At 38.1% G+C, this 72,089-nt stretch overlaps 2 protein-coding genes across 3 annotated transcripts; one reads left to right on the top strand and one right to left on the bottom strand.

Moving 5' to 3' along the window:
* Positions 1 to 21,164: 21,164 nt before the first annotated feature.
* LOC110624433 (pleiotropic drug resistance protein 2) lies at positions 21,165 to 39,169 on the top strand. The gene is made up of 24 exons (XM_021769562.2): positions 21,165 to 22,659; positions 22,937 to 24,247; positions 25,049 to 25,163; positions 25,261 to 25,445; positions 31,573 to 31,847; positions 31,934 to 32,054; positions 32,147 to 32,235; positions 32,351 to 32,435; positions 32,891 to 33,181; positions 33,259 to 33,349; positions 33,631 to 34,531; positions 34,666 to 34,826; positions 34,993 to 35,096; positions 35,196 to 35,361; positions 35,452 to 35,571; positions 35,672 to 35,817; positions 36,020 to 36,352; positions 36,478 to 36,768; positions 36,851 to 36,934; positions 37,112 to 37,245; positions 37,378 to 37,605; positions 38,046 to 38,217; positions 38,322 to 38,576; positions 38,838 to 39,169. Exons 1-24 carry the CDS (start codon positions 22,015 to 22,017, stop codon positions 39,105 to 39,107), a joined length of 6,573 nt encoding a protein of 2,190 aa, XP_021625254.2. The 5' UTR covers positions 21,165 to 22,014; the 3' UTR covers positions 39,108 to 39,169.
* Positions 39,170 to 64,234: 25,065 nt separating this feature from the next.
* Positions 64,235 to 69,462, bottom strand: LOC110624031. 2 transcript variants are annotated; one of them, XM_021769083.2, is made up of 3 exons: positions 66,671 to 69,461; positions 65,241 to 65,551; positions 64,235 to 64,907 (listed from the first exon to the last, which is right to left on the bottom strand). In XM_021769083.2, the coding sequence occupies exons 1-3, from the start codon at positions 68,920 to 68,922 to the stop codon at positions 64,537 to 64,539; spliced, it is 2,934 nt and encodes a 977-aa protein (XP_021624775.1). In that variant the 5' UTR covers positions 68,923 to 69,461; the 3' UTR covers positions 64,235 to 64,536. The 2 variants fall into 2 exon arrangements, with proteins under 2 accessions (XP_021624775.1, XP_043816857.1); XM_043960922.1 differs by having other exon boundaries at positions 64,747 to 64,907; positions 65,201 to 65,551; positions 66,671 to 69,462.
* Positions 69,463 to 72,089: the final 2,627 nt, after the last annotated feature.

Below are 72,089 nucleotides of genomic sequence, written 5' to 3'. Positions count from 1 at the left end.
CACATCTGCACCATGTAATAATTCATAGAATTTTGAAACTTCTAAGTTCGGCTCCATGGTTTGATTGCCCATTTCAGAACTACCAACTCCAGCTGTATGTAATACCCGGCTAGACTCCGGTATCGGAATTCCTACCGTCCGGTGGAATCTCGGATGTCAGAAACCTCTAGAAGGGTAAAACCATGTTTTATGAAATGTTTTTAATGTATTTTATGTTTTTAAGCAAAAAGGAAATTGAGTTTTGAATGAAATAGACCAAAGGAGGCTTTGCCAGGTTCGGCCGCCGAAAGTTAGGTTCGGCCGCCGAACATGGTGGGGTTTTGGGAGCGCTTTAGGCCCCCGAAAGCCTTGCTTGAAAGACTCAAGGTTCGGCCGCCGAACCTCATGTTCGGCCGCCGAACATGCATGAGATGTGGGGGCACGTTAGGCCGCCGAAAGGTGGCAGAACCAGCCCTATAAGAGACCCCGTGACCGAAACAGGCGAGGTTTTCTCTCCCATTTCGGCCGACGGTAAGCTTTAGCCCTCCTATGGTCATTTTAAGTGTTTTCCCTCAAATCCTTTAGATCTTAACAAGTTACATCTTGTTTTTGAAGAGTTTTAAAGTTTAAGCAAGTTTTGGAGCTTTGAGGTTCAAGAACTCGAATCTCCCCACCTTCGAGCTAGGATCGTTTCTCTCTCGATCTTCAAGAGGTAAGTGCCGATCTCTAGTTCTATATGTGTTTTAAGTAAGTTTTATGCAAGGTTTTGGGGTAGAAATGCATGAGTAGGCTTGGTGGGTTTTTATGAAAAATCCATGGTTTTAATGTGTGTTTATGTGCAATGTGGCTTGCTTGTGTGTTGTAGTTGGGGTTTAAACTTGTTGGAGACCCCTAGGAGCTTGTATGCTTGAGTATGCTTGTTGTAGAATAGGTTTATGCATGATTGGTTGTGTAGGGGGTTGTTTTGGGCATGCTGAACCAAGTTTCTGCCCTTTGGCAGAAACCAGGTTCGGCAGCCGAAGGTACTTTCGGCCGCCGAACCAGCTTGGGAGGCAGCTTTAGGCTGCCGAAGCCTGCCCCCGAAAGTTGGAGTTTCGGCTCTGTTCGAGACTTTCGGCCGCCGAAGGTGCCGCCGAACATGCATGAGTTTCGTCTCTGTCTGGGAGTTTCGGCCGCCGAAGGTGCCGCCGAAACTGCCTGACTTTCGGCTCTGGAGGGACTTTCGGCCGCCGAAGGTGCCGCCGAAAGTGCCCTTCCCAGCCTTTTCTTGCATGTTTTCTAGGGATGTTTTGAGGTGTTTTGAGGAGGTTTTTGGGGGTATGTTTAGAGTTATGTTCTTGTTGTTTGGTGCCTCATTTGAGTCCACCTGTGTAGGTTCGGACCCGAGGACCCGAGACCCCCGGTTGTGAGATAGTCTTTCAGAGTCCGTCGTTAAAGCTTCGGTCGTCAGGTGAGTGGGATCATTCCCTAAGTCTTTAAGTAATGAATAAATGAACAAATGAATGAATCTGATAGCATACACATGCATCATTAATGCCATGCGATGTTTTAGGATGTTTGCATTAGAAATTCACGAATATGTTGCATTGCATAATTTGATGTTGATGTGGATGGTTGTTGGATGATCCATAGTCCTCTGATGTTATGTTATGATGATATGTTATGGACGACCAGCGAGGCCCATTCTACGCCCCTGGTACTATGTAAGAGAAAGTCCAGTGAGGCCCATTCTACGCCCCTGGCACTTTGGAATGTTATGTTATGTTATGTAAGAGAAAGTCCAGTGAGGCCCATTCTACGCCCCTGGAATTTGGAGATGTTGAGGACTAATGGTGACAATACCATCCTTTATGTGATTAAATGTGATGTGTTGCATTTCATGAAAGCATGTAAAGTAAAAGTTATGTTATTTAATGTTAATAATAAAATGAATAATAATATACCTAAAAAGTGTGGAATTAAAGCAAATGTAAATAATAAAATGAAGAATAAAATACCTAAAAATGGAGGAATTAATATTATGTTTTTTTTTACTTTTTGCTCACTGGGCTTTTTAGCTCACCCCTCTCCCCTAACCCCAGTCTTGCAGGTACCGTGTAGATAGAGAAGTCAGAAGAGTAAGAGGAGGTTATGTAATAGCATAGCTGTGGACATGGTTTATTCTTAATGTAAAAGTATGTTATGTAATGTAATGTAAGTTTTATAGTGTGCTTGACTAGAGTCTGTTGTAATCCCTTAAATACATGAAGTAAATGTTTTATGATGTTTATGTAACCCAAGCCTGATATATGTTATGTACCCCATTGGAGTATTTGTTGAGAACTCCAATGAGGGGTTTATGTTATGGTTATGCATGCACAGGCTAGGCTGGGTAAAGAAATGTTTGAATGAAAGAAAAGTTTTAATTTTTATGTATGTTTTGGTTCATGTATGGGATTAAACAGGTTCACAGGATGTATGTTTGGCTTGCTACGGGTTCCGGCGGCCTTAAGCCGACCTGAATCCTAGCGCCGGTAGCGGTCCGGTTTCCGGGTCGTTACAACTACCAACTCCAGCTGTACCATAATTTATATCCATTGCTTCTATGACCATACTTCTATAATCATTGACATTGTTGGTTGTAGCAAGATAATCAGTAGACTGTTCCTCAAGTTGTTCAGAATTTATTTCATGAGTGATAGATTCACCATGCGCAATCCACTTAGTATATCCTCCAACAAATCCACTTTTGCAAAGGTGATAAGTAACATCTTGCCTACTCTGAAATTTTCTATTCTGACACTTAGAACATGGACAACGAATTTTATCTTGGCATATAAATTGTACTTGTGCATAGGCAAAGTTTAGAAATGTCTCCACTCCAATCTCAAATTCAGAATTAAGAAAGCCATTTTGATCTAGTCGCTCATACATCCATCTACGATCTACCGACATGATAAATATATTCTGAAATATAAACAAATTCAACTCTAATTATATACTAATTTAACAAATCAAACACACTAATCAATTTAACAATACATATCAAAAAAAAGTTGAATGAAGGCACATAAAGTAAACTGACCAAGCCGAACTATACATATCAAGGAGTAATATATATTAATAAAATTATATATTATTATTATTATTATTTTGAAATTTATAAAATGACTTATTCTCTTAATCAATTTTTTTAATCAATTTTAAAAGTTAAAAATATTTCGTTGTTTATCCAATTTTTAAATTATTTGTTATCACTACTTTTGATTACCTCTATAAGCAATTCATCTAATTTGTTAGAAAAAAAAATAATAATTAAAATATAAATATTGGAGGCCAATTTACAAAATAATGACAAAACAAAAATTTAATACAGCAGGGCAGCAGCTGTTGCAGCAAGGCAGCAGCATGCTTGCTGCTGCAGCAACAAGCTGCTGTGCAGCAACATGCAGCAGTAGCAAGCTGCACAGCAGCTTGCTGCTGCTGCAGCAACAAGCTGCTGTGCAGCAACATGCAGCAGTAGCAAGCTGCCAGCATGCTTGCTGCTGCAGCAGCAAGCTGCTGTGCAGCAGCAGCAGCTTGCTGCAAGCATGCTTACAGCACAGCACAAGCAAGGCAGCAGCAAGCTTGCTACTGTGCTGCTGCATGGTATATAAAAAGTGCTGCAGCACTTATTCTTTTTATAACTAATAAATGTAACTCCACATTATTTTTAACATAAATTTACAATCATTCACACTAAAATTTACTCCATAATAATCATGTCCTCAATAATTGATGTCAACTCAAAACCCCAAATAAATAAATAAAAAACATAAAAACAAACAATTAAGCAATAAACCCATCAAACTCAATAGCTAAGTAATCACCTAATCTTTTTCAAAATTATTAATCTAATAATTAATACAAAATTAAAAATTAGTAAAACAAGCATACATTAGGATCAACCAATCATTCCATCACTAACTTACATGGAGTGGTGACGATCGGCAGCTGTAGCGGCGGTGAGTGGCAACGGTGGCAGCTCCAGCAATGGCGACACAGCCGCGGCAGCAGGAAAAGCAGCAAGCTAGCGGATTGGCGACAACAACGCGTGACAGCCCACAAACGACAGCGGCGGCGGTGGCAGCGGCGACAGTGGCAAGAAGAAGGATGGAGCAATAAGGAGAAGAGAGGAGAGGAAAATAGTGGCTGAAATCAAAAGAGAGTCCCGAAAGAGATGGATTAGGTTTTTAAATATACTTTTTGCATTTTGTGACGGATTAGCGACGGAATAAATTCCGTCGCTAATATTTTAAAAATCCGTCGCTAATATTTTAAAAATCCGTCGCTAATCCGTCGCAAATCCATCAGAAATATAAACATTTAAAATTCGTCGCTGATCTGTAGCTAATTCTGTCGCTAAATTTTTTTTTCCCGACGGAAGTAATTTCCGTCGCTAAATTCGTCACTGATAGTCTGTTTTTTTATGGTGACTGTTGGTTGTGCCAATGTGTCCCATTGTGGTTGTTGCTTTTGCTTAGGCTTCGGGGATGAGTCTGGTGCTGCTACTTTGTTAACACATGTGATTGCTTAGGTGAATGCATGGCATTTCATACATGATCACTATCTCTTGAGATCACTACATGGGTCATTGTCATAAGTGAATCTCAAAGTAGTTATGTCTTAATCCTTTGACTTGAGATTGTCATAGTTTCCAACATAAGGACTGTTATGTTTTGACATAACCAAACGTTGTCTTTAATCGGACAATCATAAAGGTTATGATTGAGCATAATAGAAATTATATAGAGGATAATGAACAATCAAGATAGGATTTGTCCCTCTCTATGAGAGAGATATCTTCTGGGCCCCTCGATAAGTGAGACTGAGAAATGCATGGCCGTGCTCAAATGAATTGATAGTGTGATCAATATTATTTGAATTTATCAGTCTACTTAGAGATCGAGAAATCATAAGTTTGAATATTATAAGTTTGACATTGACCATGACTTATGTTCAAACTAGATATCGTGTGACAAAGGGATTAATTCATGGTCTATTTATTAGGCTTTATTGGACTATTGATCCTCATATTAGTTGGGTAGTTATAATGTCTTGCTAGAGACCACTTATGACTTATGGGTCTTGTGGGACTGGGCCTATTGCCAATTAATGTGAGCCTATTGGGTCACACACAAAAAAACGTTGTTGATGTGCTATGTCATATTAATGGGCTAAAAGCTCAAAGCCCATTAATATAATTAATAATAATAAAGTGTTATTATTATTAATTATTATAATTATTAATAATAATAAAGTGTTATTATTATTATTGATATTAATTATTAATATAGTTAATAATAATAATAAAGTGTTATTATTATTATTGTTAACCATCAGTCCGTCATTGTTTTTTCTTGACGAGATTAACAGGTTAGTCTCATATCCAACTTTTGAATTAAACGAAGCACTCGAATTCTGGAAAAAGAAATCAACAGAGATTTTTATTTTTCCGCTGCGCAACTGGGTTGCAATAATCTCAGGATTTCCTAACATGTTTCTGATTTTTCTATTAAAAAAGAAGCTTGAAGAATGCATTTTAGTTTTATAACATCACAAACATTTTCTAAGGATAAAATAAAAGACTTGGTCCTCTGACTTGACTAATTTCAAAACTCAGAGTTTGACCTAAGAGCTGAAAATCTGTGACATTCTCCTTATTATCACCCTTAGTAACATCTCGGTCCTCTTGCAATCACATGAGTAACCCTCACAGGTTCACTGTCAGGAGTGGTTTCGGGAATTGTTAGCTCGGGCTCTAGCCTCTTATCTTTTCTACTCTTTCTGATGAACTTCCGAGTGTGCCATTCTCTATGAACCTCTTGATCTCGTCTTTCAATTGTAGACACTCCTCCATTACATATCCGTGGTCTTCATGAAAATGCTAGTATCTGGTCCTATCTTGCTTCACCGGCTTTCTTAGGATTGAGTTTGAGAGGCCACCTAATGTTCTTATCATTTTTCCTAATCCACATTAAAATATGTGTTCATGAGTCATTCAATGGGGTCTATTTCTTATACTTACCTCGACCATTCCTTTCTCGGGAGACTAGGTAACTTTTGTGGTCTCTTTCATAGCTTTGCTTCTTCGGCTTTTGACTTTGTTTTTTGCCTGTCCTTTTGTCCTCTTCCCATCCTTCCTGGCACCTTTAAGCAGCCGGTACCAACTTCCTTTCTCTTACATAGTGCCAGGGGCGTAGTGCAGGCATGCCTGGACTTCCATATCATATCATCGTTATATCGTGTCATAACATATGAGGGCTAATGGATCATTCAACATTCATCCACATCAACAACATAATATGCAATGCAACATATTCGTGAATTCTAATGCAAGCACCCTAATATATCTCAGGGCATTCATGATGCGTGAATCATGCTAAAACTTTCATTATTTACTTTGAAACATAAAGAGTCATTCTACTCACCTTAGGCTAGCTCTGACAAGACTCTGAAGCAGCTGACTCACTGCTGGGGTCTTCGGTTCCTCGGGTCCGAACCTACACAGGTGGACTCAAATGAGGGACTAAACATACATGAACATGACTCTAAAATACTCTCCAAAAACCCCCTAAAACACCTTAAAACAATCATAGAAAACATGCAAAGGAAGGCTGAACAGGGCACTTTCGGCGGCAGGTTCGGCGGCCGAAAGTCCCTCTAGAGCCGAAAGTCATGCACCTTCGGCGGTACTTTCGGCTGCCGAAGGTTCCTTCCAGAGACGAAACTCATGCATATTCGGGGGCACCTTCGGCTGCCGAAACTCCCTTCCAGAGCCGAAAGTCCACTTTCGGGGGTAGGGTTCGGCAGCCAGAGGCTTGCCTCCACAGGCAGGTTCGGTGGCTGAAAGTCCCTTCGGCTGCTGAACCTGAGTTCTTCCAAAGGGCAGAACTCAGCCTCCACAATGCACATTTGCCTCCCAAACCATTCAACTCAAAACTAACACTTCCACAACATGCATACACACATACATAAGCTCCTAGGGGCTTCAAACTATCCTAAACCCCAACTACAACACATCAAGCATACATAAACAACCCACATTGCTAAAAAACTCAACATGAACCCATAAACTCATTAATAACCTAAACATGCATTTCTACCCCATAAACTTTCATAAAACTCGTTTAAAACATACAAGGAAGGTTGGATCTAAGCTTACCTCTTGAAGATCGAGAGGAAAGACGATCCAACTCGGAGATGGGAGAAATCTAACTCCTTGGGTCTCCAAGCTTCAAAACTTGCTCTTTTTGCTCAAATGTCTTCAAACCAAGATAAAACTTGTTAAAACTCGAAAGATTGGAGGAAAACCAACAAAAACAATCATGGAAGAGCATGGACTCACCGTTGGCCGAAAATGGGGAGAAAACTCGCCCGTTTCTGCCATGGAGCCCTTTTATAGGGGTTGGCCAGACCACCTTCGGGTGCCTAAAGTGCCTCCAAAACTCATGCAAGTTCGGCGGCCGAACATGAGGTTCGGCGGCCGAACCTGAGCCACATTCGGAAGCCTAACTTGCCCCCCTAAACTATCCCATGTTCGGCGGCCGAACCTGGAAATGTCTCCATGGTCTTTTTTATTCAAAACTCAGCTTCTTTCTTACTTAAAATCATAAAATACATTAAAACATTTTATAAAAACATGATTTTACCCTTCTAGAGGTTTCCGACATCCGAGATTCCACCAGACGGTAGGAATTCCGATACCGGAGTGTAGCCGGGTATTACATTCTTCCTCCCTTAAGAACATTCGTCCCCGAATGTTCACCAAACAACACATGCATAGCATAAAACATGAACATACATACAAAGCACATAAAACTCACCTTATAAGAGATGCGGATATTGCTGGAGCATGGACTCCCGTGTCTTCCAGGTACACTCCTCGATGTTGTGGTGATTCCAAAGGACTTTCACCATCGGGATTTCCTTGTTTCTTAGCTTTCTGATTTGGGTGTCTAGAATCCGTACTGGCTGCTCAACATAGGTGAGATATTCTTGGATCTCTACATCAGGCTCACTAAGAACCTTGCTCGGATCTGACACAAATTTCCTCAACATGGAAACATGGAAAACCGGATGGATTCTCTCCATTGAAACAGGTAAGTCCAACTTGTACGATACATTCCCAATCTTTTGCAAGATTTCAAAGGGTCCGATGTACTGTGGAGCTAGCTTACCTTTCTTCCCGAACCGAATCACCCCTTTCATAGGAGACACCTTGAGCAATACCAAATCCCCCTTCTGAAACTCTACTTGCCTTCTGCGGATATCTGCATAACTCTTTTATCTACTCGCAGCAGTCTTGATCCTTTCTCTGATTATGGGTACCACTCTGTTGGTGATCTCTACTAGCTCAGGCCCTGCCAAGGCCCTTTCTCCAACTTCTTCCCAATAGATAGGCGACCTGCACTTCCTTCCATACAAAGCTTCATATGGAGCCATCCATATACTAGCATGATGGCTGTTATTGTAGGCAAACTCCACCAAAGGTAGATGCTGCCTCCAAGAACCGCCAAAATCCAGCACACAAATTCTGAGCATATCCTCTATTGTCTGGATGGTCCTCTCTGACTGTCCGTCAGTCTGTGGATGGAAAGCAGTGCTAAAATCCAACCTGGTACCCATGGCATTCTGCAGACTCCGCCAAAATCTGGAGGTGAACTGGGGTCCTCTATCAGACACTATTGAAACAGGAACCCCATGCAACCTGACAACCTCATCTACATACACCTGCTCCAACTTGTCCACAGAATAGCCACTCCTGACAGGGATGAAGTGAGCAGATTTGGTCAGTCTGTCCACAATCACCCATATGGAGTCCAATCTGTTGGACGTTGCCGGTAACCCCACTACAAAGTCCATAGCTATATTCTCCCATTTCCACTCTGGAATAGGTAGTGGATTGAGCATTCCAGCCGGCTTCTGATGTTCCAGCTTCACCCTCTGACATGTTTCGCAGGCTGACACAAACTGTGCCACTTCTCTCTTCATAGCTGGCCACCAATAAACTCTTTTCAGATCTTGATACATTTTAGTGGCTCCAGGGTGAACACTGTATCTAGCATTATGAGCTTCTCTCATAATGTCTCCCTTTAGACCCACGTCATCTGGTACACATAATCTATTCCCATAGCGGAGGATCCCTTTGCTATCAAATCTGAACTCTTCATTCTTGCCTGACTGAATAGTCCTGGCAATCTTCACTAACTCGGGGTCCTCATGCTGTTTCTGAGCCACCTTCTCCATAAACATAGGTGTTACTCTCATCTGGGCTATCAAAGCACCTGTACCAGACAACTCCAACTGCAAACCTTCATTAATGAGTTCGAAGAACTGCCTCACCACAGGTCTTCTCTCTGCTGAAATATGAGACAAACTGCCAAGTGATTTCCGGCTTAGGGCGTCTGCCACAACATTCGCCTTACCCGGATGGTACTGAATCTTGCAATCATAGTCACTAAGCAGTTCTACCCATCTCCTTTGCCTCAGATTCAACTCTCTCTGACTCAAGATGTACTGCAGGCTCTTATGATCTGTGAAGATCTCACATTTAACCCTATAAAGGTAATGCCTCCACATCTTGAGTGCAAAGATCACCGCTGCCATCTCTAGGTCGTGTGTAGGGTAATTCAACTCGTGCTTCTTCAGCTGCCTAGAAGCATAAGCAATTACCCTTTCATTCTGCATCAGTACACAACCCAGTCCCACACGGGACGCATCACAATACACTGTGAAGTCTTCATTACTAGTTGGCAGAGCTAACACCGGTGCCGACGTCAACCTCTTCTTTAGCTCTTCAAAGCTCTCTTCACACTGGTCAGTCCACAGAAACCTCTGGTTCTTCTTAGTCAATCTGGTCATGGGAGCTGCAATCTTAGAGAAGTCCTGAACGAACCTCCTGTAGTAACCTGCCAAACCCAAGAAGCTCTTGATCTCTGTCACTGTAGTGGGCCTAGGCCAATTAGCTACGGCTTCCACCTTCTTGGGGTCCACCTCTATTCCATTTTCTGACACAACATGCCCCAAGAATGAAATGCTCCTCAGCCAGAACTCACACTTGGAGAACTTGGCATACAAGCCATGTTCCCTCAAGGTCTGCAGAACTAACCTCAGATGATGGGCATACTCCTCTGCATCCCTGGAATACACCAAGATATCATCTATGAAGACAATAACAAAGTGATCCAGGTACTGGCTAAACACTCTGTTCATGAGATCCATGAATGCTGCAAGGGCATTGGTTAACCCGAACGGCATCACAAGGAACTCATAGTGCCCATATCTGGTTCTGAACGCCGTCTTCAGTACATCCTCTTCTCTTATCCTCAGCTGATGATACCCGGATCTCAGATCTATCTTGGAGAAATAACCTGCTCCTGCTAGCTGGTCGAATAGATCGTCGATCCTTGGCAACGGGTACTTATTCTTGGTAGTGACTTTGTTCAACTGCCTGTAGTCGATACAAAGTCTAAGGGATCCATCTTTCTTTCTCACGAACAGCACTGGAGCACCCCAAGGTGAGGTACACGGTCGGATGAAGCCCTTATCTACCAGCTCTTGCAACTGCTCCTTAAGCTCTTTCAATTCTGCTGGTGCCATCCTGTAGGGAGGGATAGAGATCGGTCTGGTTCCAGGCATCAACTCTATTTCGAACTCTATCTCCCTAGCAGGTGGTAAACCTGGCAACTCATCTGGGAAGACATCTAAAAACTCTCTGACCACGGGCACTGAGGCGGGCTCCTGACATGACTATCCAGCTCTCTCACATGAGCTAGAAAACCCTAACAACCCCTCCTGAGCAGCCTATGAGCCTGTAGGGCTGATATCAGACCTCTAGGTGTACCCCTCCTGTCTCCTCTGAAGACAACCTCTGACCCATCCTGTCCTCTGAACCTGACTATCTTGTCTCTGCAGTCCAAGGTAGCACTATGGGTAGATAGCCAATCCATCCCTAGAATGACGTCAAAATCTGTCAAATCTAGAACCACAAGGTTAGCTGAAAGGCATCTTTCCTCAACAAAAACTGGACTACACTGGCAGACTGACTCTGCCACTGACGGGTCACACTTGGGTCCACTGACCCATAGGGGACACTCTAACCCAGAGACCATCAAACCCAACCTCTCGACGGCCCTCGGAGCAATGAAAGAATGAGATGCACCAGGGTCCATTAAGGCATAAACATTTGAACAACCAATGATGAGATTACTTGACACCACGGTATTAGATGTGTTGGCCTCCTGCTGAGTCATGGTGAAGATCCGTGCTGGAGCTGATGGACCTTCACCCTTGAAACCCACTGAAGAAGAGGCTGTCCCTCTCCCTCTACCTCTGCCACTGGCCTGAGTCGCGGCTGGAGCTACTGGCTGAGCCACACTACCAGAAGCTGTCTGCTGGGACTGTGCCACAAAAGCTGCTCTAGGACACTCCCGTGCCATGTGTCCCTCCTGCCCACATTTGAAGCAGGCTGTCATCCCAAACCGACATACTCGCTTGTGCGGCTTCCACACTTCATGCATACTGCATTATCTGCACCTGAGCTCGAGCCACTTCCTAATCCCAAACCTGACTTGATCTTGTTCCAGAACTTGTTCTTCTTAGACTTCCTGGGGCCTCTGTCCCACTTTTTCTTTTCACTTGAAGCTGCTGTATTCAGAGAAGAGGAGTCGAACCTTCCCCCGCCGGGGGTTTTGGAACCGAAAGACTGTGCCACTGACTGCTTAACTTTTCCCTCGATTATTGCACTAGCCTCTATCCTCCGGGCCATATCCACTATGGCATGGAAACTCTCTCTCTCTGCTGATTGGATCAAGGAGGAATACCTGGAATAAAGCCTCATGATATACCTCCTAGACTTCTTCTGATCTGTGTCAAGATTCTGCCCAGCAAACGGCAACAGCTCCAAGAACCTATCCGTGTACTCATCCACACTCATCTCCTCTATTTGCCTCAACTGCTCAAATTCAATCATCTTTAACTCCCTTGAACTGTCAGGGAAAGCCCATCCAACAAACTCATTAGCAAACTCTTCCCATGATAGGCTATCCAATCTCGGGTTCACATAGTTTTTAAACCACTCTCAGGCCTTCTTACACTTCAGTGTGAACCCAGCCATCTGAATGGCTCTACAGTCATCAGCTCTTATCTCATCTATAATCATCTTGACCCTCCCAAGGTACTCAAACGGGTCATCACCAGTTTCATACTGGGGAGCACCCAGCTTCATGTAATCGGTCATCTTGACCTTGCTCCCTCTAGATGAGCTAGGTTTAGGTACTTGGGTTTCTGAAACCATGGGTTCTGCTGGTGGTGGAGGAGGTGCAGCATCCCCCGGGTTAGGGTTTGCTGTACCTGGGTAGAAAGATGGGGGTGGGTACATAGGATACTGTGGGTATGGTGGGTAGAAAGGTGGGTATGGCATATGAGAGTTATAAGGGTTAAAGCTGGGGTAATCCGAGGTACCTCCCATCAAATACCTGGGATTCTGTGAAAAAGGTGGGTACTGGGGTGGCTGAACAAATCCCGAGGCCTGAGTGCCTCCTTGAGACTCTCCCATACCCTCTTCAGACATACTCACTCCAAGACTGCCATCCCTCCTCTGATCCACATCCATATCATCCCCCACATCTTCTGACATTCCACCTTGAACTGTTCCTCTTCTGCTCACATCAAAAGACCTTCTAGGATCCCTTGATGTTCTCTCCCTGCTAGACCTGCAAGACATTGCCCTAGGCAATGCAGGAGGACGGGCATCCGTGCCCTCGTCCTGAGGTGGTACTCCAGTCAATCGTGCAGATTGACGAGTTCCTCTCATCTTGCTTACTAAAAACAGCACACATCACATAAAACATTAGCATCAAATGGTTTATGTGGAAACACATGAACCCGCATCACATACATCACATATCATTAATGCACATGCATATAATCATGGCATTTCACATCATCATTCAAGACAGGACTCTACATCCTATCCTAGTGGACATGATTTTCCTATTGTGCTTGACCTTCTAGAACATCTACGAGCCCGACACACTATACGTCCGACCATATAAACCTAGGGCTCTGATACCAATCTGTAACGACCCGAAAATCAGACCGCTACCGGCGCTAGGATCCAGATCGGTTTAAGGCCGCCGGGACCCGTAGCAAGCCTAACATACATCCTGTATACCTGTTTAATCCCATACATGGTCAACATATACATAAAAATTTTGAACTTTCACATTCATTTACCAAACTTAACCTGTGCATGCACAACTCATACGCATAACCATCAACCCCACACTAGAGTCCTCATCAATACTCCAATGGGGTAACATAACATATAATAAGTTTGGTTTACATAAACAATAATAAAACATTTTACAGACTATGTACAAAGAGATTAACCAACATACTAGGGTCAAGCACAACTATAAACCTCAATAAACATCAATACATTACATTACTGAACTATACTTTACATTACATCATTTTCATGTCCACATCTAGCTATTACATAACACGTCACTTTACTCTTGATTACTTCCTGATCTATCCCGTACCTGCAAACCTGGGGATGATGGGAACGGGGTGAGCTACTAAAGCCCAGTGAGCAGAATAATAAAACATTATATTTAAAATTCATGCTTTCATGGAATGCATCACATCACAGACAAATCACATCAAGGATGAACTTGTCACCATTTAGCCCTCTACACAGTCCAATCATGCCAGGGGCATAGTGTAGGCACACCTAGACTTCCATATCATATCATACATATCCAATCGTGCCGGGGGCGTAGTGCAGGCCACACCCTGTAATACCCGGCTAGACTCCGGTATCGGAATTCCTACCGTCCGGTGGAATCTCGGATGTCGGAAGCCTCTAGTAGGGTAGAAACATGTTTTCATACAATGTTTTAAGGTATTTCATGGTTTTAAGTAAAATGGAAATGAGTTTTTGCATAAAAACAACCTTGGAGGAAAACTCAGGTTCGGCCGCCGAACCTCAAGTTCGGCCGCCGAACATGCATGCCTTCGGGAGCGCCTTTAGGCCCCCGAAAGCATAAGTGAGGAAAGTCCAGGTTCGGCCGCCGAACCTCAAGTTCGGCCTTCGAACATGGCATGCATGCGGAGGCACGTTCGGCCCCCGAACGTGGCCTGGCCAGCCACTATAAAAGGGTCCCTTAGCCGAAAACGGGCGAGCTTTTTCCCCATTTCCGGCCAAGGTGAGTTCTCCGCCGTTCCTCACCGATCTTGAGTTCTTTTCTTCCAATCCTACTCGATTTTCATGAGTTTTTACTTGTTTTGAATATTTTCAAGCTTTGAGCAAAGTTTTGGAGCTTTGTGGTTCAAGGGAAATTAACCCCTCCCATTTTCGAGTTTAGGTCGTCTCTCTCTCGATCTCCACGAGGTAAGAGCCGATCTTAAGCTCATTGCCTGTTTTAAGCAAGTTTTAAGTAGATCTATGGGGTAGAATGCATGTTTAACTCATGGTTAGGTTTATGGGTTTTATATGTGTTTATGAACAATGTGAGTTGCTTGTTGTGTTGTAGTGGGGGTTTTTGTTGGTTTGATGCCCCTAGGAACTTGTATGCTTATTTATGCATGTTTGGGAATGTTGTAGAATAGGTTTATGCATGATTGGGTAGTTTTGGAGGCATTGTGCATTGAAGAGCTGAGTTTCTGCCACTAAGGGAGAAACCAGGTTCGACAGCTGAAGGAACTTTCGGCCGCCGAACATGCTTGTGGAGGCAGCCTTCGGCTGCCGAAGCTTGCCCCCAAAAGAGGACTTTCGTCTCTGTCTGGGAGTTTCGGCCGCCGAAAGTGCCGTCGAACATGCATGAGTTTCGTCTCTGTCTGGGAGTTTCGGCCGCCGAAGGTGCCGCCGAACCTGCCTGACTTTCGGCTCTGGAGGGACTTTCGGCCGCCGAACCTGCCGCCGAAAGTGCCCTGTCCAGCCCTCTCTTGCATGTTTTTCTATGATTGTTTCATGATATTTTAGGGGGTTTTTGGGGAGTAGTTTAGAGTTATGTTCTTGTTAATTTGGTCCCTCATTTGAGTCCACCTGTGTAGGTTCGGACCCGAGGAACCGAGGACCCCAGCAGTGAGTTAGCTGCTCCAGTGTCTGGTCAGAGCTACCCAGAGGTGAGTGGAATAACTTATTATGTTTTAAAGCAAATAATGGACTTTTTAGCATGTTTCACGGATCATGAATGCCATGAGATGTACTAGGTTGTTTGCATTAGAATTCACGAATATGTTGCATTGCATACTTTATTGTTGATTGATGTGGATGAACGTTGGATGACCCAAAGCCCTCGATCTATGATATGACGATGTGATATGTACGGTACGGAATTTAAGACCAGTGGGACCCATTCTACGTTCGCTGGCACTATGTAAGAGAAAGACCAGGACCCATTCTACGTTCTGGCACAGTTGGACATTGTTATGTTATGCTATGTAAGGGAAAGACCAGGACCCATTCTACGTTCTGGCACAGTTGGACTATGTAGAGGGCTATTGGTGACAAGTTCATCCTTGATGTGATTAGCTGTGATGTGACGCATTCCATGATCCATATGATTTAAATGTTTTTATTATTCTGCTCACTGGGCTCTAGTAGCTCACCCCTCTCCCATTTTCTCCAGGATTGCAGGTACAGGGTAGACCAGGAGATCCATAAGAGTAATGAAGTCATGTGTATGTAATAGATAGTGTGGACATGATAAATGTATTAATGTTATGTAAAAGTACAGTTTTAGTCATGTAATGACTTTGAGGATTAGAGGTTGTGCTTGACTTTATGTATGAGATATCCCTTTTAATACATGATCTTATATATTTTATGATGAGTATGCAAACCAACTCAACGTATGATGTATTGCCCATTGGGGCATTGATGAGATCCCAAAGAGGGGTCATGATTATGATTATGTTTATGTATAGTGCATGCACAGGTTGAGTTTGGTGTATGAACGAAAGAAAAGTTTTAAATTTTTATGTATTTCTTGATCATGTATGGGATTAAACAGGTTGTCAGGTTGCATATTAGGCTTGCTACGGGTCTCGGCGGCCTTAAGCCGACCTGGATCCTAGCGCCGGTAGCGGTCCGATTTTCGGGTCGTTACACACCCGGACTTTCTCTTACATAGTGCCAGGGGCATAGTGCAGGCACGCCTGGACTTCCATATCATATCATCATTATATCGTGTCATAACATATGAGGGCTAATGGATCATTCAACATTCATCCACATCAACAACATAATATGCAATGCAATATATTCATGAATTCTAATGCAAGCACCCTAATATATCTCATGGCATTCATGATGCGTGAATCATGCTAAAACTTTCATTATTTACTTTGAAACATAAAGAGTCATTCTACTCACCTTAGGCTAGCTCTGACAAGACTCTGAAGCAGCTGACTCACTGCTGGGGTCCTCGGTTCCTCGGGTCCGAACCTACACAAGTGGACTCAAATGAGGGACCAAACATACATGAACATGACTCTAAAATACTCCCCAAAAACCCCCTAAAATACCTTAAAACAATCATAGAAAATATGCAAAGGAAGGCTGAACAGGGCACTTTCGGCGGCAGGTTCGACGGTCGAAAGTCCCTCCAGAGCCGAAAGTCATGCACCTTCGGCGGCACTTTTGGCTGCCGAAGGTTCCTTCCAGAGACGAAACTCATGCATGTTCGGCGGCACCTTCGGCTGCCGAAACTCCCTTCCAGAGCCGAAAGTCCACTTTCGGGGGCAGGGTTCGGCAGCCAGAGGCTTGCCTCCACAGGCAGGTTTGGCGGCCGAAAGTCCCTTCGGCTACCGAATCTGAGTTCTTCCAAAGGGCAGAACTCAGCCTCCACAATGCACATTTGCCTCCCAAACCATTCAACTCAAAACCAACACTTCCACAACATGCATACACACATACATAAGCTCCTAGGGGCTTCAAACTATCCTAAACCCCAACTATAACACATCAAGCATACATAAACAACCCACATTGCTCAAAAACTCAACATGAACCCATAAACTCATTAATAACCTAAACATGCATTTCTACCCCATAAACTTTCATAAAACTCATTTAAAACATACAAGGAAGGTTGGATCTAAGCTTACCTCTTGAAGATCGAGAGGAAAGACGATCCAACTCGGAGATGGGAGAAATCTAACTCCTTGGGTCTCCAAGCTTCAAAACTTGCTCTTTTTGCTCAAATGTCTTCAAACCAAGATAAAACTTGTTAAAACTCGAAAGATTGGAGGAAAACCAACAAAAACAACCATGGGAGAGCATGGACTCACCGTTAGCCGAAAATGGAGAGAAAACTCGCCCGTTTCTGCCATGGAGCCCTTTTATAGGGGTTGGCCAGACCACCTTCGGGCGTCTAAAGTGCCTCCAAAACTCATGCAAGTTCGGCGGCCGAACATGAGGTTCGGCGGCCGAACCTGAGCCACATTCAGAAGCCTAACTTGCCCCCCTAAACTATCCCATGTTCGGCGGCCGAACTTGAGGTTCGACGGCCGAACCTAGAAATGCCTCTATGGTCTTTTTCATTCAAAACTCAGCTTCTTTCTTACTTAAAATCATAAAATACATTAAAACATTTTATAAAAACATGATTTTACCCTTCCAGAGGTTTCCGACATTCGAGATTTCACTGGACGGTAGGAATTCCGATACCGGAGTCTAGCCGGGTATTACAGTATTACTCGAAAATAACATTCAACATTCTAACGTACTGGAGTATTTGTTCAATACTTGAATTGTTGGAATCTACTTCGCTGACCATAGTGGGTGTATTTTTTCCACTACCAAGTGTGGAATAAATGATAGCATCCTCATCGGTAGCAACCTTAGCAACAACTTATAAATTATTAGCCATTTCGAGAGAGGAAATAAAGATTTCTTTCCAATAGAAAAGGAATAAGAGACCGGGCTTTAATCCAAATGAACAGAAAGAATTCAATGGATCTTTCGGCAACGGAACCCAATGATGTTGCTGAAATTAAAATAATAATGTGGTCGGAATGGAGCTGCACTATAATTGGCTAATCCTGCAAGACACAAAAAGTGAGGTGATAGGTGCCCACGGCAGCCACTCTGATGCTCAAGTCAGTAATATGGAGAATGAGGCGAATATAGAACTTAAGAGTATTTGTGTTAGAGAATTGCATACCTTTGCCTCTGTGATCGTTCTCCATTTATATTGTAAGAAAGTGATGATAAATATAGTATTTCCTAATAATCCAACAATGATGTGGCCGACTCATAGGCAAGGGATCTTCTGAAGCTAATTAGTCGGAATCCCATGATCACAGGCGTAAAGGGAATCTGTTGGACTGTTGCTGTTTACGGTAACTTCCCTATGGAGTCACGCCTTGAAGTTGAGAGGGCGAGTCTGTTGGACCTGAGGCCGAGTCTTCTTTTCTCTCGATTTCGGACATCATAGTTGTCTGGGTCCTCCTTTCTACGGGTGAGACTGCAAATTGATTTATCAGATCTTTGCCATATGACCATATTTTATGGTGACAACTCGCTGCCTACTTTGGGCGATTGTTATGTAACATCATTTATTAACAGTGTAGTATCATGATATACTACTTTGACGCAGATTGAACCATAAACTCTAATGTGAAAATGATACCACATGATACTTTTTTTATACTTTTTCTAAATATATAAATCTATCCGCTCTCAAAGTTTTTTTTTTTTGAATCCTCACTGCATTAAAATTATTTAAATGGTAAGAGAAATAACTTTGTAGAAATAGCAAGTCACAATTTAAGCAACCTTTATAGGCTACGATTGAAAATATGTTACTCTCTAAAATATAGAATTATAAGTAATAAGTTATTACTGAGATGACAAAGAAGTTGCTAATAACAAATAAAGAGTATTAAATGAAGGGTCTAAAAAGCCTCATTATATCTTTTTAATCTACAATAATTTTATTAGTTGAAAAGAAAATAAATTTATCCAATAAGATCTATAACTTAAAATTCTTAACTGTAAAAGTAATATAACGGCTAGTTAAATTTGGCAAACTAGTTATTTCTCTATGAAAAAAAAAAGTGCAAACTAGAATTACATAAACCTTAATAGTAAAGATAAGTACTATTTCAAAAAAAAACCCATGAATCTTAAAGTAAAGATAAGTGAAACCACGTAATTTTTTTTATATACTTTTCTCTTATAAATATTTAAAAAATAATAATTAACAATTATATTTTTGCATGCCACGTCAACATTCCTGAAGACTTTTAAAAATTATCATTGTTTACTAACAGCGCAGTACCATGATATACTATTTTTATGCAAATTGAACCATAAACTCTTAAGTGAAAATGGGTGATACCACATGATATTTTTTTAATATTTTTTCTAAATATATAAATCTATTCACTCTCTCAAAGGTTTCTTTTGAATCTTCATTGTACTAAAATTTCTACTATGGTAAGTCACAATTGAGCAATCATTATAGGCTATGGTTGAAAAGATGTCGCTCTCGAAAATATATAATTCTAAGTATAAAATATTACTGAGATGATAAAGAAGATTGCCAATAACAAATAAAGAATATTAAATGAAAGGTTTAAAAAGTTTCATTGTATCTCTTTAATTCACAATAATTTTATTAATTGAAAAGGAAGTAAATTTATCTAATAGAATCTAAAACTTAAATTCTTAGCTGTAAAAGTAATATAACGGCTAGTTAAATTTGGTAAACTAGTAATTTCTTGATAAAAAAAGTGCAAATTAGAATTAGATAAAAGCTGTTTGAAATAAATATTTAAAGATAAGGCAGACATAAATTAGGTATCTAAATTCGGACTAAATTTTATGTTAGGTATTTAATTTTAGCTTTGAAAAATTAAGACATTAAAGTAAAGATTTCTTTTCTTCTAGTTGAAAGATTAACTTTCTAACTTTTAAATCTTTTCTTAAATACTTTGAAAAACTATTTTAATCGTTTAAAAAATTCATAAATATGTTTGAAACAAGTCTTAAATTGTGAAATTTGAGAAAAATATATTTATAAATTATTATTAGCATATAAACTATTTTATCTTTTATATCTAATCTCTATGGTCATATTTTAATCTTAATTATTAATTAATTTTGATTCACCTTATATTGTACAATAAATAGTATAAAAAATAATATGTGGTTTCATCATTGATTTTTTTTTTAGGATTTATGATTCAATTTGTATTAAAATAATATATCGTAATTGATATTATATAATAATTACTCAAAATGAATTATCATAAGATAGACAAGAATCTAATAAGTTGGAAACACAGTCATCTAGACATCTTAACACCTAGTTCATCACCAAGACTCACCTTTCTCTCGATAGAGTAAGTCTTAACACGAAGTTACTATTATCAAATATAGTCCAGCATATCTCCAGTATACTATAATAACAATATTATCAACTTATTAGCAGACGATATCTCTTATCAAACGGAAAATACTATATTCAACTCCACCTTACTACAATATAAAAGAAGAAGAACCACATAATTAAAGGTACATTATTCTTTCATACAAAATCTCTAAGCAATCCATTACATTCGCTTTCTTTTTCAAATATACTGATTTGAGCGTTGGAATGACTATCATGTGCATTCATCACTTCACATTATTTAACTAATCACAATGAAACTGTATTATAAATTTAAAATATAAAGGGATGAGATATTTTATTTTTATTAATATGGAGATAACTTATTTTTTAAATTTATAATAAACTGAGTACATACTAATTTTTTCTTATATTTTTTACGATTTTGTAAAAACTCGACTCCTTTCTTGCATACATTTCCTTTTGTATATGGCAATTAGTATTATTTGTATTTTTAAAGATTTACTATATATTCTCGGAAATATCTATAATTTTCCATTCAAGATTTACAACTGTAAAATAACCTTTTTCTCTCAAGTTCCAAATTTACTGGAGAAATCCTCGCCGGCTTTTACCATTTAAGTTAAAATGCCCAAAAACCCCGAAAATTTTCCATCTCCTTCCCTTCAACCCATTTGTAAAAAAGAATTTCTCAAGAGAAATATAAAAAGAAACCTATTTTAGTAATTTCATCACCTGGTAACGCAAAAATATCCGCTCACCTATAAAGTCTCTCTCTCTCTCTCTCTCTCTCTCTCTCTCTCTCTCTCCCTCTCGTACTGACACTTCGAGTAGAGCGCCAAAAAGTTTCTTGGTTCATTGAATCCATCGAAGCAACCCGAACCGACCCATGCGATCCGGACCCCCCCGAATCACCTCTGACCGCATGTTCTTTAATCGTACGGCTGATATCAGTCGGCTAAGTAGTTACCTATTTTCTGCCTCTAGTGGTTTTTATCATAAACCCTAGCCCCCACGATAGAGATAGATAGCTTCACCCTCTGTAATCTCCTCTCTATCTCTCTCTCTCTCTCTGCAACTGCAACGACTCCAGCAAGATTTACGTGAAACGCCTTCAATCGCCCAATCTTCAGTCTCCAGAGAAAGAAGGAATTTCTCTCTCCTCCTTTCTCTCTCTTCGTAAAGAGAACCCAGATCTTAGCTTCAAGATTTCTCTTTCTTTCTTTCTCATTTTCTTTTGTAGAATCGTGGGATTTTTCTATTTTCTATTTCTGGGCTTTTATGGGATTCTTTTAATCTGAGTCCGATTCTTTGATGGGTTTCTTGCAACGTATCTTGTTTACGTGGCCGTACTGTTTACTTTTAATTATTTGGGTCTGAATCCGAGTCGGATACCCTCTTTCTTTTTACTCGGTGAGTTGTTGTTTCTAGATCTGAGTAAAGAGCATGTTCTTGGCGATTCTCTCTTCCCTCTTTGTTTTTTTGAGGTAGTAGAGTCGTGTACGGTGCACTAACTCGGTTTTCTTGTAAGCAAGCTCGTTGACTCGGCGTTTCTGACTGGGAACTCGTTGAGTCGGTAACTCGGTGAGTTCTGGGTAGGAAGATCGAGCCGCGGTTAGGGCTGAACAGTAACCGAGCGGCAATAATGCCGTCGGTGGGGATGCGTCGTACAACTAGAGTGTTTGGGGTAGTGAAGGGCGTCGATGGTGCCCGAGTTTTGCGTTCGGGGCGGCGTCTTTGGCCGGGATCAGGTGACTCCAGGTTCAGGAGAGCCAACGATGGCGACGAGTGGTTACACACCATGATTAAAACCACGGCAAATAACAAGAATCACCATAACCATAGTTCTGTCAAGTACAAAGAAAATGTATTGCCCACCCATGATTCTAAATCGAACCCAGAAGCGCCCGCTGTTGATATTCAAGTGCCCAAGAGAGTGAAGAATGAGAATTTGAAAGATACTGAGAACAAGATGTTTGGGATTGTTTACAGTAGGAAAAGGAAGAGAGTGGGTGGGGAAAGGCAGGATGATTCGGGGAAAATGTATGGGATTCAGTTCTCGCGAAGGCAGCGAAAGAAGCACGGGGACAGTGACAGTTTTGTGGGTTTTGAGCGAGCGCTTCTAGTTATTGTCCTTGATGGTTCGTACAGTAGTGGGTTAACTCCTTTTTTGAATTCGGTTTTGGGGTATATTAGGAGGGCTAGTATGAGGATCTCCGAACTTACTGCTTTTTTGTCGTCTGAACCTTTTAACAGTGCTTTTGCTTCACATGGAATTCGTTTTCTACAGGTATATTTTTTATTCGTTTACAGCTGCTACTTTGTTGATCTGGTGATTTTTACGCTATGTACAAATATAGATTTTTATAAACCTTATAAAAGATTAAAATTTTTATTTTGTTTTGGTTTCCAAGTATGAGATCTATAGTTCTTTTCTCCTAAATACTATAAATTTGAGATCATTTGAAGTTTGTTTATGCAGCTTTTGATTAGATATTACTTGTGGGGCTCTTTTCTGAGTAATGTCATTGTTCGATGTATTTATTCTTCCTAAATTTTCATCTCAGGATACAACTGCCAATAGAACTGGAATTTGCAAGATTTTTGGGGCTCGGAGTAATGTGCCTATGTTTTCTTTGGATTTTTCTGCAGTTCCTTTCTGTTTTGTGTATATGCATCTCTGTTTGCTACTTAAAGTTAAGTGTCTCTCTCTTGTACCGGCGAGTACCACTTTGGAAGAGGACTCGTGTGATGAAATGATGAATGAATGTGAAGAAGATTCTTTATGTGGCCTTGTAAAGAATCAACCAGAAGCTGACAACTCTGGAAATAAGGTGGTGTTACATCCATCTGTGAGAGCTTCCAAATTAGCAGGCCGGAACAACCAATACAAAAGTGGCATAAATTCTCGTGGTATCCAGAAGAGGAGGAGTTCACTTAGGAGGAGAAGAGCTAGAAATCCTTCCCTGGGTGTTGTGCACAAAGCTAATGGTGCTTTAGTTTCTGATCTAGCAAGTAGTAGGAAATTTGGTTTCCCTTTTTCTTCTGTAGTGTCTAAAAATAAGCTAAGGAGTTCACTACGGAGTAGTGCTGCAAGAAACCTCCATGAAGTAAATACTAGTATGGTAGAAGTAACTCAGGCCATGGACTCATCCAAGTGCTCTGCAAATATCCTGGTTATTGAATCAGATAGATGTTACAGGATAGAAGGGGCCACTGTCACTCTAGAAATCTCTGATTCAAAAGAATGGTTGCTTGTAGTGAAGAAAGATGGGCTGACCAGGTACACACACTTGGCACAAAAGAGCATGCGACCTTGTTCCTCAAATCGTTTTACCCATGATATAATATGGACTGGGGAGGAAAGTTGGAAGCTAGAGTTTTCTGACCGACACAACTGGCTCATTTTCAAGGATCTCTATAAGGAATGTTCTGATCGCAATGTGGCAGGTCCTATTTTTAAGACCATTCCTGTGCCCGGAGTATGTGCAGTTTTGGGATATGAAGATGGCAATAGTTTATGCTTTTCTAGACCAGATGCATACATTTCTATAAACAATGATGAGGTAGCTAGAGCTCTGGCTAGGAGGACTGCAATTTATGACATGGATTCTGAAGATGAGGAATGGCTAACAAAGTTGAATAGTGATATAATTGTTGCATTTGATCATCAAGCCCCTCTCTCAGAGGATAGTTTTGAGTTAATAATTGATGCCTTAGAGAAGGGTTTTTATTGCAATCCAGATGATTTTGTAGATGAGAAAGCGGCTGTAAATCTGTGTATAGATTTGGGTAGGAGGGAAGTAGTTGAAGCTGTGTATGGTTATTGGATGAGAAAACGAAAGCAAAGACGGTCATCACTGCTTAGGGTTTTTCAGGTAAACTTCTCATCATGTCAGATGTTTTTTTTGGCAACGTACCTATTTTTGTTCTTCTGGTATATAATAATGTTGCTGGCTGTTTACTGAAATATCAAGTTGTATCTCAACTGCTTGCCATTTGTATTATTGTGGATAATCATACCAAGCTGATTTATTTATTTATTTTATTGAGCTTGTATATATTAGCTTATCGAAATTTTACAAGCATACTTTTTCTTTGGTGCATTGTGCTCATCTCCTCCTCCCTCTCTGCTTCTTTTTCATTGTTTCCTTCTTGAATTTCTTGTTGGTGAATCTTGTTTTAGCCGTGCAGAGATTGTCACTATTATGCTTTGAAGAACAGTGTAATTTAACAAGCTATCTCGTCTTTACTCAAATTTTGATGCACAGACTGAAGGAGCATCTAACAATATTTTAGAATACTTTGTCATTACTTTTGATGATTGTGGGGAACGTTATTAGACACTGAATAGTAGAAGGAATTATGCTTCTGTTTAAAGGCTACGTGTGTTTTTTGCAATCCTAAAACAAGTTCAATTTGGAATGATCTTGCAATGTGGTGACAAATGTAACAATATACCATCAGATGTGCCACCCAAAAATTTGTTTCTCATAATTTACTTATTCTTTTTTGCTTCCTTCAGATGGTTTCGATGGAACTGTATGACCCTAGACCACTGATGTGGGAGAAGTTTTTGATTTCCCTGGCACATTTTGCTGCAATTTTTTTTTGGGACTTTGAGTTGCGTGTTATTCATTCCAAGTTGTTTATACTCTGCTCACTCTCCTTCCTTACAGGGACAGCAAGCAAAAAAAGCTCCATTGATTCCAAAACCTGTTCTTCGTAAGAGAAGGTCATTCAAGCGACAAGTCAGCCAATTTGGAAGAGGAAAGCAACCTAGTCTGTTGCAAGGTGAGTTCTTTCTTTGACTTATTTGGTATTATTTTGTGTTTATTCTTTTTTTTTTTACTGTTTGTCAAGACTACCTTGTCTTCTATTTGCTGTACAGCAATGGCTGCCGAACATGATGCGTTGGAAGAACAGAATGCTCTGCGCAAAGTAGAAGCAGCAAAAACTGCAGCGAAGAGGTCTGTGGAATCTGCTATTCTTAAACGCCGGCGGGCTCAGATTCTTATGGAGAACGCTGATTTGGCAATTTACAAAGCTATGGTGGCGCTGAGAATTGCTGAAGGTGCTCAGTTGGTCAATTCAGCAGATGTTGCTGTCCAACACATACTTGACTAACAGGCATGGGCGTTCTAACGCTTCTCGTGACGGCCATTTATTTAAGGATGATAACCTCAGATGTTTTTGAAGGCCTTGAGGACAACCTTTGCAGAAAGTCTTGTAATTTTGTATAGATTATGATTGAATGTACATTCTGTATTATTATAACCTCACACCAAATGTTTTTTACAAGGGGATTTAGTGATCTCCTTGTGTAAAAGATGGGGAGAAAAAGAAAAAAAAAATGTTACAGGAAAATTTTGCCTTTGCGCATCTAATAACTTTAATTGCTTTATTGGGAAATCATTGTGTAGGCATTCTAACAGCCTTTAGGTCTAGTCGGCAAGTTGTGTATCCTTTGCTTAACTTTTCTCATATCGTCAATGCCTGATTGTAACGCGTCTCTTTTTTTAGTTGTTTTATTCATGTTTGCATTGAAAAGTTGAAAGCCTCGATTTATAGGCCATATTGTAAAGCTCATTGATTTATTGCTGTTAATATTGCTGGGTTTCGTGCTGGTGGCTGCCGGTACCTGGTTCTTTAGATGATATGTTCAATAAAATGACGTTCCTTGAGTTTGCATAAACTTGAGTTTAAGCTTGAGTTTACATAAGTTTAAGTATTCTCATGTTTATCTCTTCTTAGCGTTTCGTTAAGATTTATATGTTCATTGTTAACTTTTATATATAATGTAATATGACAAAAGTATGTGTTATTAAAATTTTAAAACGATAATTTTAATTATCGAATATTACATTTAATTTTGTATGATTTGTAAATTTTTTTAACATCATTATCGATTTACTATTTAAATTATTGAAATTGTATTTTTATAATATAATTTTTTTGAAATAGAGATCGGGATTGAAAAGTAGAATTTAAAATTTTTTAAATTTATTTAGATATATTTATTATTAATTTTTTATTGTTTTACAATATAATTATATCACCACAATTTTTTTAAAAAATTATTAAAATTATTAAATAATTTGTACTATATTTTATTATTTATAATGTTATAGATCCACCGTTTCAAAATCTCCCAACAACAACAATAATAATAATAATATAAATTTAATACAAATTTTATTACATTCGTGTAAAATGTAAAGGATCTTACTTGTTAAATTTTAAAAGTTAATTACATTATTTTAATTTATTTATTTTAATTTTAAATATTTTCATAAAATTTATCTAATATTTAATCTTATTTATTAATTAAATTAAATCTTTTTAAAATTATTTAATATTTAAATTAGTAACCTTCTATCATTTTTTTCACTTCACTTTTTTATATATTAAAAAATATAATTTTTATTATTAACCTTTTAATTATACCTGATGATCTGAGATCCAATTGAATAGGGTTTTACAAGGGTTTTGTATTACTGAATAAGGCTTAAGCTTTCTGAGGAGGGGACTCCTCTTTTATACATTGTCTTGCTTGCTGGTGACGTGTAAAGGTCTCTCCAGGATTGGGCCACGCGTCTCTGCCATGCGGATTCGGAGGTACTAGGGTATCAGCCGCCTGCTCCATGCGTAACGGCCTCTGATTCTCCTCGTGCGTACGTTCGAGCGGATCTGCCAGGCTGTCTGGTGAATATTACTCCGGATCCTGGGCTGGGCTGAGAGTTGGGCCGGATGCTAAGCCTGAGTGGGGAGGGTCTGCTTCGTGCGGGCCGGGCCGACTTGAGTGAGGAAGATGGGCCGAGCTTGAAGGTTGGATGAGCCAGGCTTGTTATGTACATCAGGTATGCGGGCCCCTACGTCGTGGGCCTTGGGCTGTGGTTAAGCCCCTAGTCTGGGGTGAAGGAATCCAGCGGTCATCAATACCCATCTTAAATATATTAAATTTATTAAATATTAAGAAATATTTTGAGAAATTTTTTAAAAATAAAATAGAATTAAATAGAATTATCATAGTAAATTTATATATTACTATAATCTAAAAATAAAAAAAATAATTTTGAGATAAAAAAATAAATAAAAATTATAAAATGGAGAGTATTATTTAATAATATTATCTAAATTGTTTTATATTTTATTATCTACTAATCAAATTAAAATTTATTATAGATTGATATTTATTATTTTAATGCTCATTTTAATACTTATTATATTAATGCTGAGTTTCATAATTATTAAATATTTGTGATGTGGTAGAGGTTAGATTGATAATGTGGCCGATTGGGAGCTGGGATGTGATCGACTAAATCTGCAAGAAAAAGATTGTGAGGTGGTGGTTGGTGTCAATAGCCGTCACTCCAATACTCAAGTCAATACACTTAAAAAAAGAAAGAGAATGCAATAAACTATTTAGAGTTTTTTTACGATAGAATAGTATATTTTTACCTTTATAATTTTTCTCTTTTTATACAGTAAGAAGGTAGTGATAGATATAGTATTTTCCGATTATTCGGCAGTGATATTATTGGCTATTTTATAGGGAATATCGCCAGCCAATAGATTAATAATTTCGCGATTACAAACGTAATGAAAATATGCGGGACTGTATCTGTTAATGGTAATCTCTTGTTGAGACTCGTCTATCAAAGAAAGCTTAATCTTAATGATGAATTGGGTGTTAAGGTAGCCGGATGTTTCCTTTTTTGGATGGAACGATATTTTCTATTTACCAGGTAAGCCCTAAAATGATATTGCTGTTACTGTTGAGTCTTTATTTATGCGTTGAAAAATTAAATATTTAACCTCTAAAAAATAGTTCAATAGTCATTTAAATTCTTAATTGATAAATAAATTTAATCTTAAAATTTTAATATTTAGTTTATAAATAAAATATACGTATTTATTTTGTTAATAAATAAAAACAATAATTTTATGAAATAAATAAAATACAGCCGAAATTTATAAATATTTAAATTTAAAATTTATTAATATAAAAAATTAATTCACTTTAAAAAATAAAAAGAATTTAAATTACAATTTTTTCTTTAATTAAACACTAAATTTTAATCTTAACATTATTTAAAAACTTACAAGTGTTATTAAAAATATAAATATTATTACAATTATAAATAATATTAAATATATAAGATAAATAATAAAAACTATAAAAATTATAAAATAAATAATAAAAATCATAAAAATATATTGAAAATTTAATTTATTAAAAATTATTTTATATTTTCTTCATAAAGCTAATAAAAACATGAAAGTATAAGAATTGCTTGCAATAAAAGTTATTTAAAACTAATAAAAAATTATAAAAGATTTTCTCAAATTGTTAATTCTTTAATTAATTACAACATAATTTAAATTCCATATTTATATAAAAAAATTACATTTAAATTTTTAATATATTTTATTATTATTACATATATTATTATAATAGTTGTATTTTTTTAAAGATATTTTAAAAATTTTTAAACGATATTCTGAGGTTAATGTTCTATTTTTAATTAATGAGAAAATATAAAAAGATATAAATCATTTGTGGTTTCAATTAATGTGAAATATCTTTTAATTTTAATTTACTGTTTATTAAATTTAAATTTCAAATTTTTAAAAACTTTTAAATAATATTTTATTTATTTTATAAAATTTAAAAAATTATTTTATTTATATATAATAATAATTAACATATTTTATTTATAAACTAAATTATTAAAATGTAATATAAAATTTATTTATTTAAATGCTTAAATGGCTATCATAATATTTGTTAAATTTAAAATTTTGAAGCCATGCATGAAACGGTTTTTTTTTAAGATTGTAATCAAATCAAATCGAACCGAATCAAATTTTAATAAGTTTCAACTCTACTAAAAAATAAATTTAAAGGTTTGAATTCGAGTTTAAACTTGACTCGAATTTCATTTATAAGCTTAAACTAAATTTATAAAATAAATATTTAGTTCGAACTCAATTTATAATAAACTCATTTATTACATTAACGAGTAAATTTAAATTTCATTCAAAAAACTTAAATTTGAGTTCATTTAAACTCAAATTTAAACTCAATTATATTATAAACAAACTCAATATAATTAAAACTTATTTAAATTATAAATAAATTTAAATTAAAAATAAAATTTAAATTATAAGTTCACTTTTAAATTAAACTTTTCTATTTAATTAAAATCTCTTAGCTTAAAACTAATAAAAAAATTATAGAAAGATTCTATTTTTTATAGAAAAGTTATAATCTTCTATATCCTTTTAATTTTTTATGTGGGATTATAATATAAATATAAACTATTGTATGAAACGAATATATTAATATAAATATAATTAATTTAATTATACAATTATATATAATATTATATTAGTCTGCATGGATATTATTATATTGAATTATATTATATTAATAATTTAATTTATAAAATTAAAGTAGAGAATAAATTAAAATAATGGACGTATGATAATAATCATAAAATTGGACACAAACAAATACATATATACTTTTGTGATTATTGTAATATAATTTTAAATAGTAAATTATTTATAAAAAAATTAATACAATTACACATTTATAAAATATAATATTAATATAAATATTTAAAGAATAAATAATATAACTCATGATTTTATTTAATAATTTATAAATAAATATATTATTAAATATATTTATAAGTTTTGTAAATGAATTTACTTACAAACTTGATTAAGAGTTTGTTTAGGAATTTGTTCGTGACTCTGTTCAATGAATTAACTCGCGAGTTTATTTATAAACTTAAAAATGAACATAATTTGTAAGATTAAACCAACCGAATACTACTGAGTTTAAACTCGACTCATTTATTAAATAAGTTTAAAAAGTGAGTTCGAATTTAATTTATTTAAAAAATAAATCGATCCCAATCACATTTTTATCAAATTAAATTTCAAATATCTCATAAATAATTTAATTCATTTTTACCCCTTTCGTTTTTAAATTTGAGTTGCGCCGGCAAGGATTTGAGAAAGAGGCAGCGCTGAAAATATGAGGTTTTTGTATTTTTAGTGGTAAAAAAAAAATTACTTTAATGTAAAAATATTTATTAAATAAAATTTAACCGCTTATATGGCAGTCAAACTACACAAACGTTTAATTGCATTTGAAAGCCTGCCGCGTGGCAGATTAATTGTTATATATATATATATATTATTTATTTAATTTTAAATTAATAAATTAAAATATAGTATTATAATAAAATTAAATAATTTTATAATAAATATAATTATAAAATGAATTAAATCTTTTTTTTATTAAAATTAAATTTAATATAAAATATATTTAATATTATACCATATAATATAAATATTTGGCTTTTTATTAGTGGATCATGGCATCCTTCCTCTGTGCTATCATGTTTTTCTATCATAAGAAAATTAAAAAAAGAAAGAGAAAATCTGAAAGGGGAGAGGGTGATATGCTGATGTGTTCAAGACATTGTCTAGCTTTGGCTAACAAAATTTTATCTTCTCAACAATATGGTGAACATGCAATTAGAATCAGTGTTATACTGATTAAGGGAATGCAAAATATGTCTGTCCTTTCGCAGCTGAACCTACAAATGAATAGCAGACAAGAAGTCTTTCAGTTTGCTGGATGAGGGATGAGTAATATCTTATTGTCTTGTGTAGGCCGGCTTAGATTCCAAGCTGAGAAAGCCACGAGATAGAATAAACATTTCATAATCATTTTGTTGCGAGACAAAATTCTGGATCATTTCATTTATGTCTTTGAATTCTCTAAATACCCATTTCTGTCACTACCATGTCCTTGAAACCATCTTCGCCTACATAAACCATGCCCTCCAAACCAACCCATCAAGAATTTGCATATGCTCATCACCTCTCAAATATAGCTGGAAGAACAAACTTTTCAAGATTTTTATATGCAATTAATCCTTTTAAGTTTGCATAGCACCACAGGTTTTGTGGTGTAGTAAAGTTTATAATTTGGAGTTCAGTTATTTGTAATAACTAGATACAAGTCATCATCATGGCTGCCACTTACCCTCGAGATGAGCTTGCAAGGTCAGTTAGAGATGAGCTTGCAAGATCAATGAGGTCATTAAGCAACCGGTCGATGAGCAGGAGTTTATCATCAGCAAGTAAAAGAAGTTGGGCCTCAGCCAGTATTCGTGAGGTGTGGAGCAATCAAGGAGATGTATTTCGAAAGAGTCAGAGAGAGGATGATGAGGAAGAGCTGAAATGGGCTGCAATAGAGAGACTGCCAACGTATGATCGATTGAGGAAAGGAATACTGAAGCAGGTTTTGGATAATGGAAGAATTGACTTTGAGGAGATAGACGTGACCAATCTTGGTATTCAAGATAAGAAGCAAATCATGGAGAGTATACTTCAAGTGGTTGAAGAGGATAATGAGAGATTTCTTCTTAGGCTTAGGGAAAGAACTGATAGGTGATGCTTATAACTTGCCTTGCTTTTGTTTTCATTTCTAACTTTTTGTTTTTTGTCTTGAAAAATTTTCACTCTGGGACAAACAGGGTGGGAATTGAGATTCCTAAGATTGAAGTCCGGTTTGAGAATTTGTCAATAGAAGGAGATGCATATGTAGGAACCAGGGCTCTTCCAACACTGGTCAATGCTGCTATGAACACAGTAGAGGTACTTTGCTCTGTCTGCTAATTGTTGAGCATATGAATTCTTCGGTCAATGCTGCTTTGGTAATTGTACTAATAAATTCTTTTGATGAATAGGGGATTCTTGAGCTACTTAGGATTTTCCCATCTAAGAAGAGAGTTGTCAAGATACTCCATTCTGTGAGTGGAATAGTAAAACCATCAAGGTACATCTAGAGATTTCATAGTATATATACACACAAATACATGCCAGTTCCTTTTTTTTTTGTTTGGTTATTTATTTTTCTGGTTAATTTAATTAATTAATTTATTTTCCTTCAGAATGACACTGCTTCTTGGACCTCCAGCATCTGGCAAAACTACATTACTGCAGGCACTTGCCGGAAAGATGGACAAGGATCTAAGGGTGTGTTATGTGTTCTACCTCTTTTTTTTTCCATGGGAATCTAAAAATACTTAGACGTTTATGAAAAATAATTTAATATTTGAAAAATATTTTCAGTGAAAAATATTTTTATAAGATTTTTCAAAAAAATAACTCATTTTTCATTTTTCAGTCATTTAAAAAAAATGATATTAATAAAGTATGGAAAACATTTTGCACTTAAAAATGACTTCCAAAAGAGAAAAAATGACTAAATTTTCTTTGGAAGAGCTCCATTAACTAATTTTTCTGGTGTACCAAACATATAAAAATATTAAAAAAAATTTCTGAAGAATATTTTTCAGCAGAGAAACGGAGGCTTAATATGCAACATCATCTTTGGTTTAACTTGATGTTATCCTTATTCCCAATACTGAATATGTTATTTAGAGCTTTGAATCCAAAACTTTGCCTTAGTCATCTGCTTCTATGGCCAGTTATCAGGAAGAGTCACTTACTGTGGTCATGAATTGCATGAGTTTGTTCCCCAAAGAACATGTGCATATATAAGCCAACATGATCTTCACCATGGTGAGATGACAGTAAGAGAGACATTGGACTTCTCCGGGCGATGCTTGGGAGTTGGAACTAGATATGAAATGTTGGCAGAGTTGTCAAGAAGAGAAAAAGAAGCAGGAATAAAACCAGATCCTGAAATAGATGCATTCATGAAAGCCACAGCAATTACAGGCCAAGAAGGAAGTCTAGTTACCGATTATATTCTCAAGGTTTATTTCCTGTACTATAATTGTTTATCTAAACAACTATTTGAAGTTCTTGAAGCTTTATTCATTTACCGTAACAGATCCTTGGATTGGACATCTGTGCTGATATTATGGTGGGAGATGGGATGAGAAGAGGCATATCTGGCGGACAAAAGAAGCGTGTCACTACAGGTATGTTTATCATACAAATAAGAGCCAAGAGTTATGGGATAAGCACATATTTCTGGAAAAACACATTTATAATAGTCTATTAATTTTCTTTCTTTTTTTTTTCCTTTTTCCTGTTAGCTAATAGATCTTATTGATTAATGATTAAGAAACGATCAGCAGTCTGGATGCCTCATTGTTCAATTATGAAGTATTTCTATCCATTTGAGCAGTCTCCCTCCATTTTTTTTCTTTTTTTTGGTTCTTTTACATTGTGTGAATGGAGTAATTTATACCAAATGCAGGAGAGATGTTGGTTGGACCAGCAAAAGCTCTTTTCATGGATGAAATATCAACTGGTCTAGACAGCTCAACTACTTACCAAATTGTCAGGTTTATGAGGCAAATGGTTCACATAATGGATGTGACCATGGTAATATCTCTTCTGCAACCTGCACCTGAAACATATGAACTCTTCGATGACATCATCTTACTATCAGAGGGTCAGATAGTGTACCAAGGTCCACGAGAGAATGTCCTTGAATTCTTTGAAAGTGTTGGCTTCAAATGCCCAGAAAGGAAAGGAGTTGCAGACTTCTTGCAAGAGGTGACTTCCAAGAAGGACCAAGAGCAGTATTGGTGCAGAAAGGAGCAACCTTACAGATATATCTCAGTTCCTGAATTTGTGGAAAGCTTTGGTTCTTTCCACATTGGTCAAAAGCTCTCCGAAGATCTTAGGGTTCCTTATGATAAATCTAGTACTCATCCAGCTGCATTGGAGAAAGAAAAGTATGGAATCGCCAATATGGAGCTCTTCAAAGCATGCTTTGCAAGAGAGTGGCTATTGATGAAACGCAACTCTTTTGTTTATATATTCAAGACAACCCAGATTACGATCATGTCACTAATTGCCATGACAGTGTTTTTAAGAACTGAGATGACAGCTGGTGGGCTACAAGATGGAGGAAAATACTACGGAGCTTTGTTCTTTAGTCTCATTAACGTTATGTTCAATGGAATGGCAGAAATGGCAATGACTATGTTTAGGATTCCTGTATTTTTCAAACAGAGAGATTTCTTGTTCTATCCAGCATGGGCTTTTGCATTACCAATTTGGGTGCTGAGGATCCCAATCTCCTTAATGGAGTCAGGGATATGGATAATTCTCACGTATTACACTATTGGATTTGCTCCTGCAGCCAGTAGGTATGTGAATTCACTAATGCTATTCCTGATTAATGAACAATTTTTAACTGTATAGACTTGTATGGATCGTTGCTATTAAATGTGAAATAGTTCAATCTCCATTTTATGTGTGCTAATACATTACAAATTTCCAGGTTTTTCAAACAATTCCTGGCATTCTTTAGTGTGCATCAGATGGCACTATCACTCTTCCGTTTCATTGCTGCAATTGGAAGAATAGAAGTTGTGGCAAACACACTTGGTACCTTTACGTTGCTTGTGGTTTTTGTCCTCGGTGGATTCATTGTTGCCAAAGGTGAATAATTTTTCTCTCTACATTAGTTATATTTCTTTACTGCTCTGGGAGTCTGTATGTGTAGCTCTAGTTTGCAGTATTAGTAGATCAAAGAAGCTATTTCCATCCTGTGATACTATAATTAGATTTTGAGATGTGCAAGTAAAGTGTTCATATCCTTTTGCAGATGATATTCAACCATGGATGATCTGGGGCTACTATGTTTCCCCAATGATGTATGGGCAGAATGCCATAGTCATCAATGAATTTCTTGATGAAAGATGGAGTGCTGTAAGATTACTAAAGAATATGGAACACTTATTTTATTGTTTTGCATTGCCTTATTTGCTTAGTTATCTTAATTCTATGCACCATTTGTGCTTGGTGCAGCCAATTAATCATACAGCAGATTCTCAACCTACAGTTGGAAAGGCTCTTCTGAAAATGAGAGGGATGTTCATGGAGGAATATTGGTATTGGATTTCTATTGGTGCACTTGTGGGTTTTTCTCTACTTTTCAACGTTCTTTTCATATGGGCGTTGACATATTTGGATCGTAAGCCATTGCTGCTGAGCTGATACTACATCTTGTTTCAGTTATGTAAATAAAATACTTGGTTTGGTAACATTTTGAAAATAAATGCAGCTTTGGGAGATACTAAATCCATTCTTCTTGAAGATGATGAAAGTAAGAAGTCATCCTCTTTTGGGCAGCAAACAAAATCCACTGAAATGGTTTCATTATCAAGTGCCCCGCTACTACATTGTAATTTAGTTACTACTTTGAAACTGGAACATATTCAATTAGACATAGTATCACAGAGTGGTCTTTCTACTTCTGGTCTCTGATTATTTTGTGGCTGCAGGTTCTGATAAGGCAGCGAGCAACACTCCTGACAGACCAGCTGTTACTTCCACGGGGCATGCACCTACAAAACGAGGAATGGTGCTGCCCTTCCAGCCCTTATCACTAGCATTTAATCATGTGAATTACTATGTTGATATGCCTGCTGTAAGTTGCTTCTCGGAGTCTCTCTCTCTTTCTTCATCTTGTAGTTCACAATGCAACAAAAGGAACTTGAGGATCGTTGTAGGAATGTGATACGACATGTTTAGTATGATGCACATATATTGAATAATAATAGACTTTTGAGAATTCATAATTCAAGTATGTTTTATACATTTAGTCATGAAAACTTTGATTTGTTCATTAGGAGATGAAAAGCCAAGGAATTGAGGAGGATCGGCTGCAGCTGTTACGAGATGTTACTGGTGCTTTTAGGCCTGGTATTCTCACAGCACTGGTTGGTGTAAGTGGGGCTGGGAAGACTACCCTGATGGATGTTTTAGCAGGAAGGAAAACTGGAGGATACATTGAGGGAAGTATCAGCATTTCTGGTTATCCAAAGAAGCAAGAAACTTTTGCTCGGATTAGCGGTTATTGTGAGCAGAATGATATCCATTCTCCTCATGTCACTGTCTATGAATCCCTCCTGTACTCTGCCTGGTTGCGTCTTGCTAAGGAAATTAAGGCAGAAACTAGAAAGGTAAGCCATCTTCGTTAAGATGTTGTTTCTTCAGATATAACAGCAATTTGATTTGTTTAATTCGTACGATTATTCATTTATCAGTTGCAGCATTGGTTACAGTGTTTTGATTTTTAATGCCACAGATGTTTGTTGAGGAGGTGATGGATTTGGTTGAACTGAATCCACTTAGGAATTCAATAGTAGGCCTTCCGGGAGTAGATGGTTTGTCAACCGAGCAGAGAAAGCGACTCACAATAGCTGTAGAGTTGGTTGCTAATCCATCCATCATCTTCATGGATGAACCAACATCTGGTCTTGACGCTAGAGCTGCTGCAATTGTTATGCGTACAGTGAGGAACACAGTTGATACAGGCCGAACTGTAGTCTGTACAATTCACCAACCAAGCATTGATATTTTTGAAGCTTTCGACGAGGTATATGAGATCCTGTAGTTTAGCTGAAACTTGTACTGCCATAATGCTTGTTCATGACCTGATTATACCACATTTTCTGCAGCTATTGCTAATGAAGAGAGGAGGACAAGTTATTTATGCTGGACCCCTTGGTAGACACTCGGACAAACTTATTGAGTACTTTGAAGTGAGTATTTTAGCTAATCAATCCAGAACACACCAGGATAATAATTTTAGAATGCCAATATAATAAATTTCCCTAGGAATTTTGGCTACAATACATATTTGACAAATCTGAAAGGAGAAGATAAACTCTTCTTGATCTCAGTCCATATCTACAACTGATGTTTACAACATCTTTCAGGCTGTCCCAGGGGTTCCTAAGATCAAAGATGGTTCTAATCCTGCTACATGGATGCTAGAAATCAGTTCTAATGCAGTTGAAACTCAACTTGGTGTAGACTTTGCAGAAATCTATGCCAATTCTGAGCTTTACCAGTAAGAGCTTCAAACTGTCAAAACATACTTTCTTGCCCATTTGTGACTCCTAATTTCTTCTCCTCCATGATATTCTTTAAATAAGCTCTTGCCTGTGACGATCACTGACACCTCGTCCCCATTTTTGACCAGGAGGAATCAGGAACTTATTAAAGAACTAAGTATGCCGGCACCAGGATCTAAAGACCTTTATTTTCCCACACAGTACTCTCAAAGCTTCTTTACTCAATGCAAAGCCTGCTTCCTAAAACAGCACTGGTCTTACTGGAAGAACCCACGATACAATGCCATCCGATTGTTCATGACAATAGCAGTTGGTATCATATTTGGACTTATTTTCTGGAACAAAGGCGACAAGACGTAAGTATCCGGTTTCTGATTATCCTCTTTTTACTACTTAGCGATGTTTTCAAACAGCGAAAATTGGGATAATGGTCAACAGACAAGCACCATCTTATATTTTGAAGTGCCCTTTGTCTATATTACATCTCAACTTGAGCAGGATGCAGGTCTTTCTTCTAAAAATCTCAGTTGAGGCTCAGATTAGCTAGAAACATCCTTAGTTAACTTGTTGTCAACCAGAACCAGTCATATTGTAGCATTCTGCAGGATTGCAGAAGCATTTACATTGTACAAAGGGCAAGCCTTGGCTCCACGGTCAGCTTGCTCTTTTTGTGACCAGAAGGGCTTGGGATTAGAGTCTTGAAGAACCTCTACAGAAAAACATGAGATTTCGAGTCATTTTATCAATGCACCTGTGCACTAGATTTAAAAGTAATTTCATACTCTAATGTGAACAGAAAAAAGCAACAAGATCTTCTGAATTTGCTGGGAGCAATGTATTCTGCTGTGATGTTCCTTGGAGCCACCAACACATCCTCAGTGATGTCTATTGTGGCAGTAGAAAGAACAGTTTTCTACCGTGAAAAAGCAGCTGGAATGTATTCAGAACTGCCTTATGCATTTGCTCAGGTAGATTAAAACCTCGATTTCATGTCTACGTTTCAGATTTTAATGCTATATCACAACTGAATATAGATATAAATGATATATCCCTGTGATCTGGTGCCTTGCAGGTTGCTATAGAGGCAATATATGTTGCATTCCAGACATTAATATACAGTTTATTGCTTTACTCAATGATTGGGTTCCCTTGGAAAGCTGAAAACTTCCTGTGGTTCTACTTCTTCATATACATGTGCTTTATGTACTTCACATTGTATGGAATGATGCTTTTGGCTCTCACTCCAGGCCATCAAATTGCTGCCATTGTTATGTCTTTCTTCCTCAGCTTCTGGAATCTGTTCTCTGGCTTCCTCATTCCTAGGAAGGTATGCATACACAAGCTAATCAACTTATACTGCAAAAATGTTCTTTTATTAAGGCTCACAGACACCCAATTCCTTAACATCTTGGAATCAATAGTCTATTCCATATTTTGGTGACTTATATCACGTCTCCCAATAATTGGGACGGAAAGTATGGTGTTTCGGTATGTGGTATCCGAACAGGAGTTGAGAGAATCCTATAACTATAGTCTCAATCAAGTATGCTTGCAAAATTTTCTAACCGTGTACAATTAACATGTGCAGCAAATACCAATATGGTGGAGATGGTACTACTGGGCATCACCAACTGCTTGGACAATATATGGTCTGATCACCTCCCAGTTGGGAAAGATATCAGATGAAGTAGAGGTACTAGGAGATACATCCATGCAAGTGAAGGATTTCCTGAAGAACGAATTGGGATTTGAATATGATTTCCTTGGAGCTGTTGCAGTTGCCCATATTGGTTTTGTTGTCCTTTTCTTGTTTGTCTTTGCATATGGAATCAAGTTCCTCAACTTCCAGAGAAGATAGCTGCGTACAAGGCTCTGTATGAGAAATCAAGATTCAGAAGGGAAAGAAAGAAAATTAGGGAATTCTGTTTTCTTTCTTTTTTTTTTTTTTTTTTTTTCTTTGAAAAGTCAAGCAAGTTGGTATTGAGTTGAGATCAATCCCCTTGCATGGCTTGCCTTTTTGCTATCTTCCTCGTATTATTTTCTCTTGTTTCAATTCGTTGTTCTTTAATCCATTTAACAGAAAGCTTTTCAGAGGAAAAAAGGAAAATTACAGCCTCCATTGAACTGGGAACGAGTTTCGAAGTTAAAAGTAAAAATAAAAATAAAATACAATAAGAAAAATTAATAACAGTGATAATCTAAAAGAAATAATACAAGGCCAATGTATGAAATAATAATAATAATAAAGTAAAGCTTTCGCCTGTTTCAAGAAAAACATTTTTTAAGAAAATATTTTCTTTACTTTCTCACGTTTAAAGCAGTTAAAAGAATTCATTAACAAAAAAATATTTTTTCTGATTAAAAATATTAAATTCTTTTAAAGAAAAATATTTTTTTTTGTCAAAATGAAATTATTTTCGGGATTTAATGAACATCATTAATAATACCACAATACATAAATTTATTAATATTCTTTATTTTAAAAATTACAATTGAAAAATAAAAATAATTAATTTTTTTAACACAAAAAATATTAATAAATTTCATAGGAGAGTAATAATTTAATATCAATAAATGAAAACATAAATATCAATATATCAGTAGATCTCAGAAAGTAAAACAAAAAATAATTATGAAATTTTTCAATAAATACCAATAATTTTATAATTAATATTTCAAATAGTCGATAAACAATCAGCCTTTATCAATTACATTTTTACCGATTATATTTTTTTTATAATTTGATTAGTAAATTTTATCGTTATTTTTTACTTATTTTGTAGTGTCTCCCAAAAAGGACATTATCAACTATAAATTTTATAATCAAAAGACTGTTTAGTCACCCACTCGAACTGAGTTTGTTTATATAATCTTGAGAAAAGTACAAAGAAATATCCTTTGTTTTTATCAATTTTTCATTAGGATTTTTGATTCAATTTGTGTCAAAATAGTACCTATGATATCGCACCTTTTTCATTAGAATTTTTGATTCAATTTATGTCAAAATAGTATTTATAGTATCACACCGTTAATAAATAATGATAATCTTTAGACGCTGTCAGGAATATTGATATAACAATTACATTACGAGATATTAATTTAGTACAAATTAAACTACAAACTCTTAAATGAAAATGAGTAAAATCATAGGGTATTTTTTTATACTTTCTATTTTTAATTAATAATTATATTTTACTTGCTATGTCAGCATTTCTTGACAGTATCAAAAAATTACTGCGATTTGCTAACGATATGATATTATATATATTATTTTGATACAAATTGAACTACAGACTCTAAACTGAAAATAAGTGAAACCACAAAATACTTTTTTATACTTTTCTCTATAATCTTTACTCTAGCAAAAACTTGAGGCTTTTATGATCCATCTTTATGGTGAAATGTTTAGGAAGCAAATAGTGCTCCTTATGTTTATTAGCAAAAAGCATTGCTTACAATTCTTTTCGTAAGTTCACAAATTCATATTCATAGCATATAAGGCTTTGCTTAAAACGCATGTACCATTGCATTCTTCAACACCTCAAATGCATGTTGTGCTTTATCATACCAGCAAAAGCTATCTTTCTTGAGCAATTCATTCTAGGGCTTAGCAATCACTCCATAGTCTTATATCTTTTGTAATAGCCAATTAAGCCTAAATAGCTTTTGTCGTTGCTTAACATTTTGAGATACTCGTTCCAAACAACCTCAATAGAAATCTAAAATTGTATCAGATTCAAGAGATCATTTATACAATGCATTTCACTCTCTATATAACAACTAATTACAATTGAATTGTTAACTTCTTGGAAATGCACTCTCAGCTCCTCATGTGGCCATTGTAAAGGACTTGTAGAAGACAAATGAAACGCAATACAGTAATAACTAACTTCTCCTAATGCATGCTACGCACCGTATAACTAACCAACCACACAATTTTATTAAACCACCTCCCCCCTTATTTAATTTTATAAATGGTATTGTATCAAGAAAAGAGTTTGAGTCACTGCTAGTAGCACTGATGAAGCTGACTTGGCTACTAGTGGTGAAGATGAGGGTTGTTGCTGGTGGTGATCACGCTTGGAGCGGCTGCTAATATGTTCATATGAGAAAAGGATAAGGTTTGTGGATATGTTGTTTAGGGAAAGAGAATATGATGTATGGTGTTGGACAAGCTAGGATTTTATTTCTAGTAGTATAACTAAAAATATTGAATTAATCATTATTAATTTAAATTATATAACAAAAAGGGTATGAACTTGAAACATATGTACCTATGATTAAAATAATATAGAATTAATAATTAAAATTAGATATTGATAATATACGAAAAACAGGACATGTCAAGATCATAACACGTGTACATGTGATTCAAAAAGGGCATGCGAACCTTTCCATCTGGTTGGACCAGGCAGTAGAAAGACCCGACTTATTGAGTATAAAGAATCAGACCACTGACATTCCTGAGTTTATCACAGCTTAGAACAGACAGATCGACTCTCTCAAAGCCCGAAGAAGATAGGCGAATCTCTCCGAATCTCATACTAAAATGAGATTTTAAACGCAAACGTGGCCGACCTCAGTGATCGGAAGGAACTAACCTCCATATAGGTCGGATGAACCAAACACGACTTGATGAAGGCAAGAGTAAAGATGTCGACCTTCCATACACTAGTCGTCTCTTTGGTACAGCACAAGGATCATAAATGCGCGTGTAGAGGATATGATCTAGTCAACTCTGCATTTATTATCCTGCCGTCCATCATTAATGTATCGCCTAATGCACCTGTATAAAAGCATCCCTGCTAGTACTATGGGGACACGACATGAGGAGCATTAGAGTCATTAAGAGGTATATATATCACTGAACTAACCAAATGAGGGGACACTCTCTCTCGGACCGATAGGAAAAAACCTAAAATCACCATCCTCTCTCTCTTGGGAGCTCTCTCTTCCCTTCTCCTCTCTGTTTTATTTCTCTTGATTTCACTAAAATGTCCCAAATCTGACTTGAGTATCAGAGGATCTTCACCTGGGCATCCTCGATGGACCTCTAACCCCTTTCTCCATAACTTACAAGGCTTTTCATCAAGATCAGCCATGAAGGGACCCGAATGAAATCTCCCATGCATCTATCTCTCATCGGTCTAATCACAGATCAATGATCGACCCATCGAATCAGGCATCTGCCCAAGTGTGCATCTGGTGCACTCATTGAACCTCGCATCATCAAGTGGCGCCGTCTGTGGGGATGAAAGAAACTATCCTATTGCCAAAATTTCCAAACAAAACCCATTGAGATCCACAAAGCAAATCAAGAAAAGCTAACAGCCAAATAGCAAGAAAGACTGAGGGAAAGAGAGAGGTGAAAGACCTAATAATCACCAGCTGCTTTTAAAAGCCGTACGATGAAAATCAGATAGTGGAAGATGTTGATATGAGGAGAAAGAGCAACACAAGGGCGATTTATCAATCGGGGAAGAGGTATGACGTGCACGAGTTACCCAAGCTGTACAATTACTCTCTTTAACTTAGAATATTTTTGCTATCATGAACTAGTTAAAAATTTAAAACTTTAGGCGAAAGCCTTGTGTATATGAACATGAAATATGATAGTATATTAAAGTAGCTTAAAAGGCTCTCATCTGTGGTCAATATTAGCATGAATCCACTGAAAAAAGGATTATCTGTTTAAAGCATGCTGCTTTATGATTTAAAAGCTATGAAGTGATTTATGCATGAGAAACGTTATTTATTGAATTTTCTGAATTGTATGAGATGATGTAGTTGGTCCAGATTAATATCTGTATTCATTCAAAATGTGAAGCTAAGTATCTTGCATGCCACAGTATTCATTCATCTGTATTATTCAATCAACAACGAGCATTCTCATTATATATACTCTGTGCAAGCTTCTATTTTGCAGATAAATTTTAGAAGTAAGAGTAAGGCTAATAAGCCTAGAAACCATGACCACAAAACAACAAAGAAACCCAATAAGGTAGGTGATTAGTCTCGAAATTAGACTGTTGGCACTAAAAAACCGAGTTGAGGAAACAAAGAAGCCTAATAAGGTAAGGACCGGTCTCAAAAATAGACCGTCGACACTAAAAAGCCAATTTAAGAAATGAAAAAGCCCAATAAGGTAGGTGACCTATCTCAAAAATAGACCGCCGGCACTAAGAATCCGAGTTGAGGAAACAAAGAAGCCCAATTAGGCAAGTGACCAGTCTCGAAAATAGACCGTCGGCATCAAAAAGCCGAGTTGAGAAACAAGGAAGTCTAATGAGGCAGGTGACGGTCTCGAAAATAGACTGTTGGCACTAAAAAGCCAAGTTGAGGAAATGTAATACCCGGCTAGACTCCGGTATCGGAATTCCTACCGTCCAGTGGAATCTCGGATGTCGGAAGCCTCTAGTAGGGTAGAAACATGTTTTCATAAAATGTTTTAATTGTTTTTGATGGTTTTAAGTAAAGAGGAAATGAGTTTTTGAATAAAAACAACCTTGGAGGAAAACCCAGGTTCGGCCGCCGAACATGCAGGCATTTCGGGTGTTCCTTAGGCCCCCGAAGGCATAGGTTGAGGAAAGTTCAGGTTCGGCCGCCGAACCTCAAGTTTGGCCGCCGAACATGGCATGCATGCGGAGGCACGTTCGGCCCCCGAACATGGCCTGGCCAGCCACTATAAAAGGGTCCCTTAGCCGAAAACGGGCGAGTTTTTCTCCCCATTGTCGGCCAAGGTGAGCTCTCCGCCGTTCCTCACCAATCCTTGAGTTTTTCCTTCAAATCTTTCAAGATTTTCACAAGTTTTTGCTTTGTTTTGAAGATTTTCGAGTTTAAAGCAAGTTTTGGAGCTTTGAGGTTCAAGAACTCAAAAATCTCCCACCTCCGAGTTTAGGACGTCTCTCTCTCGATCTTCAAGAGGTAAGAGCCGATCTTAAGATCATTTCATGTTTAAAGTAAGTTTTATGCAAGATCTATGGGGTAGAATGCATGTTTAGCTCATAGTTAGGTTTTTGAGTTAATGTTATGTTTTGAGCAATGTATGTTGGATTTGTGTTGTTGTTGTGTGTTGTAGTTGGGGTTTAAGTTAGTTTGAAGCCCCTAGGAGCCAATGTATGTATATTTGCATGTTTTGGTTGAGCTAAATACATGATTGGAAGTTTTGGAGGCAAATGTGCTTAAAGGAGCCAAGTTTCTGCCCTTTGGCAGAAACCAGGTTCGGCAGCGAAGGAACTTTCGGCCGCCGAACATGGCTGGGGAGGCAGGCCTTTTGGCTGCCGAAGTTGCCCCCGAAAAGAGACTTTCGTCTCTGTCTGGGACTTTCGACCGCCGAAGGTGCCGCTGAACCTGCCCTGTTCTGCCTTCCTTTGCATGTTTTTGCATGATTGTTTTGAGGTGTTTTAGGGGGTTTTGGGGGATGTTTTTAGAGTTATGTTCTAGTTGTTTGGTCCCTCATTTGAGTCCACCTGTGTAGGTTCGGACCCGAGGAACCGAGGACCCCAGCAGTGAGTTAGCTGCATCAGTCTTTGTCAGAGCTAGCCAGAGGTGAGTAGAATAAACCTTATGTTTTTAAAGCAAATGAATTATACAGTTGAGCATGATCATGCATCATGAATGCCATGTGATGAAATAGGTTGTTTGCATTAGAATCCAAGAATATGTTGCATTGCATTTATGATGTTGATGTGGATTGGTTATTGGATGACCCTTTAGTCCTCATGTGATACGATGATGCTACGACATGGTATGGTATGGAAGTCCAGGTTGTACCCATTCTACGTCCCTGGCACATTGGTATGTTATGATATGTTATGTTAAAAGAAAGACCGGTTGTACCCATTCTACGTCCCGGCACTTTGGAATGTAGAGGACTATTGGTGACAATACCATCCGAGATGTGATTTGTTGTGATGTGTTGCATTACATGATGGCATGAGATTTTAAATGTTGTTTTCTATTATTCTGCTCACTAGGCTCTAGTAGCTCACCCCTTTTCCCTAATCCCCCAGGATTGCAGGTACGGGCTAGACAGAGAAGTCAAGAAGAGTAAAGTCTTATGTTTGTAATAGATAGATAGTGGACATGGTAAATTGTATAATGATGTAAAGTTAAATAGTTATGTTATGTATAATGATATTGAGGTTTAGAAGTGTGCTTGACCATAGTTCATTGTAATCCCTTGTTGATACATGATCTTAATGTCTATTGATGTTTATGTTTAACCAACTCAACTTATGATGTATCGCCCATTGGGGCATTGATGAGATCCCACAGAGGGGTCAAGTTTATGATTATGGCTATGTTTAGTGCATGCACAGGTTGAGTTTGGCGTATGAGGAATGAATGCCAGAAAAGTTTTAATTTTTACGTATGATTGTTGATCATGTATGGGATTGAACAGGTTTACAGGTTACATATCAGGCTTGCTACGGGTCCCGGCGGCCTTAAGCCGATCTGGATCCTAGCGCCGGTAGCGGTCCGATTTTCGGGTTGTTACAGAATGGTATCAGAGCCCTAGGTTCATATGGTCGGACCTAGAGTGTCGGGCTCATAGATGTTATAGAAGGTCAAGCACAATAGGAAAATCATGTCCACTAGGATAGGATGTGGAGTCCTGTCTTGTTTGATGATGTGAAATGCCATGATTTTATACATGTGCATTAATGCTATGATATGAATGTTATGTATGTGATGAGGGTTCATGTGTGCCCACATGAACCATATGATGCTATTGTTTGCTTGTTATGTGCTGCTTTTTAGAAAACAGGATGAGAGGAACTCGTCGATCTGCACGGTTGACTGGGGTGCCACCTGAGGATGAGGGCATGAGCGCCCGTCCTCCTACATTGCCTAGGGCAATGTCTAGTAGGTCTATCAGAGATAGGGCTATAAGAGACCCTAGAAGGTCTCTGGATCTGGGTAGGAGCAGATCAGTGAGGGAACAGTTCAGGGAGGAATGTTAGAAGGCATGGGGGATGATATGGATGTAGAGCAGAGGAGGGATGGCAGTTTGGGAGTTAGCATGTCAGAAGAGGGAATGGGAGAATCCCAAGGAGGCACTCAGGCCTCGGGATTTGTTCAGCCACCCCACTACCCACACTTCTCACAAAATCCCGGGTATTCGATGGGAGGTACATCGGATTACCCTAGCTTCACCCCTTATCCCACACAGATGCCATACCCACCCTACTACCCACCATATTCACAATACCCAATGTATTCACCCCCACCTTACTATCCAAACCCTACCTCAGAAAATGTTGCCCCACCTCCACCACCTACAGTACCAGCAGCCTCAGTTGCTCAACCTTCTAGACCTAGCTCAGCTAGTGGGAGCAAGGTCAAGATGACCGACTACATGAAGTTGGGTGCTCCCCAGTATGAAAAAGGGGATGACCCATTTGTGTATCTGGAAAGGGTTAAGGTGATCACGGATGAGATTGGGGCTGATGACAGTAGAGCCATTCAGATGGCTGGGTTCACTCTTAAGTGTAAGAAGGCACAAGAGTGGTTCAAGAATTATGTGAACCCCAGAGTAGACAGCATGTCTTGGGAGGAGTTTGCAAATGAGTTTGCAGGATGGGCGTTCCCAGATAGTTCAAAGGAGCTGAAGATGATAGAGTTTGAGCAGTTGAGGCAGACCGAGGATATGGGTGTAGAGGAGTTCACAGACAGATTCTTGGAGCTGTTGCCTTTTGCAGGGCAAAACCTTGACACGGATCAGAAAAGATCAAGGAGGTATATCATGAAACTCCACTCTAGATATTCCTCCTTGATCCAGTCAGCAGTTTGGCCAGTGCCATCGTTCAGTGGATATGGCCCGAAAAATGGAGGCCAGTGCCATCGTTCAGGGAACAGTTAAGCAGTCAGTGGCACAGCCTTCTGGTTCCAAGACCCCAGGCTCTTCTTCTTTCAGTGCAGCAGCTTCAGGTAGCAAAAAGTGGAGTAACACCACTAGGAAGCCCAAGAAGAACAAGTTTTGGAACAAGGTTCAGTCTAGTCTGGGACTAGGGAGTGGCTCAAGCTCTAGCGCGGATAATGCAGTTTGTGCAAAGTGTGGTAGGCTACACAGGGGAGTTTGTCGGGCTGGGACATCAGCCTGCTTCAGATGCGGGCAAGAGGGACACATGGCTCGGGAGTGTCCTAGGGCAGCTTTTGGAGCACAGTCTCAGCAGACAGCTTCAGGTAGTGTAGCTCAGCCAGCAGCTCCAGCCGTGACTCAGGCCAGTGGCAGAGGCAGAGGGAGAGGGGCAGCCTCTTCTTCAGCGGGTTTCAGAGGTGAAGGTCCATCAGCTCCAGCACGGATCTTCACGATGACGCAGCAGGAGGCAGATGCATCTAACACCGTGGTGGCAGGTAATTTAGTCATTGGTTGTTCAGATATGTATGCCTTGATGGACCCTGGTGCATCTCATTCTTTTATTGCTCCGAGAGCCGTTCAGAGGTTGGGGTTGATGATCTCTGAGTTAGAGTGTCCTCTCTGGGTCAGTGGACCCAAGTGTGATCCATCAGTGGCAGAGTCAGTCTGCCAGTGCAGTCCAGTCTTTGTTGAGGGAAGATGCTTGTCCGCCGACCTGGTGGTTCTAGATTTGACAGATTTTGACGTCATTCTAGGGATGGACTGGTTATCTACCCATGGTGCTACCTTGGACTGCAGGGACAAGGTAGTCAGGTTCAGAGGTCAGGATGGATCAGAGGTTGTCTTCAGGGGAGACAGGAGGGGTACACCTAGAGGTCTGATATCAGCTCTTCAGGCTCGTAGGTTGCTTAGGAAGGGATGTCAGGGGTATTTGGCTCATGTGAGAGAGCTTAGCAGTCAGGTTAGAGAGCCTGCCTCGGTGCCAGTGGTTAGAGAGTTTCTAGACGTCTTCCCAGACGAGCTGCCAGGTTTACCACCTGCTAGGGAGATAGAGTTCAAGATAGAATTGATGCCTGGAACCCGACCGATCTCTATCCCTCCCTACAGGATGGCTCCAGCCGAGTTGAAAGAATTGAAGGAACAGTTGCAAGAGTTGGTAGAAAAGGGCTTCATCCGACCGAGCACTTCACCTTGGGGTGCACCAGTTTTGTTCGTGAAAAAGAAGGATGGATCCCTTAGACTTTGTATCGACTACAGGCAGTTGAACAAAGTCACTACCAAGAATAAGTACCCATTGCCAAGGATCGACGATCTATTCGACCAGCTAGCTGGAGCAGGTTGTTTCTCCAAAATAGATCTGAGATCGGGGTACCATCAGCTAAGGATAAGGGATGAGGATGTGCCGAAGACAGCCTTCAGGACCAGATATGGGCATTTTGAGTTCCTTGTAATGCCGTTCGGGTTAACCAACGCCCCTGCAGCATTCATGGATCTCATGAACAGAGTGTTTAGCCAGTACCTGGATCACTTCGTTATTGTCTTCATAGATGATATCTTAGTGTATTCCAGGAATGCAGAGGAGCATGCCCATCATCTGCGGTTGGTCTTGCAGACCTTGAGAGAATATGGCTTGTATGCCAAGTTCTCTAAGTGTGAGTTCTGACTGAGGAGCATTTCGTTCTTGGGGCATGTAGTGTCAGAAAATGGGATAGAAGTGGACCCCAAGAAAGTGGAAGCTGTAGCTAACTGGCCTAGACCCACTTCAGTGACAGAAATCAGGAGTTTCTTGGGTTTGGCAGGTTACTACAGGAGGTTCGTTCAGGACTTCTCGAAAATAGTAGCTCCTCTGACCAGGTTGACCAGGAAGAATCAGAAGTTTGTGTGGACCGACCAGTGCGAAGAGAGTTTTGAAGAGCTTAAGAAGAGGTTGACTTCAGCACCAGTTTTAGCTCTGCCATCTAGTGATGAGGACTTTACAGTCTTTTGTGATGCGTCCCGTGTGGGACTGGGTTGTGTACTGATGCAGAATGAGAGGGTGATTGCTTATGCTTCTAGGCAGCTGAAGAAGCATGAGTTGAATTACCCCACGCATGACCTTGAGATGGCAGCAGTAATCTTTGCACTCAAGATGTGGAGGCACTACCTCTATGGGGTAAAATGTGAGATCTTCACAGATCATAAAAGCCTGCAGTACATCCTGAGTCAAAGAGATTTGAACTTGAGACAGAGGAGATGGGTAGAGTTGCTGAGTGACTATGATTGCAAGATTCAGTATCATCCGGGTAAGGCGAATGTCGTGGCAGACGCCCTAAGCCGAAAGTCACTAGGCAGTTTATCCCACATCACGGCAGAGAGGAGACCAGTGGTGAAGGAGTTTTACAAGCTCATTGATGAAGGTCTACAGATGGAGTTGTCTGGTACAGGTGCTTTAGTGGCCCAGATGAGAGTGACACCTGTGTTTCTGGAGCAAGTGGCTCAGAAACAGCATGAGGACCCAGAGTTAGTGAAGATTGCCAGGACTGTTCAGTCAGGCAAAGACAGTGAGTTCAGATTTGACAGTAAGGGGATCCTCCGCTATGGAAGTCGATTGTGTGTACCAGATGACATAGGGCTAAAAGGAGACATTATGAGGGAGGCTCATAATGCAAGATACAACATTCACCCCGGAGCCACCAAGATGTATCAAGATCTGAAGAAGGTTTATTGGTGGCCAACGATGAAGAAAGAAGTGGCACAATTTGTGTCAGCCTGCGAAGTATGTCAGAGGGTGAAGCTGGAACATCAGAAGCCGACTGGAATGCTTAACCCGCTACCTATTCCAGAGTGGAAATGGGAGAATATAGCTATGGACTTCGTAGTGGGGTTACCGGCGGCGTCCAACAGAGTGGACTCTATATGGGTGATTGTGGACAGACTCACCAAATCTGCTCACTTCATTCCTGTCAGGAGTGGCTACTCTGTGGACAAGTTGGCGCAGGTATATGTGGATGAGATCGTCAGGCTGCATGGGGTTCCTGTTTCGATAGTGTCAGATAGAGGGCCCCAGTTCACCTTCAGGTTTTGGCGGAGTCTGCAGAATGCCATGGGTACCAGGTTGGATTTCAGTACTGCCTTCCACCCCCAAACGGACGGACAGTCCGAAAGGACCATCTAGACTATCGAGGATATGCTCAGAATGTGTGTGCTGGACTTTGGCGGTTCTTGGAGGCAGCATCTATCTTTGGTGGAGTTTGCCTACAATAACAGCCATCATGCTAGCATCGGGATGGCTCCATATGAAGCTTTATATGGGAGGAAGTGCAGGTCACCTGTTTGCTGGGAGGAAGTTGGAGAAAGGGCCTTGGCAGGGCCTGAGCTAGTAGAGATCACCAGCAGGGTGGTACCCATAATCAGAGAGAGAATCAAGACTGATGCAAGCAGACAGAAGAGTTATGCAGACATTCGAAGAAGACAGGTAGAGTTTCAGGAGGGGGATCTGGTATTGCTCAAAGTGTCTCCAATGAAAGGAGTGGTTCGCTTTGGGAAGAAAGGTAAACTAGCCCCACGATACATCGGACCCTTTCAAATCTTGCAGAAGATTGGGAATGTGTCGTACAAGCTAGATTTGCCTGCTTCAATGGCAAGAATCCATCCGGTTTTCCATGTTTCAATGTTGAGGAAATTTGTGTCAGATCCGGGCAAGGTTCTTAGTGAGCCTAATGTGGAGATCCAAGAGGATCTCACCTATGTTGAGCAGCCAGTGCGGATCATAGACACCCAGATCAGAAAGCTGAGAAATAAGGAAATCCCGATGGTGAAAGTCCTTTGGAACCACCACAATATGGAAGAGTGCACTTGGGAGACACGGGAATCCATGCTCCAGTAATACCCTTATCTTTTCTAAGGTTAGTTCTTTGTGAGTTATATGTGCTTTACATGTATGTTATGTATATGCCATGCTTTGTGCTAGTTGAGGAACATTCGGGGACGAATGTTCTTAAGGGGGGGAGAATGTAATACCCGGCTAGACTCCGGTATTGAAATTCCTACCGTCCGGTGGAATCTCGGATGTCGGAAGCCTCTAGTAGGGTAGAAACATGTTTTCATAAAATGTTTTAATTGTTTTTGATGGTTTTAAGTAAAGAGGAAATGAGTTTTTGAATAAAAACAACCTTGGAGGAAAACCCAGGTTCGGCCGCCGGACATGCAGGCATTTCGGGTGTGCCTTAGGCCCCTGAAGGCATAGGTTGAGGAAAGTCTAGGTTCGGCCGCCGAACCTCAAGTTCGGCCGCCGAACATGGCATGCATGCGGAGGCACGTTCGGCCCCCGAACGTGGCCTGGCCAGCCACTATAAAAGGGTCCCTTAGCCGAAAACGGGCGAGTTTTTCTCCCCATTGTCGGCTAAGGTGAGCTCTCCGCCGTTCCTCACCAATCCTTGAGTTTTTCCTTCAAATCTTTCAAGATTTTCACAAGTTTTTGCTTTGTTTTGAAGATTTTCGAGTTTAAAGCAAGTTTTGGAGCTTTGAGGTTCAAGAACTCAAAAATCTCCCACCTCCGAGTTTAGAACGTCTCTCTCTCGATCTTCAAGAGGTAAGAGCCGATCTTAAGCTCATTTCATGTTTAAAGTAAGTTTTATGCAAGATCTATGGGGTAGAATGCATGTTTAGCTCATAGTTAGGTTTTTGAGTTAATGTTATGTTTTAAGCAATGTATGTTGGATTTGTGTTGTTGTTGTGTGTTGTAGTTGGGGTTTAAGTTAGTTTGAAACCCCTAGGAGCCAATGTATGTATATTTGCATGTTTTGGTTGAGCTAAATGCATGATTGGAAGTTTTGGAGGCAAATGTGCTTAAAGGAGCCAAGTTTCTGCCCTTTGGCAGAAACCAGGTTCGGCAGCCGAAGGAACTTTCGGCCGTCGAACATGGCTGGGGAGGCAGGCCTTTCGGCTGCCGAAGTTGCCCCCGAAAAGAGACTTTCTTCTCTGTCTGGGACTTTCAGCCGCCGAAGGTGCCGCCGAACCTGCCTGGGTTTCGGCTCTGGAGGGACTTTCGGCCGCCGAAGGTGCCGCCGAACCTGCCCTGTTCTGCCTTCCTTTGCATGTTTTTGCATGATTGTTTTGAGGTGTTTTAGGGGGTTTTGGGGGATGTTTTTAGAGTTATGTTCTAGTTGTTTGCTCCCTCATTTGAGTCCACCTGTGTAGGTTCAGACCCGAGGAACCGAGGACCCCAGCAGTGAGTTAGCTGCATCAGTCTTTGTCAGAGCTAGCCAGAGGTGAGTAGAATAAACCTTATGTTTTTAAAGCAAATGAATTATACAGTTGAGCATGATCATGCATCATGAATGCCATGTGATGAAATAGGTTGTTTGCATTAGAATCCACGAATATGTTGCATTGCATTTATGATGTTGATGTGGATTGGTTATTGGATGACCCTTTAGTCCTCATGTGATACGATGATGCTACGGCATGGTATGGTATGGAAGTCCAGGTTGTACCCATTCTACGTCCCTGGCACATTGGTATGTTATGATATGTTATGTTAAAAGAAAGACCGGTTGTACCCATTCTACGTCCCGGCACTTTGGAATGTAGAGGACTATTGGTGACAATACCATCCGAGATGTGATTTGTTGTGATGTGTTGCATTATATGATGGCATGAGATTTTAAATGTTGTTTTCTATTATTCTGCTCACTGGGCTCTAGTAGCTCACCCCTTTTCCCTAATCCCCCAGGATTGCAGGTACGGGCTAGACAGAGAAGTCAAGAAGAGTAAAGTCTTATGTTTGTAATAGATAGATAGTGGACATGGTAAATTGTATAATGATGTAAAGTTAAATAGTTATGTTATGTATAATGATATTGAGGTTTAGAAGTGTGCTTGACCATAGTTCATTGTAATCCCTTGTTGATACATGATCTTAATGTCTATTGATGTTTATGTTTAACCAACTCAACTTATGATGTATCGCCCATTGGGGCATTGATGAGATCCCACAGAGGGGTCAAGTTTATGATTATGGCTATGTTTAGTGCATGCACAGGTTGAGTTTGGCGTATGAGGAATGAATGCCAGAAAAGTTTTAATTTTTACGTATGATTGTTGATCATGTATGGGATTGAACAGGTTTACAGGTTACATATTAGGCTTGCTATGGGTCCCGGCGGCCTTAAGCCGATCTGGATCCTAGCGCCGGTAGCGGTCCGATTTTCGGGTCGTTACAGGAAATAAAAAAGCCCAATGAGGTAGGTGACCGTCTCGGAAATAGATCGCTGGCACCAAAAAACTGAGTTGATAAAATAAAGAAGCCCAATGAGGTAGTTGACCGGTCTTGAAAATAGACCCCTGACACCAAAAAGCCGAGTTGAGAAAACAAAAAAGTCCAATAAGGTAGGTGACCGGTCTTAGAAATAGACCGCCACCGGCACCAAATAGCCAAGTTGAGGAAATGAGAAGCCTAATGAGGCAGGTGATCGATCTCAAAAATAGACCGCCGACACCAAAAAGTCGAGTTGAGAAAATGAGAAGCCTAATGAGGCAGTGACCGGTCTTGGAAATAGACCGCTGACACCAAAAAGCTGAGTTGAGGAAACAAAGAAGCCTAATGAGGCAGGTGACCGGTCTCAAAAATAGACCCCTGGCACCAAAAAACCGAGTTGAGGAAATAAAGAAGCTCAATGAGACAGGTGACCGATCTCAAAAATAGACCGCTGGCACCAAAAAGCCGAGTTGAGAAAATGAAAAGTCTAATAAGGCAGGTGATCGATCTAGGAAATAGACTGCCGGCACTAAAAAGTCAAGTTGAGAAAACAAAGAAGTCTAATGAGGCATGTGACTGGTCTTGAAAATAGACCGCTAGCACCAAAAAGTTGAGTTAAGGAAACAAAGAAGCCCAATGAGACAGGTGACAGGTCTTGGAAATAGATCGCGGGCACCAAAAAGCCGAGTTGAGGAAACAAAGAAGCCCAATGAGGCAGGTGACCGGCAAAATAAACCTCCGGTATCAAAAAGTCGATTTGAGGAAATAAATAAGCCCAACTACTGCAGGTGCTGTCCTCGAAAAATTGACTCTTGGTACTAGGTAAACCAAGTTGAGGTACATAATGAATGGAAAATTCAACCACTAAGGAATAGCGTTGAAAGGCAAAAATGCTTGGAAAGCCTATAAGGACAAAATGACTGGAAAATTCACAAAGCCAAAGAGCTCGAAGGAATAACCAGGGCTAAAAGAGGCCGGAATAATGCTTAAGGGCAAATAGCCCAGAAAGCGCTTAAGGGAAAAAAATGCTCGAAAGCACATAAGCACAAAATGCCTAGAAGATCCAATAAGTCAAAGAGCTTAAATGGATAACCAGGGCTAAAATAGCCCACAATAGCACTTAAAGATAAAAATGCTCAGGAAGCACATAAGGGAAAAATGCTCGGAAATAGTATAATGGCAAAAACAGCCCAGAAGAGCAAAAATGCTCGGAAGACGCTGAAGGACAAATAGCCTGAAGAATGCTTAAGGGCAAAATCACCCGGAAGATGTATAAAGCTAAAGAGCTCGGAAGAATATCAAGAGCCATAGAGTTCGAAAGTAGAATAAGGGCAAAAACAACCAGAAAGAGCAAAAATGCTCGGAAGAGTAACCAAGGCTAAAGAGCCTGAAATAAAGATTAAGGGCAAATAGCCTAGAAAGCACTTAAGGGCAAATAGCTTGGAAGGTACAAAGAGCAAAAACACTCGGAAATAAAGTCAGGGCTAAAAAGCCCTGAAGCTAACCAGAGAGAAACATTATCAGACTAAGGTCCAAGGCAAAAGCCCGAAAAGATAAAAGAGAGCCAAAGTGCTAGCGTAAAAATTAGGGCTAAGTGCCCAAAAGATGCTTAAAGAGCAAAACGCTTGGACTAAGTCTCAAGGCTAAGAGCTCGAAAAACAACAAAGAGCAAAAGTGCGCAGGAAAGAATTAGAGTAAAAAGGCTTAGAAACAGATCCACGCTAGGTGCCTAAAAGAAAGGCAAGAGCGAAATGCTGGAAAGTAAAAGCGAAAGATAGCCCGAAAGAGTAAAAATGATCGGAAGCAGATTCCCTTCTCTAATGGCTCATAAATAACCCTCTAAGAAGGGTCAAGACATAGAAGAAGAATCAGGGCTAAACGCCCAAAAGACGTTGAAGGGTAAAAAGCTTGAAAGACATTCAAAAGCAAGAGCTTGGAAGAAGCGCTTAAGAGCCAAAGAGCTTAAAAGAAGTGCTTAAGAGCCAAAAAACTTGGAAGAAGCGCTTAAGAGCTAAAGAGCTCGGGTGAAGGCCCGAGGCTAAAGAGACTGGAATAATACAAGGAGCTTAAGAGTTCGGACAAATAAGTAGGGCCAAAGGGCCTAGAAAAGAGCTAAAATGCTGGCAAAAAATATTCAGGGCTAAAGAGTCCGGAATGATATAGAAAACCAAAGAGCTCAGACAAATGTCCAAGGCTAAAGAGCCCGATAAGGAGCTAAAATTCTCATAAAAATAGTCAGACTAAAGAGCCCAATAAAGAGTTAAATTGATCGTAAAACCAATCATCTAAAATTCTTATTAAAAGACTCAAGGCTTAAAGGCTGAAAGACGGCTCAGAGTAAAATGCTTGAAAGAAGACTCGAAAGGGCAGAATAATAAGGTCAGGTCCAAAGGACAAGGTTGAAAAGGACAACCATTAAGGTCAAACCTTCCATAAAGAAGACCCGAAAGGGTAGACCATTAAGGACAAGTCGAAAAGGCAAAGTTGAAAAGGGTAGAGCACCTAGGTCGAACCTTCCAAAAGAAAAACTACCAAGGTTAGACTTTTTATGAGGAAGACCGCCAAGATAAGATCTCTTAAGGAGAAGATTATCAAGATATAAAATTTGCTCCTTTAGTTCGATTTATGTTAAGTCGACCAATTCAATTCCCTTTGAAATTTGTAAGTGTTTACTAAACGAACAGGTGGCACTGAATTATCAGGTCGTCGAGTTCCCTTCTCCAACGATCATAAATAACCATCGGAGAAGCGAAATGACAACTGATAACATATGAAAAATAGGACCTGTCAAGATCATGATATGTGTACACGTGATTCAGAAGGGGCATGCGAACCTTTCCATCTGGTCGAACCGGGTAGTAGGAAGCCCCAACCTATTGAGTATAAAAATTCAGACCGCGGATACTCCTGAGTTTACCAAAGCCTAGAGCAGACAGACCGACCTCCTCAAAGCTCAGAGAAGATGGACAGACCTCCTCAAAGCTCATACTACAATGAGGCTTTGAATGCAGAAGTGGCTAACCTCAGTGACCAGACAGAACTAACCTCCATATAGGTTGGATGAACCAGGCACAACCTGATGAAGGCAGAGTAAGGATGCCGACCTCCCACACACTGGTCGTCTCCTTGGTATGGTACAAGGATTATAAATGCACGTGCAGAGGGTACTAACTAGTCAGCTCTGTATTTATTGTCCCCTTGTCCATCATTAATGTACCGCCTGACACACCTGCACAAAAGCATCCCTACCAGTCTGATGGAGATACGGCACCAGGGGCGTTAGAGTCATCAAAAGGTATATGTATCATTGAACTAACCAAAATGAGGGGATGTTCTCTCTTGGATCGACAAGGAAAACCCTAAAATGACCATCCTCCCTCTCTCGGGAGCTCTCTCTTCTCTTTTCCTCCCTTCTCCTCTCTGTTTTATTCCCCTTGATTTCACTAAAATTTCTCAGATCTGACTTGAATTTCAGAGGATCTTCACGAGGGTATCCTCGATGGACCTCTAACCACTTTCTCCATATCTTGTAGGCCTTTTCATCAAGATCAACCATGGAGGGACTCATATAAAATCTCCCATGCATTCTCTCCTCATCAGTCCAATCACAAATTAATGATCAACCTATCAAATCGAGTCTCTGTCCAAGTGTCTGGTGCCCCCACCAGCTCTCACATCATCAAATATATTAATGGAGAGATAAATAATATAAAAATTAGTTTACAACTTCATAAGAAACAAGCATATTGATAGAGAAATAAAGCTTTATAAATTAAAATTAATGGACAAAAATGTTTTCTTAAATATAATTATTTAATAATATTAATATCTATAAGTTAAATAATGTGGAAGAGCGAATATTAAAACACGTGAATGTGTTGCACGTTTTAATTCAAAGAAATTTGTTACTAAAATATGTAATTACAACTTAAATATATATGTATATTATAAATATGAGTATTGTACACTTATAAATTAAAATTAGTTGACATATTTTACAATTTAATGATATATATATATATATATATATATATATATATATATATATATATAATTCTATATTTAAATATATGATGTTATACAAGAATCGCTCAAAGTAGACCATGAACTGTCAGCATAAGACAGAGCCACGTGGCAAGGGGCTGATAATCGGATGTATGGTCCCACCCAAAGAATAGAAGGGCTGAACAACTGAGGTATCTGGCTCTTCATCAAGACTCGCCCATTCCAGAGCAGGTCGAGTCTTTACATTAAGTTACTGTTAGAGGTAATCTAGCAGATCCCCATTACGTCTGTTATCACGGGATCCCCGCCCGATTAGGCGGTAAGACCCCTCATCAATTAGCTAGCCACATCATTGTCAGATTATCAGGAAATGTTATAATTAACCCCCTCTTACAGTATAAAGTGAGTGATTACAGAGACAAAGGTATGCTATTATCTCACATAACTACTCTTGAGTTCTAAACATTATACTCACCCTTCTCTTCAACTTATTGACTTGAGCGTCAGAGTGACTGCAGTAGGCGCTAATCACCTCACATTCTCTGTCTTGCAGGTGGACCAATCACAGCGTAGCTCTATTTCAGTCACATCATCAATTTAGTTTCAGTAATATCATTTGGTTCCATTGCCAGGAGATCCATTAAATTCTCTCTATTTTTATGGATTAAGACTGGTCTCTTATCCCCTTTTCTCTTAAAAAGAAATCTCACCTTTCTCTCTCGACATGGTCGAAAATTCTCAGGGTGTTGCTAAGGTTGTTACTAATAAGGATGTTATCATTTCTTCTATCCCTGACAGTGGACAAAACACATCCTCAATGGTCAATAAAGTAGATCTCAACAATTTGAGAATTGAGCAAATACTCCAGTACATCAAAAGGTTGAAGTTTACTTTTGAACAATGCAAAGCTCGGGAGGAGGCATCACTCATGGCTTTCAGGGGAAGGGAGGAAGTCTCCGTTGATACCTCAAGCCTCAGACAAGGACAATCTAGACACGATCCAAAGGGAAGGACAAGTTCAAGGAAGAGGAGTCATCAGACGATGCTCCCAAGGACGTCAATTGAAAGCTAGTATGGGCTGCTCCAAGGTATCGGGGAGGACAGGAAGCGGATAAAAAGACAAGCCTATAGCAAGACTAGAAGCCAAAGAAGCAAGGATATGAGAAAGATCATAAAAGTTGCCCAGTCTTCCGAGAAAGGGATGATCGAGGTAAGTATAAGAATTACACTCCACTGAATGACTCACGGATACATAGTTTAGTGTATATAAGAAAAAATGACAAGAAAGTTAGATGACCTCCTAAACTCAACCCTAAGAAAGCTAGAAGGCGAGATAAGACTAAGTACTGCCGTTTTCATGAAGACCATGGATATACAACGGAGGAGTACCGACATCTAAAAGATGAGATCAAGAGGGTAATAAAAAACGTCACACTTTGAAAGTTCATTAGAAAGAGTATAAGAGATAGGAGGCTCCAGCCTAAGGTAACAACTCCCACAATCATCCTTGACAATGAATCTGTGGGGCTTATTCATATAATTCCAGGAGGATCGAGTCTTAATAGGGGTAACAATAAGGAGAATGTCACAGATATTTAGCTCCCAGGTCAAACTCCTAGTTTTGAAATTGGTCATATCAGATAACCGAGCCTTTGATTTTATGCTTAGAAAAATGTTTGTGATTTATGGAAATATTATAAAACTAGGACGCATTCTTCAAACTTTTTTTTTATAGGAAAATCAGAAACGTTAGATGGATGAAAGCGTAGAGACAAGAACAAAGGCCACAAGACGAGTTCCGCTAGGCCATCCGGGTGTTAGTCCCACTAAAAGGCTACAAGGCCATCCGGGCATTGATCCCGCATAACAAGGCATCTCATGCCAGGCCACAAGGCAACATCAGGTAGACTTTAATCCGGGGTTGGACTGTGAAAACAAAAATAAACTCATAAAAGGCCACAAGGCTATCCGGCATTGGACCTACTAAACAATTTTCAAGGCAGGAACCCACTAGAAGAGCGAGCATTGCACTCACTAACAAAATTTTCAAGCAGGAATCCGCTAGAAGACCGGGCGTTGGACCCACTAACAAAAGTTTCAAGGTGGAAACCCACCAAAAGACCGGGTATTAGGTCCACTAAACAAAAGTTTTATGGTAGGAACCTGCCAGAAGACCGAGCGTTGGACCCACTAAAACAAAGCCATAAGTTGGGAATTCATTAGGCCAAAAGGCCGGGCGTTGAACCCAATAAAATAAAACCATAAGTCGGGAATCCGTCAGGCCAGAAGATCAGACATTGGACCCACTAAAATAAAGCCATAAGTAAGAAATCCGTCAGGCCAGAAGACCGAGCATTGGACCCACTAAAACAAAGCCATAAGTCGAGAATCCGTCAGGCCAAAAGACCAGGCATCAAACCCACTAAGCAAAGCCATAATCGGGAATCTGTCAGGTCAGAAGACCGGGTATTGAACCCACTAAAATAAAGTCATAAGTCGGGAATCCATTAGGCCAAAACACCAGGTGTTGGACCCACTAAATAAGACATTGGATGCACAGGCCACAAAGTGGATATACGCCTAGGCCGACCAACCTCGTGTCAGTCCCATTTCATAAAAAAGTTTTTAAGACATTTCATGACCAGGCCACAAGGTGAGTATACGCCAGGCCGACCAACTGGGTGTTAGTCCCGTTCCACAAAAAAGTTTCTAAGCCATTTCATGTCCAAGTCACAAGGCGAGTAAGAATTAGGCTGACCAACTGGTTGTTAGTCTCATTTCACAAAAAGTATTCGAAGCATTTGTAGCTGCTCTTACGAGCACCCCTGAAAATCCAAAACTTTTTATGAAGGAAGAAGCCCATTGTAGGTGGGCGAGACTTTTTGAAGATTAGTGAAGACGGACTACTAAGTGAAGAGTGGAGCTCACAAGGGCTAGAAAATGCCCAGAAAATAGTCAGTACTAGGGAATGCCTAGAAGCTCGACAAGGCAAGAAAATACTCAGAGGATAGTCAGTGTTAGAGAATGTTCGGAAGCTCGTCAAGGCTGGTCGGGGCGAGAGAATGCTCAGAAGTTAGTCAGTGCTAGATAATACTTGAAAGCTCGATAGGGCTAGAGAATGTCCAGAAGCTTAGCAGGGCTAGAAAGTGTCCGAAAGATCACCAAAACCATTGGGATAAGAGAAAGCCCAAAAACTCGTCAAGGTGATACTATATCGCTCAAATTAATTTTGGCCAAGAGCCAGACAAGATCTTGAGCCAAGCTAGTCGGAAGGGCGAAGTGAAAAGGATGCAAGGACAGTGCACACTCAAAAACTTAGTTCGACAGATAGAACTAAAGACCACACTCATGACAGTCAGTGTGATTTACACTCTAGAACCATGATAAATTTCTTAATCAGGTCACCAGGAGGGTATCCACTAGGCCAATGACTATAGGTCAGCCCTGATTAACAAAATTTTCAAGTCATTATCGTGATCAGGTATTAAGTTCGGTTTATTATAGCCATAAGGCAATGACCATTAATGGGCATGAGCAGGTAAAGGTCAATCTAAAATAAGCCACGTGCCCCAGATCATGAAGACAACTGTCTCCTTCGAATCTGAAGAATTGAAGACTAGCGGTGACCTCTGATATTATATAAGAATCGCCCAAAATAGGCCATGAGCTATCACCATAAGACAAGACCATGTGACAAAGGTCTGATAATCAAATGCATGGTTCCACTTGAAGAACGGAAGGTCTGGACGATCAAGGTGTCTGGCTCTTCATCAAGACTCGCCCATTTCAGAGCACGCCAAGTCTTCACATTAAGTTACCATTAGATATAATTTAGCAGATCTTCGTTATACTTGTAATTGTGGGATGCTCAGCCGATTAGCCGACAAGACCCCTCATCAATTAGCCTGCCACATCATTGTCGGATTATTAGAAAATACTATAATTAACCCTTCTTACAGTATAAAAATGAGTAATCACAGAGACAAAGGTACGCTATTCTCTCACACAACTACTCTTGAATTCTAAACATTATACTCGCCCTTCTCTTAAACTTACTGATTTGAGCGTCGGAGTAGCTATCATAGGTGCCAATCACCTCACATTCTGCCTTGCAAGTGGACCAATTACAACACAACTCCATTTCAGACATATCATAAATTTAGTTTCAGCAACATTAATATACAATTAATTGTATAATATAATCTTATTGAATATAAAAGGTCAAAACTTTACATTTAATCACACCTATGGCCAAAATTTTATTAATTTTATATGATAATACTTCAAATTTTAAAATTTTTGTAATATAAAACTTTAAACTTTACATTTAATTACGATTATAATCAAATCTTTTAATAGTATATTTAAATCTTTTAATTTTTTTGTAATTTATAGTCAAATCTTAAATTAGTATGTAACATGTATTATTTATTTTTTTTAAAATATTAGTTAAATCTGCATAAATAATTATTTAACTCTAATTAACTATATACCATAAAAATATTTGACTTTTATTGTTTTAATATCTAATTTAGAGACTAAACTTTTTAATTTAAATGCTAAACTTTCTAATTTAAAACTAATTAGACTTAGTGATGGGAGATTTCATATTCAAATTAGATATTAGAATAATAAGAGTCGAGTGCTTTTAAGATATATAATTAATTAAAGTTGAATAATTGCTTACATAATATATAGTGTGATACATACACTAATTTAAATTTGATCGAAATTATTTAAAAGATCAGATATAATCGCAAAAAAAATTAAAATATTTAAATATAATATTAAAAGTTTTGACTGTAATCATTATTAAACGTAAAATTTTAATTTTTCATTTTCAATTGAATAAATTATCTTAAAAATTTATTATAATTGTAACAAATTTAAAAATTAAAATTTTATCATTTAGAATCGAGAATTTTAGATATAATTCTGATTAAATGTAAAAAAATTTATTTTTTTACATCCAATAAGTATATAATATATCATTGTAATGACTTGTGTTCTGTCATCAATGGAGTTGCTAGAGCATATTCTAACTTAGTAAATGAGTTTGTTATGTTGTATTTTTTCCTTTTGTACGTGACAGAATTTAAGTAGTTCGAACTCTTTCATGAAATTTATAAATATGGCATGGTAGAGTAACAATTATGGTTTTTATTACCTTTAAGTTAGCGAATTTTATTTATTAATGTTAATAGATGAAGTATTACTTAATTATTAAAAATATTACTAAATATTTTCGTGTTAGTGAAATAATATTTAATATATGAAATATATAATTTGAATAGGTCAAATATATATATACACGTATTAAAAATACATATGTAATATAGTGTTTGACGTTTGAATTTTATTTTTTTAGATTGTCACGGGTCTGCATTTTGACATTTATTTGGAACCGTACGACACTTGACTTCAACACCTCCAAACCAAGTCAGCTTTAAGAATTACAATACTATGTTAACATAAATACCCTAATTAGTCAGGGTTATATAAGCAAATAACAAAACCAACATACAACATTCAATCGAAAGCCTCACAGTAGGCACAAGAGATAAGAATTGAATATGAGAATTCATTATCAGACTACTTATTTTATTACAAAGGCAAAATAGTAATTATACATTATTATCGATGCAATCGTTATAATAATTTTCACTTTTCTCGTAGACAAGGAGACGGTCTACAAGAAATGAAGACATAATTCAAGATTTTCGTAGGTCTATGGTACCAAACTGGACTCAACCCTTACTGGTGGCCAACTAGTCACTCTCTCTAAAGAGTCTCAAGAACAACTTGAGAAAGAGACATCAATATGTCTCAGATAAGACAAGTTCTAAATAAATAATTTAAAAGAAATTACAGATATCTGATACGACCCTTACCTTACTTCTATTTTACACTAATTTATTTCAATATTATTTCTCTAAAACTTTATTATTGAAAAATTACAGTTTTGATTTTTGAAATTTTAAGACTCTAATACTCTGCTCCACTTAAATGGTCGACATCTTCATTGACTAAACTTCTCGAAAGTGTTCGATCTGCCTAAAATTTAAGCCAATAATTTATTAGGATATCTACCGCCGTACTTAACCCTTTAACTAAATAAGTTAAGTATGTGGGAATTCCAAACTTGAACTGAGATTCAAGCAGTGGGTACTCAGAATATTGATCCATAACCTATAACGGGTTAGTGTTTTTCTAATCCAAACTTGTTCAAACCTAATTTGAAAAAACCGAAACCTATTCTAATATAATTCGGGTGGGTTGACTCCACGAAAATCCATCCACCTAGCATCCCAGCTGAGTCGAAATATTTTTGAGCTTAATTTAAAGAATTTGATATTATATAGAGTTAAACCATAATTTTCAAATTAATAAGAAAAATGCAAAATTAAACAAAACAAGCAAATCCATGCGGCTCCACCACATCTAAAACTAAACAGATTGATTGCTAGCAAGTAAATGCATTAAAATCTAAATGACAAGACTCCACCAATTTTAATTTTCTCTATTCAATGTCTTAATTTTTTTTATTCTACTGAAATACTATGATTGTTTTGAGTTTTAACTTCAATTACGCTTTTGTTTTAATTTTATAAGAATGTTTTGTCTGAGCTTATGGAATTGTTTCTGTTCTAAATTTCTTAATTTTGACTAATTCTCAGAGAAACACTAATATTAATTTTAATGGGAAAATACATACACCCATTACTTCTAATTGGAATGGGAAAGAATATTTTGATGATGTAAACCAAATTAGTTCAATTAGATCAATTCTTTAAATTCAATTCAATTTCATTGTTTTAAATCTTTTTTCTTAATTCGATTCAAAAACCAAATCAGCCAACCAAACAAAATTACCCTTCCGTTGGTTAACATAGACATTAGATATTAAATCTGTGTACATTGCCTAAGGTAGTGTCTGGCTGCCAAATGTCAAGTCCGAAAATGATAAAAGCAAACTTTTACACAGAATTTTCAGCTCAATAACAAAACGTTCTTTCCTGTATTCTTTGATCCATAACGCGTCTAACCTCCATGACTTGCTAGTTAGTACTTATCAATAGCTAGAAGAGCTACCAGGAGGTAGAATGGAGGATCCTTGGAAATTTTAGTGCCTAGATGGAGCAGGGAAGAGCCCTCCTCCCTCTAAATGCACCAGTGAGATGGCTACCTATCATCAGTTTTAACAGGAGCATTCTCCAAGTCTTCAATATCCTTCTTGCTCTTCACCATAACCCTCTTCTTGGTGTTAAAATCGAGTTTGTCCAAGTCGTCGGCAATTCCTATGTACCCGTATAGCAGGCGCTCCTCCAACTTGTCTCCCAGTATTCCTGCTTCAAAGTCATTGCTGCTTTTACTGGTGTTGGATGTTTTTTGCTCGTACTCCTCTCTTCCATGTTTGTTCTCAGCAAAATATTTATGAAGTCTCTCTGCATTTCCAAGTCCAGTGAAAGTTCCCAAAAACTTTACCAGCATAACACTTTGGTCAGCAGGTTTACCTAAGCATACCTTGATTTTTCCCCCAACAAAACCTTTTCCTATCATCATTCAGAGAACCATAGATTAGCGAGTGAAAGAAATTTCGTACACCCAGTAGTCGAGCCTCAAGAGTTCACAAACTTTCAATTTAAGCATCATAAATATTGCCACTGATTCAAAAACTGAACAAAGATTTCAAATAATATATGGTTATTATCTTCCCACATGCTCAATGACTGATTTTTAAATATTTTCCTATAAAGAAAGAATGCCTATTTTTACATGCATTTCCTACTCAAACATGAATTTTGGACAATTGCATAAAATATTGATCATTGAAGTTGTTACTCACCTCAAATTCCGATCTACCAAAAATACAAGTTGTTACTCACCTCTAAGGAAAGATTCAACCCCTTCAATAGGTATAACTTTCTGTTGTTCTGGATCGGCATTTGACATAGAAATGTTGTGGATGATAACAAGTGGAGGCCAGATCATTAAATCCTCCTTCTGAGCCCAAGCTTCTGCACCAGGCAAGACATCTGGAACCCAAGTTTTCATGTCACAAGGCACAAAAGTATTCCAGCCCATCAAAATGCATATTGCTTTATGAAGACCCAGGTGTAGTGCTCTCAATCCAACTTTGTGAGACATGAAAGCATGTGTTACCAAGCGTTGAGTGTCCATGAAATCCTTTGATGAGCTGTAAGAGTACAGGCATACAAACATTAAAAATGAAGTGGAAACAATAACCATAGCAACACTAAAAGAAGACTGGAAAAAGCAACTACATCCATCTAAAAAAATAAAGAAGGAATCTTTTATGAATGTTATTGGTTTTTCTACTATTGAAATTATTACAGGTTCCAAGTGCATAAAAATAAATGATCACACCAGGATGAAAAATACTAGATGGAGAATCAAATCCAAATGCTATCTAGTATGACTTCTGCATTTAGTTCATTATCTTAGATGGACCTGCAACCTTAAATCTTAGTTTTCTGAGCTTTCCAATGCAGTAGATCCGTTGTGTACTAGACTCACACCAAACATACCGTCAACTTTTGTTCTTGCTTCTCCGGCTGCATAACAACATCCCAGCAACAAATCTATACTAGCTATAGCATAATCCTGTAAATAAATCCTTGAGCACGTGAAATGTCATGAAACCCAAAACTCCATCATGGGCTCCAGCTACTGATGAAAACCACAACAGTTAACCTACACAAGATGGATATCTTAGACATACCACCTTTCAAAAGATCTCACTGGCGTACTACATGATACTCTTGAAGAATAAGGGACCTAAATCTAATGCAGTTTGTTAAAATAAGTCCTACAATGCAATAAACTAACTTGCTCCTTGAAATCTATACATTGATCCACACCCACAAGAAGACTAGGACTGGTAAATCTAAATCACAAGGTCAACAACCTCCCACCAAGTAATAGTTTAGTTCACAAAACAATGTAAAAGTAGGTGGATAAACAAAATCACATATGCCATTCGAAGCATATTTATGGCATAAAAGCACTTGAAAGTTCCACTTCAATATGCCATTCATCGGTATGTCAGAGTCGGTAAGTTGGAGTTCACCAAAAGCTTTTGCTCCACCTTGCATGATTGGTACCAGAACAAGCCACCATGATATCCACAAATAAAGGTAACCAACATACAGCCCCATATGGAACACAACAAACAAATTTTCTAAGTTAATAATTGCTCTCCTGTCTGCTGCTGTAATAGTATAACTATGAACTCCCGAGTCAAAATATGAAAATGTATTCCACTTAAAAAGTATATACAGGAAAGAAAACAGACCTTCTGCCACATACAATGCAGAACAAACTACCAGCTTTTCCTTGTTCCTTGTATCTTCTACGAACCGCCATGCTCAAATTCAATTTCTTAGAATAATCTAAAAAGGCTTCATGAACCAGTTGCTTAAATTCCTTAGAATCCTCGCATAGCTCAGAGTCTTCCATATTCACCCAATCTTCTGATGGATCATCATCATTCACCTGCTCATCCTCATCATGATCTTCATTTCTCTTCCAACTTTTGTGCTTTCTCTGAATTCCACTTCTTCTATCAGTCTGTTGCGAGTTATACCAGCTTAAAGAACCAGATCTTGGATGACCTTTCATATATTTAACACTTGGTTTATAATATCTAATAGAATGCTTTCGTGAATGTACCAAAGAATCATGAGAAGACAACCAGTCTTCAGATGCAAAATCTCGATTATGGTCTTGACCATCATATATCCTCTTAGCCTTTCTGCATACATTGTGGTCAAACCTCCGAGTCCCGGATGGATGTAAAGCACTTAGATTTTCCTCCATCCATTCCTCATCACTGTCATACGCATCTTTATACTCCAGTGGTGCATACCTTCTGCTTGACACAATAGCTCTTGGATCACAACTATTTATATCTTCCTCCACATGGTAATTTCTTTTGAGCAGTTTATCAGATTGCTCATGCACAGAAAAATCTTCCATTCTCTGCCTTTTGACAGAAAATTTCTGCATCTCCAAGTCATACATAGACATAACTGGATCTTGTAATCTCTCTTTTTCAAACTGAGGACCTGCATCTCTTCCAAACCCATAATTTGATCTCAAATGTGAGGTTTCTTGATCCCGTATGACACCCAAATGAGATGTTTCATTATCTCGTGTGACTCTCCTTCCAAATTCAAATCGGGAATATTCAGAACCCAAATATTCCTCACCTTGCTTTGGTGCATACAATATTCTACTTGAGTTAAGGCCTTCCACAGCTGCCTGCCTGCGTATGGTATGGTCCCATGAGGTGTTATTTCTTCTGTTCCGAAAAGAACCCTGAGTTGCATCAATGCTTTCTTCAATAGGGTGCATAATACTCATTCTTGACAATTCTCCATACTCAAAATCTGCTCGAGCTAACTCGTGATCAAATTTAGCACGCGATGGGATCAATGTGTGCAATTCATCAGATGGATACACCATATCTTCATTAATTAATCCCTGAGATTTAGGGTAAAGGTAATCATCACGTTCTGTTCTGTTTGGGCTGTAGGCACCATGCGGATAACTTGTCATAATTTTCTTACCAGTTTCTAGATTTCTTAAATCTACAGCTGATCTTCGACCATATTTGTTTAAATCCATCGGTTCCGTGAGTTTCATACTTTGTCTTGGATATTCATCAGAAGCAGACAAGGGCACACATTCCCTGAAAGAACTTTGAAACTCACCCCTTGAAACACCTGAAGATGTGCCAGCAAAGTCTTTAGAATGAGAGCTCCCAAAACCCTTCAAGTGAGAAGATGGGTTCATGGTATATGAATCTTCCCTTGAGCTAAGGATGGGGCCTTCCCCTTCTTTGTACAATTCCATTACTGGTATATTATCTGGGGATATAGGCTCCTGATACCTAAGCTTCTCATTCTCAAACTGGTTCATATGCATGCGGCGGGATGATAACTGTAGATGCTCACCAGTTTTCCCATAACTTGGGGCAGGAATGAAATCTGAAGGTTCTTGATGCAACCCTCTTATAATTCCATCTTCCATGGGCACTGATTTCTGCCCCATCGTTGCATGCCTATCATTAACAATAAACCTGCTTTCACTGTAATCCTTCTCTTTACTACTTCTAGAAGCTGCAGCATGTTGATGATACCCATAAACATGCTTTAGTCTATTACTTTTACCATCTTCATAATTGATATCATCATCATAGTCATATTTCCTATGTACAACACCCTCATCAAAGTGAGGTTTTCTATGGTCTTGTACAAAAGAAGATGAACCAGAGCAGATATTTTCAGTCCTGCCAGAACCAAGATGCCAACTATAGTCTCTCCTTTCATTTGAACCACTTCTTCCTTCCCTTTGTAATATCCTCCTAGAACCATCAATCTTACTACGAGGACTCAAACTCCTCCGCAAGTGAGGAGACCGATCCAGGGCTTCTCGACGAGATATTGAATAGGAATCATGTCCTACCTCATATCTATGTTGATTACGTGGCTTCGTTGATGGAGAGTGTGTCACATAATCATCATCATGCCTTCTAGATTGCATCTTTCTTCCTTACCAGAAAGACAGTTAAATTCTATTGGTCCTGCAATCTATCTCTCTGTTATTTTATATCTAGCCTTCGATATTTGATAAGATAGAGCTCGATACATCAAAATAAAGCAGCAAGACCAGTTATGCTGCAACTCGAATGTGAAAACCCTAGAAATAGCCAGTATCCAGTAAACTATATAACGATTTTATAGCATGTAAATCAGCAGATAATAGTAACACTGGCTATCGGTTAGAAACACAAATCAGAGCCAAACCCTGAAAGGATTTTGAATTCCATAACAGAAAAAAGCTCAGAGATATCAAATCAAACCTTGGCTGATTGCTGTGAACTGAGAGAACTCATTATTGATCTGAATCGATTAACTTTACGAGGGTTTATCGATCGATTGATGAGAAATTTGCTAGTTTAAAACTGTATAGATGGGGAAAAAGAGTGGTGACTTCGGTGTAAAGAGAAGATTGAATGTTGCTGATGGGTTTTTCACTTTGTGTTGTGCCGTTCCCTTGTCTGTTGGGTTTACCTTGTCTGTTGGGGTTAGTGCGCTATTAAAGCATAATTTTATTTTATTTTATTTATTTAATTCTAGGAGTAAATAGGCAAGTTGGATTGAATAATCAATGTTGGATTGGTAGTTTGTACTCAAACTTTAGCTTTTATCTTCTTAGTATTTAAATTTAATTTATTTCAGTAAATTTATTTATTTTAATTAAAAAGTTATCTTAATTTTTTTTAAGAAAACATATCTGATTTATATTTCTTATTATTTATTGAAGTGATATTGATAAAATAATCTAAAATTTTACAAAAATTATATTTACATTCTAAATTTTATTTCATAGATAGTAAAGCTAATATTTTAAGATGAGTCATAAATTTAGATAATTGACTAAATTAAATTTAAAAATTAATAATAAATTATAATATAATTTTTTAAATTTTATTTGATTAATAAAATAATTTAAAATAAATATTTTATTTTAATTATATTTATTACATTTAACAATATCATCTTTTATCAGTTATATTATTTTCTTCTTCCTTTAAATAAAGGATTATTTATTTATATCTATACTATATTAGAAAAAAATAATAGAATTTTCTCTAATATTTTTAATTTTTTAAATTATTTATAATAATATTTAATTATTTAAATGATTGAAAATTTTATTTTTTTAATTTAATTTTTAAAATAAATGAGATCCTTTAAATTAATTTTAGTTAATTGAGGAAATCTAAAAAAATATATAAAGTTATCAATTTGATTTAAGATAATTACAATGAATAACTGAATTTTATTGGATATTTTTTGACTTGTACATAAACAATAAAAAATCAAAATTTTGAAATAAGATTATTAAAATAAATTTAATTTTAATAATATTAAATTATTAGATAACATTTTCAATTTTAAAAATAATAAAATTTCTACATAAAAAGGAAAAACTTATTTAAGTTCATGTTCATTTTACCTTTAAATTAATTTTAATAAATTTAAATAAAATTTATAAACATTATGAACATAATTTACTCTTTATTAAAAATAAATTACAATATCATCTACTTTATTAAATATAAAAATAAAATATTAAATATTTTTAATAATAAATTTATTTAATTTTTGAAAAATATTATCTTAGATAATTAAAATTAAGATATCACATAATAGGTTTAAATTTTAAAATTTTTTTATTATTTATACTTAAATTTTTTCAGTTAATTTTTTATTATGATTTAAATTTATAATATATATATAATTCACAAGTATAAATATTTTTAAATTTATTTTAGTAATATTTAAAACTTTTATCAACTCTTAAAATTTACGTATATGATTTTCAATATTATTGACTATAAAATTGATGTCACCCAAAACTCTCTTTATGTGAACTGATAATCTACAAAGAAAGAAAATATGAGGTAGTTGATGTATAATGGGCAAATATTTCAAAACTCAAGTTAGTATCTGCTTTGAATGGGCGAGTAAAGTAATAGAGTGCAAATAGTTTGAATCAGTTAGACAAGTGTATCTTGAACTTTGCATTCTTACTGGTTTTATACTGTAAAAGGAAAAGGTTAGTTATTTCCCTGAGAATCTGAAAAGTACCAACTAGTGGATGAAGGACTTCGCATTTATAGTGATTCTAATGACATCATAACAACTGTTAAAGATAATGAAAAGAGAGTTAAATTATGCCTGGTAAGAAAAGAGCCTTAAGACCTTGAGTGACTGAGGGTGAGTGTCATAAGTGACCGAGCCCCATACGTCCAAGCATACTAATTACGAATATGTCATCACTAAAGTCCAATGAGAGAATGTTAGCGTGTGAAGTCTTTTGGGCGAGTACTGAGTCATATCAGAAGTTTCTCCGCGAGTTTTCGACTCTTTGGATTTGAAAGTTTAACTCGTTGTATCTATAATAAACCTGCACATATGGCGTATCCTAATTGGACATCCCTCCATAGTTTCAAAACACGTCTTTTTAAATGTCTGAGACGCTTTGATTCTTGAGACCTATTTGAAATTGGCTGCCATTTGTTCCTTATAAAATCCCAAATTCTTTCTCTATTACCATTTTTGTCTTCATATTTTCTCCTTCCAATCATCTTCAAGTTTTCTCCAAGGTAATTCACATTTCTTCTTCCTCTTTTATCTTTTATCCTTCCAGTCATAACAAGATGAGTCAACTTGCTATCCCCTCCTGGTTTCTACTCAAACCATCAAGAGCTTCTTTTTATCAAATTCTCAAGACTTGGTTGACTCTTTGAGCCCTTCTTATAGCCTTTTTACAACCCTAGCTCCCATTATACCCTTGAACTAGATTCCTGGCAATGGGAAAGCTTACTAGTCAACAACATTCCTTCGTCCATTGTGGAAAGTAACGTAGCAAATATAATCTCTACCTATTAGATCCCCATTGATCTTTTTGAGGTACTGACGCGGAACCCTATGGCACAAGCCTCAAACTCACACGCACAAGTAGATATGAAATTCAAAGATTTGATAAACTCACCTCCTATGGCACCCCACACTTAAAGAAGCTGAAACACCAATGATCAAAGGATTTAGATGAGAATCCGACAAACGCTACAACGAACAGTTGATAAGTTCGCTAAGATTCTTGGTGCAATTGATGAAAGCAAATCATCACTCTTACTC

Source organism: Manihot esculenta, chromosome 10, assembly GCF_001659605.2.
Source record: "Manihot esculenta cultivar AM560-2 chromosome 10, M.esculenta_v8, whole genome shotgun sequence".
NCBI classification, from domain to species: domain Eukaryota; kingdom Viridiplantae; phylum Streptophyta; class Magnoliopsida; order Malpighiales; family Euphorbiaceae; genus Manihot; species Manihot esculenta.
Note: the sequence above shows the minus strand (reverse complement) of the source record. Positions and strands in the feature narration are given on the sequence as shown.

Bases quoted from the DNA above. Each gene is read 5' to 3' on its own strand.
- LOC110624433 (XM_021769562.2), top strand. From the start codon at position 22,015: ATGCCGTCGGTGGGGATGCGTCGTACAACTAGAGTGTTTGGGGTAGTG. The intron at 31,848-31,933 runs GTGATGCTTATA...TGGGACAAACAG, and splicing joins CTTAGGGAAAGAACTGATAG to GGTGGGAATTGAGATTCCTA. The intron at 34,532-34,665 runs GTATGTGAATTC...ACAAATTTCCAG, and splicing joins TTTGCTCCTGCAGCCAGTAG to GTTTTTCAAACAATTCCTGG.
- LOC110624031 (XM_021769083.2), bottom strand. From the start codon at position 68,922: ATGCAATCTAGAAGGCATGATGATGATTATGTGACACACTCTCCATCA. The intron at 65,552-66,670 runs GTCTGTTTTCTT...GTACTCTTACAG, and splicing joins TGCATTGTATGTGGCAGAAG to CTCATCAAAGGATTTCATGG. The intron at 64,908-65,240 runs GTGAGTAACAAC...GAATGATGATAG, and splicing joins GGTTGAATCTTTCCTTAGAG to GAAAAGGTTTTGTTGGGGGA.